Source organism: Toxotes jaculatrix, chromosome 13 (assembly GCF_017976425.1).
Source record: "Toxotes jaculatrix isolate fToxJac2 chromosome 13, fToxJac2.pri, whole genome shotgun sequence".
In the NCBI taxonomy this organism is placed as follows: domain Eukaryota; kingdom Metazoa; phylum Chordata; class Actinopteri; family Toxotidae; genus Toxotes; species Toxotes jaculatrix.
The window spans coordinates 25,194,772-25,266,860 of NC_054406.1; the positions used below are offsets into that span (position 1 = coordinate 25,194,772).

The window sequence follows — 72,089 nt, forward strand, 5'->3', positions numbered from 1 at the left end:
GCTACAGTGCTGAAAAGAAACCTAGGGTTATTTGTGTTTTCCTCTATTAATGATGAGTAATAGGCAGTTCTTGCCTTACGAAGGGCTTTTTTATACGTTATGAAGCTGTCTTTCCAGGCTAGGCGGAATTCCTCTAAATTAGTGGATAACCACTTCCTTTCCAGCTTTCGTGATATCTGCTTTAAAGTATGAATTTGTGAATCGTACCATGGAGCTAACTTTCTCTGATTACTGACCTTCTTTTTCAAAGGGGCAACAGAATCAAGGGTTGAACGCAATGAAGCAGCAGTACTATCAACTAGATAGTCTATATCTGCTGGAGTAAAGTTTAGGCCATTGCCCTCTGTAAAACTGGGATATGGCAGCTGAGATAATAAAGATGGAATAGCTTCCTTATATTTGATAACAGCATTTTCAGACAAATATCTACAGTAGTTAATTTTATTCCCAGATGCTGTGCAGTTCAGTCTAATACTGAATAGAAAGCAGTCTTAAGGCTGTCATTGTGGGTATCAACATGAATATTAAAGTCGCCCACTATAATTGCTTTATCCGTACTAAGCACTAAGTCAGATAAAAATTCAGTGAATTCAGACAAAAACTCTGAGTAAGCAGCAGGTGGACGAGACACCACAGCAAATAGTACTGGTTTTTCTGTCTTCCAATTTGGATGTGAAAGGCTGAGGATAAGGCTTTCAAATGTGCTATATTTCGGCTTAGGTCTAGGATTAATTAGTAAACTTGAGTGGTAGATTGCTGCCACTCCTCCTCCTCAGCCTGTGCCTCCAGGAATGTGATAATTAATATGACTAGCAGGGGTTGACTCATTTAGACTGACATACTCTTCCTCCTGCAGCCAGGTCTTAGTCAGACAGAATAAGTCAATCTGCTGATCCATTATCAAATCATTTACTAACAGAGATTTAGACAAGAGAGATCTAATGTTTAATAGCCCACATATAATTGTGGTGTCTTTAGGTTCTGATACTTTTGTAGTATTAATTTTTTTGAGGTTTTTATGAATAACACCTCTTGCATTTTTTAATTTATACACTTTTTGTTGACAGGGAGCAGACACAGTCTCTATATGATAAAGGGAATCGTTAGAATGGTAGGAATAGTAAGAATCATGGGTGGGTGACAGCTCTAGAGAAACTGCAGAGAAGCGTGTAGGACTGCAACCTGGTCTCAACTCTGGGTTGTCATGACTTTGGTTTTCTAATAAAATCTGTCATATTTCTAGATATGAGAGCTGCACCATCCAAAGTGGAATGGATGCCGTCTCTCCTAATCAGACCAGGTTTTCCCCAAAAAGTTTTCCAGTTATCAATGAAGGCCACGTCGTTTGCTGGACACCACCTAGACAGCCAGCGACGGAATGAAGACATGCGGCTAAACATGTCGTCACTGGTCAAATTGGGCAGGGGTCCATAGAACACTACGGAGTTTTGTTTTGGCGTAGTTACACACCGATTCCACATTAATTTTAGTGACCTCCGATTGGCGTAATCGGGTGTCATTACCGCCAACGTGAATAACAATCTTACCAAATCTACGTTTATCCTTAGCCAGCAGTTTTAAATACGATTCAATGTCGCCCGCTCTGGCCCCAGGAATGCATTTAACTATGGTCGCTGGTGTCTCTAACTTCACATTTCGCAAAATGGAACTGCCAATAACCAGAGTTTTTTCCTCAGCGGGTGTGTCGCTGATTGGGGAAAATCTGTTTGAAACATGAAGCGGTTGATGGTGAACCACGGGCCGTTGTTTCATGCTATGCTTCCTTCGGACTGCCACCCAGCCGCCCTGGCTTCCCGGCTGCTCCGGAGCTGCCGAGGAACGGCTGACAGGAGCTAACGTAGGATGGCTAGCTGTAGCTAATCTAGGCTGGTCCCCATCAGCTACAGGGGACTGACTAGCTAGCGCTGCTACGGGGCAATTATAGAGATTATAGAGCCTCTACTTCCCTCAGTCTCGCCTCCAATGCTACAAAAATGCTACATTTATTACACATAGCATTATCGCTAAAGGAGGCAGAGGAGTGACTAAACATCTCACACACCGTGCAAGAGAGAGGAGAGACAGCAGGAGAAAGAGAAGCCATTGCTAACAGCTAAGCTAGCGGACCAGAGATAGAGTGATTAGATTAGAGTGCAGTGTTAAATCCCGAGGGACACGTGCACCACAGATGTTTAACTAAAGCAATATACGTGTACAGGGATTCAGAGATTGACCACAGAACACGGCAAAGTTAGAGTTGGTTGATAAGCTAGGATAACACTCTAACACCACAGTGCAGAAGCAGCAAACAGGAAGTGACACAATACGTTACCACCACGTCCATCAGCCAATGTCTTATAAGGGTTCGTTATTCTAAAGTGTTACCCCAGATTGCTCTGCAGTGTAAAAAAAATGGAGGAGAAACACATTATAGCCTCAATTTATGAGTTTCATTATCAGTAAAGACATAAAAGACATAAAAGTCATAAAACATGATGAACATAAGAGTCAAGAAGTAAAAGGTTTGAATCCAACATTATGAGAGGTGCAAAAGAAGAACAATACCATCTTTCATTCCTGTGCCATGTACTGGAGATGCTGTAGGCCTGTTTTGAATTGGCCTCTACTCTTCATCGATTGTGGTTGTGATCCTTATCACAACAAGGTTGGTGGGTGATAGCAGCCAACTCATTGTTTCTGGAAAGAGATGCTGCTCTTGAGTCACAATTTCAACATTTGTTTTTAAACTTACATGAGCGTCCATCAGAGGTGCGTCTGTTGCCGTCCTCATTGTCCTTGAAGACAATGATGCCGCCATATCACCAAATGTGAGAGATGAGGGAGACATTTGAAGCAACTCAGACTTCGCTCTCAATGCTCGCAGCCTGAAAGGTCTCTGAAAACAAAGCTTTTGCTCTGAATGATAGTAGGAAAACCAGGCATGGCTTCAGCCTGTGTTTCATCTGTTTGTGTGTGTGTGTGTGTAATTTGTGGAAGTGTTTATAAGAGCTGTATATCCAGTGTTTTAACTGTTTAAGCTCCTTATCAGAGCTTCAGTAAAATGTGTAAGTTTATCTGTTTTGCCTGTGAAACTGATATTTTTGGAATTGTGAGATGCCAATTCCCAAGAGGCACTGGATTTCTGTTTTGTTTTATTCTTGAATTCTTTGTTTTAATTTGAAATGATTAAGGCCCAGCAGGCCCAATTTATCACCTTGATGTTAGTAACCTATTTTTACTTGACTGATGTGTTTGTGTGTAACTGTAGATGCTACAACAGCGTCAGCTTGGTATGTTAAAATGAGTAACTTTTATTGTTACCAGCTACATTTTCTTGTCAAACAATATTTTTATATGATTAGTGGAAGTGGCAGTTTCCAGTTTATGAGAGGTGTATATCCAGTATTTCAACTGTCAGTGTTCATTGCTGGTGTTCAAGTAAAACATCAGTGTGTGTGCTTGCACAAGCAGTCATTTTGAGCACACAAGTCCCGTTTACCTGTGAAATAAAATTTTGTGGAAGTGTGAAATGCCACTTAACAAGAGGAACTGGGTTTTTATTTCTTTTTTCCTTAAGTTTCCAAATGAAGCTAATGTTGAACACAACTGAGTAATTCACAGTGGGACTTTGTGTGTCCTCTTTGCTTCTTAAAGGCAGAAAGATATCTGGCATCAGTATCAAGTTCAGAAGCAGCTTTGAATTTTAATTTGACTTAATGTTGTGAAGTGGTTGAGGCCGTGTAAGATTTAGCACTATTTGGTCATAACTGTCAGGAAGCTTTATTACAGTCAGCAATATTGTAATGTGAGAACACACATCTGTTCAGTTAATGTGGTAATTTAGGAAAGACTTCAGTGTCTACTTTACCTGTTAACCCTTGTGTTCACAGCCATGTTAGCTCCTCCTCACAATGACAGGGGGCCCAGCCCCATTATGGTCTATCTGCACACATATCTGCCTTCATTCAAGATATGAAACTGGTGGAAACAGTAAGTGATATTTATCTCATGGGTTCTGTCTCAGAAAGTTATACAAATTCAGAGCCATGTAATATGACTTATTATTATTGTTACTAGGACTTGAAAACCAATGGGTGACACAGAAGGTGTCAAGGAATCAGTCTGATAAGTAGGACTTGAACCAGCTTAGTGAGGTTCCTTTGATGCCGATTAAAAGTTCCAGCCTCTGTAATAGGATGTGATGGTCAGTGGTGTCAAATGCAACATTAAGATATGACAAGTACAGAGACAAGTTCTTTGTGTGATGTACATACAAGGTCATTTGTAACCTCAGAGTTATTTTTGTAGTTACTGACAGTGACCACTGGAGGGCAGTGATCATGGTAGTTTCTCTGTGAACAGTCCAGTTCCATCCACATTAATGTGAAGCCTGAATGTGTTGAAGACATCACTGTTGAAATGGAGAATTTAGTTCCATTGGAGCTCAGCTGATTCAACTGATCAATCATCAATGATAATGAAAACATCAAATAATCAATAATAATGAAAATATCAAAGAGCAGCAAAGTTTTTGTGTTCACACCGGGAGTCTTTTTTTTTTTTTTTTTAAGAATTTCCCTAACGGGATTAATAAAGTTTTTTCTCATTCTGATTTTGATGAGGAGGTTTCATGTCTTAATACTTCAGCATGTGACCCTCAGTCTGACTGAGACTCAGTCCAACCAGTCATATTGCATATTTGGATAATGAAGAGACCACAAACACACCCAAACACACCCACACCCACACACACACATACACCTCTCTGGGCAAAGCCTTGGAGTTTACTTTCACTTTGACCAAACTGTGGCGCAGATGATTTTCTCCATCTGAAGGTAAATGTCAGCAGTTTTAATGATTTACTCATCAATAATTCACTGCTCCACTCACTAAGCAAGTGGAGCTCTTGACTGGTTTGATTTGTCCTCATTAAAGGGACATGGTTTTCTCTAGTTTGTGGAAAATGTTGACAGTGGTGTCATTAGTTCTTCTGGTTATTTTAGCTGGAGAAACTGGTTTATTACGAGTGTTTTACAGTTGGATGGAGTTTGTTTAAATCAGGAGGAGGTTTGAAACACTCGTCGTCTCAAACTGAAATATCATTTTGGAAACTTTAGATGAGTAAAGATGGCCGTCTGTTCATGACATTCATGTTTATTTATTTAAACTTTATTTAACCAGGTAAGTTGGTTGACAACCAGTTCTCATTTCCAACGACTACCTGACCAAGAGGCAGAAGCATGAGACATGTTATACAATACAATACAATAATTCAGTAAACAAGATAAAATATAAACAATAATCGTGATACTCAACACTCACGTAAACAATTAAAAACAAGAAGTTCACTCTCACAAATATACAAGCAAATTAGTAGCAGGTACACTGTTCGGACATTAAAGATTGTAATGAGTTATTGAAGGTAGATAAAGGAATGAAGTTACGGAGCTTTAGTGCCTTTTGTAACTCATTCCAGTCACTAGGGGCAACAAAATGGAATGAGGAACGACAGAAGTTGTCATGTGTGTCATGTGTCGTGTGTGTGTGTGTGTGTGTGCGAGTCTAAAAGGCAGATCACTGAAAATGTTAAAGTCCTGATGAATTTTACAGACGATATTGAAATGGTGAAATTACAGGATATGGTCTGTAACAGACATGGACTCATGGGCCTCCTTCTCAGAGCAGGAGGGGCAGCTGATATTTCTACAGAAGAAATGATGGAGATGATGATTCATGTAAAACATTTTAAGTTAAGCTTTTAGTCTCTTGGAGATACAGAATGTACTCTGAATAAAAGCTTTGTTACACTTTTTGATCCAAGCAGATAAAAACATTTTTCAAGTTGACCAACTAAATCACCACAGTAACTGCAACTGTTACATTTTCTCTGTTTGAAAGTAAATGTCAGCAGTTTTAATGTTTTATATGTCAGCACTACCTGTTGTTACCTGAGTTTTCTGATGTTTGTGTTCTTGTGGGGTTGTCGTGGAGTTGTTAAACCTGAAGTTACCGTGCCAAACCCAAATCCTGCTTCGTAGTACAGGGTGCCTCGGACTTGGAGGTGCTGATTCTCATCCCAGCTGCTTCACACTCTGCTGCAAACTGCCCCAGTACATGCTGAAGGTCCTGGCTTGACGGAGCCAACAGGACAACATCATCCGCAAAAAGCAGGGATGAAATCCTGTGGTCCCTAAACTGGACTCCCGCCGGCCCCTGGCTGCACCTAGAAATCCTGTCCATAAAAATTATGAACAGAACCGGTGACAAAGGGCAGCCCTGCCGGAGTCCAACATGCACTGGAAACAGGTCTGACTTACTGCCGGCAATGCGAACCAAGCTCCTGCTTTGGTCGTACAGAGACCTGACAGCCCTTAGTAGAGGGCCCCGGACTCCATACTCCCAGAGCACCCTCCACAGGACGCCACGAGGGACACGGTCGAACTCTTTCTCCAGATCCACAAAACACATGTGGACTGGTTGGGCAAACTCCCACGAACCCTCAAGCACCCTATAGAGAGTATAGAGCTGGTCCAGTGTTCCACGACCAGGATGAAAACCGCATTGTTCCTCCTGGATCTGAGGTTCAACTATCGGCCGAATCATCCTCTCCAGTACCCTGGCATAGACTTTCCCAGGGAGGCTGAGGAGTGTGATCCCTCTATAGTTGGAGCACACGCTCTGGTCCCCCTTCTTGAAAAGAGGGACCACCACCCCTGTCTGCCACTCCAGGGGTACTGTCCTCGACTGCCACGCAATGTTACAGAGGCGTGTCAACCAAGACAGCCCTGCAACATCCAGAGACTAAAGGTACTCGGAACGGATCTCATCCACCCCCAGTGCCTTGTCACCAAGGAGCTTTTTGACCACCTCAGTGACTTCAGCTTGGGTGATGGATGAGTCTGCTCCCAAGCCCCAGCCCCCGTTTCCTCAACGGAAAGCGTAACAGTGGAATTGTGGAGATTTTCAAAGTATTCCTTCCACCATCCAATAATGTCCCCAGTCAAGCTCAACAGCTCTCCACCTTCACTATAAATAGTGTTGGTAGAGCACTGCTTCCCTCTCCTGAGGCACCGAACAGTTTGCCAGAATCTCTTTGAGGATGACCGATAGCCCTCCTCCATGGCCTCACCAAACCTCTCCCAGATCCAAGTTTTTGCCTCTACAACTGCCCAGGCTCCAGCGCTCTTGGCCTGTCGGTACCTGTCAGCTGCCTTGGGAGTCCCACAAGCCAACCAAGCCCAATAGGACTCCTTCTTCAGCTTGACGGCATCCATTACTTCCGGTGTCCACCACCGGTTCGGGGATTACCACCATGACAGGCACCGGAGACCTTACGGCCACAGCTCCGGATGGCTGCATCAACAATAGAGGTGGAGAACATGGTCCACTCAGACTCAATGTCCCCAGCCTCCCTCAGTATCTGGTTGAAGCTCTCCCATAGGTGGGAGTTGAAGACCCCCCTGACAGAGGGCTCAGCCAGACGTTCCCAACAGACCTTCATGATACGTTTGGGCCTGCCGAGCCTGTCAGGCCTCCTCCCCTGCCAGCAGATCCAACTCACCACCAGGTGGTGATCAGTTGACGACACGACCATGAAGTCGATCATTGACTTTGGCCTAGGGTGTCCTGGTGCCATGTGCACTGATGGACACCCTGTCGGAACATGGTGTTCATTATGGACAAACTGTGACTAGCACAGAAGTCCAACAACAGAACACCATTCGGGTTCTGATCGGGGTGGCTGTTCCTCCCAATCACGCCTCTCCAGGTGTCACTGTCGATGCCCACGTGGGCGTTGAAGTCCCCCAGTAGAATGACCGAGTCCCTGGTCGGAGCACCGTCCAGTACCCTTCCCAGGGACTCCAAGAGTCTCCAAGGGTCTGGTACTCTACACTGCTGTTCAGCCCATAGGCGGAGACAACAATGTGAGACCTCTCCCCGACCCAAAGGCGGAGGGAGGCGACCCTCTCATTCACCGGGGAAAACACATGGCGCCTGAGCTGGGGAGCTATAAGCAAGCCCACACCAGCCCGCCGCCTCTCACCATGGGCAACTCCAGAGTAGAAGAGAGTCCAGTCTCTCTCAAGGAGTTGGGTTCCAGAGCCCAGACTGTGCATGGAGGTGAGCCCGACTATTTCTAGTCGGTACCTCTCAACCTCCCGCACAAGCTCAGGCTCCTTCCCCCCCAGCGAGGTGAAATTCCATGTCCCAAGAGCCAGTTTCTGTGCCCCGAGATTGGGTCACCGAGGCCCCTGCCTTTGACCACCACCCGATTCACATTGCACCGGCCCCCTACAATTCCTCCTGCAGGTGGTGGGTCCACGGGAGGACGGCCCCACATCGTTCCTTTGGGCTCTGCCCTGCTGGGCCCCATAGGGAGAGGTCCAGCCACCAGGCGCTCGCATGCGTGCGTGCCTCAACCCCAGGCCTGGCTCCAGGGTGAGGCCCCAGCTGCGCCATACCGGGCGACGTATCTAACCTTGCTTTAATTATAATCATAGGAGGCTTCTGAACCGCTCTTGGTCTGACCCGTCCCCCAGAACCTGTTTGCCTTGGGAGACCCTACCAGGGCACTTAGCCCCGACAATAAAGCTCCTAGGATCATTCGGGTACTCAAACCCCTCCACCACAATAAGGTGGCGGTTCATGTACTTTTACTCAAGTGAAATTGAGTAAAATCTGATTGTGTCAGATTAAACCACTGGATCTCAGTCTGTCTGTGTGTCACTGAATGGAAATAGTTGTCCCTGGATCCTGTGTGTGTTGCTCTGCACTTCACTGCAGCTTCATGACCTCATCGAGTGGACTGACACTGGAAGTACAGCAGCTGATGGCAGCTTCCTCTGCCTCACAGTGCTGTCTGACTGCATTCAACTGACACTGATATGAAAGAGGAAATAAGAGCCAATCAGTGGAGGAGTAGCTGATATTTCTACAGGACAAATGATGGATGGAGGATGATTTCAATTGATGTGCAGATGAATGATATGTGTTTTCTTTCCAGATGAAGGTAGAAACTGTGTGTGAGCTGATGTGGATGTGAATTCAGCATCATGAATCAGTGTGAGGACAGAGAGGAGGGAGCCCCTCCCCCTAAAACCAGTTTGTGTAGGGACCGTGAAATCCAGAGCAAAGCTCAGAGGTGAGATGAGGATCTCTAACTGTCCATGACTCTTGTCAGAGCTCATCACTCACATCACTGCACCATCATTGTTCACACTCAAAGCTCTGTGTGTGTTGTGTTGAAAGCCAGAGCAGCAGCACAGTTTCCAGGCTTCATGCATTATACATAATATGAACATGATCAGGCGGAAACACAGGCTTTAGTGGCAAAGTTGATGTTCCTCTTTTCAACAAAACCACTTCTTATGTTCTTATATGTGTCATTCAGATCAGAACTAAAACTCCATGTAACTCAGCACCTATCCAGTTCCAGTGTTTGTATTAGTGTCCTGAGGTGAGACTTCTGTCAAACCCAATGTGAGTCCTTAAAACTCATCATTTAAAAGGTGGACTTGCTGTCATGACTCAAGGTCATGAGGTACAGAACTGATTGCTTGTTTCCTCTCATTGAGAATGTCACAGCACAGTAGTGTTCGCTTTAATCAGGACATGTCACAACTGAACAGGGTTTGAACCCAAAAGCACAACTCAAACGAGTAAGATCAAAAATTATGTTTTTATTTAACAAAGTAACGAATAATAATCACCCAATGGGGGAAAAATGCAAGGAAACAAAGTATCAAAGAAGAACACAAAATCACTCTTACGAGGAAACACAAAATCTCTCTGTCGAGGAAAAATCAACAAATCACACTGGCGGGAAACAAGAGGAAGGGCAAGCAACCTGAAACAAGAGGAGATAAGATTTCAAAATAAAAGCAGAACTCATAAGACCACATGAACACAAGACAAAACATAAAAGAGCATTACTTCCTGACTATGACAATCACCACAGAACATAAAAGCAGCTGTTGTTTGTGTACAAACCGTGAAACGCTCACAGATGCTGCAAACATAATGTGAGCTAATTCTTCATGATTCCTCCACAGAGTGGACCAGAAGAGTTCAGAGGTTCCCAGTGCTCAGTCTGCCCAGCAGCATCAAACACACCTAGACTCCATATTTATGGTCTGTACATGGACAATAACTACTTTGACATCTGTTGTGTTGACAATAATCTCCATGTTGCACTTTTTAGAGCAGTGGATTGTCAGTGTGTCCAACATGGATTTAATGTTTGGCTCCATGGTTTTACTGTGATTGTGTCATTCATATAGTTTTCTGTTCCAGCTGCTGGAGGAGAACATTGTGACTTTTGTGAAGAAGGAGCTGAAGAAGATTCAGAAGGTTGTGAGTCCAGATTACCCAGAATGTTCAGAGAGTCAGAGGGAGGATGAGGAGGTGTTGGATGGTGAGGATGAAGAGCAGAGGTGGAACAGCAGAGAGGCTTTTGTGAAGATCGCAGTGAACGTCCTGAGGAGAATGAAGCAGGAGGAGCTGGCTGACTGTCTGCACAGCAGTAAGAGGATATCTCTAAAGATTCAACATGATGGACAAATGGGACATTTACTAACGGTCATTGATGTTGTTTCTTGTTTGTTCAGGGCATGTTGCTGCAGTTTGTCAACATAAACTTAAATCTGCTCTGAAGAATAAGTTCCAGTGTGTGTTTGAGGGGATCTCTAAAGCAGGAAACCCAACCCTTCTCAATCAGATCTACACAGAGCTCTACATCACAGAGGGAGGGACTGGAGAGGTCAATGATGAACATGAGGTCACACAGATTGAAATAGCATCCAGGAAACCAGCCAGACCAGAAACAAGCATCAGACAAGAAGACATCTTTAAAGCCCCACCTGGAAGAGATGGACCAATCAGAACAGTGATGACAAAGGGAGTGGCTGACATTGGGAAAACTGTCTTAACACAGAAGTTGACTCTGGACTGGGCTGAAGACAAAGCCAACCAGGACATACACTTCACATTTCCATTCACGTTCAGAGAGCTGAATGTGCTGAAAGAGAAAAAGTTCAGCTTGGTGGAACTTGTTCACCACTTCTTTACTGAAACCAAAGAAGCAGGATTCTGCAGGTTTGAAGAGGTCCAGGTTCTGTTCATCTTTGACGGTCTGGATGAGTGTCGACTTCCTCTGGACTTCCACAACACTGAGGTCCTGACTGATGTTACAGAGTCCACCTCAGTGGATGTGCTGCTGACAAACCTCATCAGGGGGAAACTGCTTTCCTCAGCTCACCTCTGGATAACCACACGACCTGCAGCAGCCAATCAAATCCCTCCTGACTGTGTTGACATGGTGACAGAGGTGAGAGGCTTCACTGACCCACAGAAGGAGGAGTACTTCAGGAAGAGGTTCAGAGAGGAGGAGCAGGTCAGAAGGATAATCTCCCACATCAAGACTTCACGAAGCCTCCACATCATGTGCCACATCCCGGTCTTCTGCTGGATCACTGCTACAGTTCTGGAGGATGTGTTGCAAACCAGAGAGGGAGGAGGGCTGCCCAAGACCCTGACTGAGATGTACATCCACTTCCTGGTGGTTCAGTCCAAACTGAAGAATGTTAAGCATGATGGAGGAGCTGAGAAAGATCAACACTGGAGTCCAGAGACCAGGAAGATGATTGAGTCTCTGGGAAAACTGGCTTTTGAGCAGCTGCAGAAAGGAAACCTGATCTTCTATGAATCGGATCTGACAGAGTGTGGCATCGATATCAGAGCAGCCTCAGTGTACTCAGGAGTGTTCACACAGGTCTTTAAAGAGGAGAGAGGACTGTACCAGCACAAGGTGTTCTGCTTCGTCCATCTGAGCCTTCAGGAGTTTCTGGCTGCTCTTCATGTCCATCTGACCTTCATCAACTCTGGAGTCAATCTGCTGTCAGAAGAGCAATCAACCTCCCTGTGGTCTAAACTGTTTGGAGACAACCCTGACCCAGAACAATTCTACCAGAGGGCTGTGGAAAAGGCCTTACAGAGTCCAAATGGACATCTGGACTTGTTCCTCCGCTTCCTCCTGGGTCTTTCACTTCAGTTCAATCAGACTCTCCTACGAGGTCTGCTGACACAGACAGGAAGTGGTTTACAGACCAATCAGCAAACAGTCCAGTACATCAAGAAGAAGATTGAAGAGACTCCCTCTGCAGATCAAAGCATCAATCTGCTCCACTGTCTAAATGAACTGAATGATCATTCTCTAGTGGAGCAGATCCAACAGTCCCTGAGTTCAGGACATCTCTCCACTGATGAACTGTCTCCTGCTGAATGGTCAGCTCTGGTCTTCATCTTACTGTCATCAGAAAAAGATCTGGACGTGTTTGACCTGAAGAAATACTCTGCTTCAGAGGAGGCTCTCCTGAAGCTGCTGCCAGTTGTCAAAGCCTCTAACAAAGCTCTGTAAGTGTATAGATAGTTGGATTTCTTCATCATTATATAAAGACTGCTATTTTATACAATAGAAGGGAAAATAAATTATGAGCTCTGAGCTTCATCACATTGAATCTGAATTAAAATAATGGATCCTACATTAAGGAGCCAAGTCTCAGCTTTAATGTGAGCAGGTTTACATTAGTATAGACAGAATTGTGTGGGAGATTCAGTCCTTTTAGTGGTTCAAAAGTAACTGGACAAATACACATGAAGTGAAACAAATTCCTCAGATATATTTTACTGTAGTATCCATTATTATATTTTAAAATGAATGTGCTGAGAGCCTGATGAACAAAAGACATTTAACTATCCAAATGCTTACAACCTTGACTTTACATGTTTGTTTATAACTGATTGTGCCATATGCCTTCTCTTGACCCTGGTGTTTTAGCTAACTATAGACCTATATCCAATCTCCCCTCTGCTTCTAAAATTACAGCTTGTTCATGTTAATGACCATTCCTCCACTTGTTTCTAGAAGGCAGGTTTGCTTATGGTTCCCAGAATCTCTAAAAGTAGAATGAGAAGCCGAGCCTTAAGCTATCAGGCTTCTCTCCAGGGGAACCAACTGCCAGTTTGGGTTCAGAAAACAAATACCCTCTCTAATTTTAAAATTAGGCTTAAAACCTTTTTGTTTGACAAAGCTTATAATTATTTGTAGTTATAGTTTAAGTTATTATGGCTAAACCTATAGTTATTCACAATTACAACTACAGACACTGTTACAGTTAAGGATAAAGCCCATAGTAGGGCTGGTTCAGGTAACTGAACCATCCCATATTTATGATGCTATAGGCCTAGGCTGCTGGGGGACTTCCAATGATGAGATAAGATGTCATTGATCCCACAGCGGGGAAATTTACTTGTTAGGCAGCTCAAGAAAAACAGGAAAAAAAGGATAAAGTGCAGAAAAACAAGAAGTGTGCATGCAATTCAAGTACAAGAAAATGTAAAAAAAAATAGCTTATTTACAATCTAAAAAAGTTAAGTTAAAGATAGAAAAAACAGTACAAAAAGCAAAAACTGGCTATATACAAATACACACAATGATGGAGGAATGATGAGTAGGATACTGTGGGAAACAAAAATATTGCACAGTCCCGCCACGGACAGATTAAAAGTTAGTCCAGACTAGAGTACAACTAAACAATTTAGTTGTGCAGTCTGACAGCAGAGAGAATGAAGGTTGTGCTCCTTCTTACTCTGTGGATGCCTAAGTCTGCTGCTAAAGAAGCTGCTCAGTGCCTTCACAGTCTGGTGCAGGGGGTGAGAGGTGTTGTCCATAATGGATGTCAGCTTAGCTAACATCCTCCTCTCACCAACCTCCTCCACAGTGTCCAGTGGGCAGCCCAAGAGAGAATAGAATAGAATAGCCTTTATTGTCATTGAAAAATGTCCAACGAAATTACAGTGGCACTTCCCTCTGGGGTGCTTGTTTGTAATAAATACAAAAAAGAAATTTAAATATATATATATATAAAGATAAAAATATCAATTGAAAAATCAAAGACGGTGTCTTTGAGTATATACATATGTACAAGAAGAATGGCAGCATGACCTTAAAGTATCAGACAGGGATATCAACATTACATGTACAGTGCACCTGGAAAGTATTCACAGTGCTTCACTTTTTCCACATTTTGTTATGTTACAGCCTACACACAAAACCCCATAATGACAATGTGAAAAGGTTTTTATAATGTTCGCAAATTTATTAAAAATCAAGAAATCCCATGTACATAAGTATTCACAGCCTTTGCCATAAAGCTCAAAATTGAGCTCAGGTGCATCCTGTTTCCACTTTCAAAGGAATTGTCTGTAGACCTCTGAGACAGGATTGTCTGGAGGCACAAATCTGGGGAAGGGCACAGAAAAACTGCTGCTGCTTTGAAGGTCTCAATGAGCACAGTGGCCTCCATCATCCATAAATGGAAGAAGTTTGGAACCACCAGCACTCTTCCTAGAGCTGGCCAGCCGTCTAAACTGAGCAATCGGGGAGTCAGGGAGGTGACGAAGAACCCGATGGTCACTCTGTCAGAGCTCCAGTGTTCCTCTGTGGAGAGAGGAGAACCTTCCAGAAGGACAGCCATCTCTGCAGCAATCCACCAATCAGGCCTGTATGGTAGAGTGGCCAGACGGAAACCACTCCTTAGTAAAAGGCACATGGAGTTTGCCAAAAGGCACCTGAAGAACTCTCAGACCATGAGAAACAAAATTTTCTGGTCTGATGAGACAAAGATTGAACTCTTTAGAATGAATGCCAGGCATTATGTTTGGAGGAAACCAGGCACTGCTCATCACCTGGACAATACCATCCCTACAGTGAAGCATGGTGGTGGCAGCATCATGCTGTGGGGGTGTTTCTCAGTGACAGGAAGTAGGAGACTAGTCAGGATAGAGGGAAAGATGAATGCAACAATGTACAGAGACATCCTGGATGAAAACCTGCTCCAGAGCGCTCTTGACCTCAGACTGGGGTGGCGGTTCATCTTTCACCAGGACAACGACCCCAAGCATACAGCCAAGATAACAAAGGAGTGGCTTCAGGACAACTCTGTGAATGTCCTTGAGTGGCCCAGAAGGAGCCCAGACTTGAATCAAACTGAATATCCCTGGAGAGATCTGAACATGGCTGTGCACCGACGCAGCCCATCCAACCTGATGGAGCTTGAGAGGTTCTCCAAAGAGGAAAGGGGTGAAACTGGTATGCCAAGCTTGTGGCATCATATTCAAAAAGACTTTAGGCTGCAATTGCTGCCAAAGGTGCATCAACAAAGAATTAAGCAAAGGCTGTGAATACTTATGTACATGTGATTTAGCAAGCAGACACTGTGGCTCACTGGTCTCTACTCTCAGTGCCTTGTTTAATGTGTGTTTATGTGTAGATGTTTGTGTTTTTAACTGGGTACACTGTCGTATGTTGGGCAGAACCTACGTACAGTCGTCAAGATCTTCTTAGTTTGGGATTATGCTGTCAAAGACGTCAGACTACCACCGCTTCCACGACATTCCGGAGGACATAGCCAGGACTCCAGGGTCTCCTTGGATGGTCCTTCCCGACAGCAAGCCCTAGAGGAAGCGTAAACAATGGAATCAAGAGGGAGGCTGACAACCATTTAAGCAGGTCTGCTTAAATGGTTGTCACGCTTCCCAGCATTTTCCTCTCTAATGCCAGATCCGTAACAAACAAAATCGACAAACAGGTTACAGATTACAGCCAACAAGTGCTTAAGCGACTGTTGCGTTGTTTTAATCACAGAGACCTGGCTGCAGCCATCCATACCAGATTCAGCTATTGAGTTAGCCAGAGGGTGCAGAGTTGAACCACTTCTTTGCTTTCTTTGAGGGGGAAGGAGGACCCGAGTCACAGCTCAAACACTGGACTGCAGCAACTCCAGTCTCATGGTGCAAGAGCATGAGGTGAGGTACACACTGAGGGCAATGAACCCCAGGAAAGCCGCCGGACCTGACAGAGTGACCGGGAGGGTCCTCAGGGAGTGCACAGACCAGCTGGGTGGGGTCTTCACCAAGATCTTCAATGCATCACTCTCCCAGTCCTTCATCTCACCATGCCTGAAGTCTGCCACAATTGTCCCGCTGCCCAAAAAGACCTCCATCAGCAGCCTGAATGACTACCAACCAGTCGCTCTGACTCCTGTTATAATAAAGTGCTTTGAGAAACTGGTCCAACGGCACATCATGCCTTGCCTCCCACTGGCATTTGACCCACTTCAGTTTGCATACAGAGCTAACAGATCGACAGAAGACACCATCGTCATAGCACTCCACACCACCATCTCCCACCTGGAAAAGCAGGGGAGCTATGCTAGGCTGCTCTTTGTTGACTTTAGCTCTGCTTTTAATACAATACTCCCAGACAGACTGACAGAAAAACTACTTGACATTGGACTTCCTTTCACCACCTGCTGCTGGATCAGAAACTTTCTTTCTGACCATGTAGAGAGAAAGAGATTGGGTCCCCATCTCTCCATAGCCCTCAGCCCTTTATTTTATTTTATTGTTTTTTCTTCTATGTTTTAATTTTTCTGCTGTACTGTGATTTGTATGCCTTCTTTGCACTGATGTGTGACAGTACCTCAATTTTGTTGTACTTATGTACAAAGTACGATTGTGCAATGACACTAAACTTTTCACATTGTCATTATGGGGTGTTGTGTGTAGAATTTTGAGGGAAAAAAAAGAATTTAATCCATTTTGGAATAACATAATGCAGTCGCCATATGAAGAGGGGGGCTGTGTCCTCTCTCTGCTTCCTGAAGTCCAGGATAATTTCCTTAGTTTTTGTGGTGTTCAGTGTCAGGTTGTTGGCTGAACACCATGATGTCAGTTTCAGGACTGTCCCTCCTGACCAGCCTACTGACCAGCTTGTTCAGTCTCTTCCTGTCTTGGTCTGTGCTGCCCGCTCCCCAGCAGACCACATAATGATAGACAGCAGAAGCTACCAAAGAGTCATAGAATGTCTTTAGAAGAGGCTCGCACACTCCAAAGGACCTCAGTCTCCTCAGAAGGTGTGGGCAACTTTGGCCCTTCTTGTACAGGGCATCAGTGTTGTGTGTCCAGTCCAGTTTATTGTTGAGGTGAAAACCCAGGTACTTGAAGCTGTCCACTAACTCAATGTCCGCACCCTGGATGTTCACCGGTGTGTGGGGTAGTGTCCTTCTCCGGAAGTTGATCACCGTCTCCTTCGTCTTACGGGTGTATAAGCACAGGTGCTGACACCAGTCAACAAAGTGCATGATGACTGCTGGTGTTGTAAGTGAAGTCTGATGTGTAGAGGGTGATGACGAATGGTAAGAGCACTATTCCCTGAGTGGGGCCCAGTGCTGCAGGCTACTACATCAGACGTACAGTTATGCAGCCTCACGTTCTGTGGCCTGTTAGTGAGGTACTTAATGGTCCATGTGGCCAGATGTTCATCCACCTCCTCTGCACATTAACCTTTATTACATGTCATTAACTCTGTGTCCTCTCTCTCCCTTAGTCCTGTGCTTGTTTCTCTCTGGTCTCTTTTTCTCTGTACCTTTCTGCAGGTACCTCTGGCTCTGGAGCTGCATGTTCTCTGTGTGTGGTCCTGGCTCCTCCGACCTCCCACTGTTTATTGTCTACAATTGTTCATTTCTAACACACTACTGTGCTAAATTTTCCATTCTGCCTCAGATACATTTTGGATTAATATTCTATGCCAACTGTAATGTAAATAATTTCCAATTATGACAGATTTTTGCTTCTGTGCTCTATTTTCTATCATATCATATCAGTTAGTGGATACTGAGCACAAAGTATCCACTAATTGTTCTGTAATTTGAATGCTGGCCCTCCTGCTGCATGTCCTTCTCCTTCTCTCCTCCATTCCGAGCTGTCCTATCTTCCTCCTTTACCTCCATTCACTCAGCCTGGCTATCAGCAGGAGGGTTCCCAATAAGGTTTCTTCCTGTTAAAAGGGAGTTTTTTTCTTGCCACTGTCTGTGCTTGGTCTGGGGTCAGGTTCTGTGTCACTGTAAAGCACTTTGAGACAATTTCAATTTTGGAAGAAGCTATATAAATAAAACTGAATTGAACTGAAAAATAAACTGTCATGGCTCCAACGTTTTGAGAATAAAACAAAAGGATTTGAATCAGAGCCAATGAAAGATGATCATCAGTGTATGAACTCCTCATTGGTTAGCAGGTGGATAAAGAGATGATATTTCTGCTTCACAAAACAAATCTGTGTTTGATGCTTGGCCCAGTTTTCAAATGCAGGTCTGTTAGTTTGCTGTGAGCTGCAGAGCAAACTGAGAGTTTTGTTTCTTTGATTGTCCTTTCAACACAAATGTTATTTGACTTTTTCTTCATTGTTTCCTTTTCAGACTGAGCAGCTGTAACCTCTCAGAGAGAAGCTGTGAAGCTCTGTCCTCAGTTCTCAGCTCCCAGTCCTCTAGTCTGAGACACCTGGACCTGAGTAACAATGACCTCCAGGATTCAGTGGTGAAGCTTCTGTCTGCTGGACTGAGGAGTCCACACTGTACCCTGGAGACTCTCAGGTCAGATCAAGTTCCAGTTTGTTTTAAATAACTGCAGATATTTCTTGAGTCCATCAATGCTGACTTTAGAGAGGCCCATATCTAATCATTTTCATAGTTTATTTAATCTTTGAGTTTTTCTTTCTATTTTGTTTTTATCCTGCTTCACATTCTGTCGAGCTTGCAAATATAATAACTCTGACTGAGACACACATACTCATTTATACTTTGTTATAAAATAGTTTATAAGATTACATGTCAGTGTTACTGACATCATTAAAAACTGTCAAAAAAATTCAGTGAGGACTTTTTATTTTACTATGAAACCAAGTTTTCAACTTAATACTAAGTAATGACAAGTGTAACAAAATATGTTACTTTTTTATCAATTCATAAAAGCGAAATGAAAATGTCTTCATCTTCATCTGCTTATCCGGGGCTGGGTCAAGGAGGCAGCAGTCTAAGCAAGGACATCCAGACTTCCCTCTCCCTGGACACTTCTTCTAGCTTTTCCGGGGGAATCCGCAATTCATTCCCAGGCCAGCCGAGATACATAGTCTGAGGTCCGACTATCGGCCCAATCCTCCTCTCCAGCACTCTGGCATAGACTTTCCCAGGGAGACTGAGGAGTGTGATCCCCCTATAGTTGGAGCACACCCTCCGGTCCCTCTTCTTAAAAAGAGGAACCACCACCCCTGTCTGCCACTCCAGAGGTACTGTCCCCAACTGCCATGTTATGTTACAGAGGCTGTAAACCAAGACAGCCCTTCAACATCCAGAGACTTGACGTACTTAGGACGGATCTTGTCCACCCCCAGTGCCTTGCCACCAAGGAGCTTTTCAACCACCTCAGTGACTTCAGCTTGGGTGATGGAGTCCCCAGCCTCTGTTTCCTCAATGTAAAGCGTGTCAGTGGGACTGAGGAGATCCTCAAAGTATTCCTTCCACCATCTGATAATGTTCCCAGTCGAGATCAACAGCATGCCACCTCCACTATAAATAGTGTTGGTAGAGCACTGCTTCCCTCTCCTGAGGTGCCGAACGGATTGCCAGAATCTCTTTGAGGCCGACCGATAGTCATTCTCCATGGCCTCACCAAACTTCTCCCAGTTTTTGTCTCCACAACCACCCGGGCTGCAGCACTCTTAGCCTGCTGGTACCTGTCAGCTGCCTTGGGATTCCCACAAGTTAACCAGGCCTGATAGGACTCCTTCTTCAGCTGACGGCATCCCTTACTTCCACTGTCCACCACCAGGTTCGGGGATTACCGCTATGACATGCACCGGAGACCTTACTACCACAGCTCCCAATGGCCATCTCGACAATGGAGGTGGAGAACATGGTCCACTCAGATTCAATGTCCCCAGCCTCCCTCGGTATCTGGTTGAAGCTCTTCTGGAGGTGGGAGTTGAAGACCCCTTGGACAGAGGGCTCAGCCAGACGTTCCCAACAGACCCTGACAATACGTTTGGGTCTGCCAAGCCTGTCAGGCTTCCTCCTCCGCCAATGGATCCAACTCACCACCAGGTGGCGATCAGTTGACAGCTCAGCCCCTCTCTTTACCCGAGTGTCCAAGACATATGACTGAAGGTCAAATGACATGACCACAAAGTTGATCATTGACCTCCAGCCTAGGGTATCCTGGTGCCATGTGCACTGATGGACACCTTTATGTCTGAACATGGTGTTCGTTATGGACAGACTGCAACTATCACAGAAGTCCAATAACAGAACACCATTCAGGTTCCAATTGGGGAGGCCGATCCTCATTGGGGAGGCCCAGTCACACCCCTCCAGGTGTCACTGTCACTGCCCATGTGAGCGTTGAAGTCAGTAAATTGACAGGGTCCCCAATCGGAGAACCGTCCAGTACCCCTCCCAGAGACCCCAAGAGCAAGCCCACACCGGCCCACCGCCACTCACCGTAGGCAACTCCAGAGTAGAAGAGAGTCCAGCCTCTCTCAAGGAGTTGGGTTCCAGAGCCCAGGCTGTGGGTGGAGGTGAGCCCGACTATTTCTAGTCGATACCTCTCAACAACTCGCACAAGCTCAGGTTCCTCCCCCCCAGTGTGGTGATGTTCCATGTCCCAAGAGCCAGTTTCCATGTCCAGAGATCAGGTCGTTGAGGCCCCAGCCTTCGACCACTGCCTTTGACCACTGCCCGATTCGCAGTGCACCAGCCCCCTATGGTTGCTCATGCGGGTTGTGGGTCCACTGGAGGACAGCCCCACATCCTTCCTTCAGGCTCTGCGTGGCCGGGCCATGGCTGACGTAACTGGCCTTGTTACAGTTCTATTCATAGGAGGCTTCTGAACTGAAATGAAAAGGAGAAAGACATGAAATGACAAGTTCACTAATTAACAATAACTTAATCGTAATAATTTAAGGTCTCACTAAAGGAGTAAGTTGAGTATTAATGTGGACAGTAAAACATGTAGGTCTTCCTCCAGATCTTCACTAATGAAACGTCACTACCTTATCCCACATTTCCAACTTGTCAAGAAATGAGCAAACTGAGAGTTTTGTACCTTTGATTGTCCTTTCAACACAAATGTTATTTGACTTTTTCTTCATTCTTTCCTCTTCAGACTGAGCAGCTGTAACCTCTCAGAGAGAAGCTGTGAAGCTCTGTCCTCAGTTCTCAGCTCCCAGTCCTCTAGTCTGAGACACCTGGACCTGAGTAACAACAAGCTGCAGGATTCAGGGGTGAAGGTTCTGTCTGCTGGACTGAAGAGTCCACACTGTACCCTGGAGACTCTCAGGTCAGATCAAGTTCCAGTTTGTTAGAAATGACAGATATTTCTTGAGTCCAACAATACTGACTTTAGAGAGGCCTATATCTAATGATTTACATAGTTTGTAAAATCTTTGAGTTTTTCTATTTAATTTTTATCCAGCTTCACATTTATGAACTCTGGCTGAGATAAACAAGCTCACTACTGCATTTTATGCCATGGCTGGAGCCATTATCTTTTCGGGTTGTCCGTCCGTCTGTCCATCCATTCTGGATCATTCTGTGCGCAATATCTCAAGAACGCTTTTAGGTGTCTCTGTCAAACTTTGCACAAATGTTCACTGTGACTTAAAGCACATCTGAGAGGAGTTTGGAGGTCAAAGGTCAAAGGGCAAGGTCACTATGACCATATTACTTGGTAATGCGATATCGTGAGAACTGTTTGAGGAATGGCTTTCAAACTTTGTATAAATGTCAACCTGCCTAAAGCATGAACTGAGTAGATTTTGAGGTCAGAGGTCAAAGGACATGGCTGCTGTGATCGTACATTTAATTTTATACATGCAAATGTGATATCTGAAGAATATGTTGAAGGATGTTCTTTAAAATTTCCAAAAATGTTCACTGTCACTCAAAGATGAAGTGAGTAGATTTTGGAGTTTTGAGGTAAAAGGTCAAGGTCACTATGACTGTGTTTTTACATTTTGCTTGGCAATGCAACATCTTAAGAACCCTTTGAGGGATTGTCTTCAAACTTTGAACAAATATTGACTGTGACTCAAGGATGAACTGATAAGATTGTGGATGTCAGAAGTCAAAGGTTAAGGTCACTGTGACCTTAATGCAAATGTTGTGCTTCAGAATGTGTTTTCTCTACAATGCTTTGAGTGACGTTCTTGAAACTTTGCACATATCACTGCTTGTCAAAGATGGAGTCAATATGTATTGGAGGTCAGAGGTCAAAGGTCAAGGCCACTGTGATCTTGTGTAAGTTTTGGTTGTGAACACCCAACACTAACCTTCCCAAACATTGCCATTATCACTACAAAAAAACCTTAACCTCTACCTCTACATCTGCTACAAACAGGACCCAACCACGCGGAGGCATACCACCACCATGTGGTACTTCTAGTTTATATTAGGGGTGTGCCATCTAAGTCACCTCACGATTCGATTACGATTCACAGTGCTACGATTCACAGATTATCGATGCATCTCGATTAATCTTTTTTCCCCACATAGAATGTTTCTTTTCTCACTCTGCAGTTACTTGTAAAATAATGTATATTTTTAAATATCCATTCATTGAAGTAAAGCACGTTTATCTCTATCTTTTCTTTATTAACTTTAGCAATTTCCCAGCATTTAGAAAATATAAAACTTAAAATAAAACTTCTTTTAAACAAAATGTCTCCGCACTGTCGCTTTTAAACCCGACGTGTGAACTGCACGCTGTGACACATTACACGCCGCCATCTCTTGGACTGAGGTCCGTCTCCTAATATTAGGGCCCTATAAATTCTCTTTTATTTTTTCCCAAATTCTGTTTTCCATTTCAGTTTTTGAGAATTATGTTTTTTCCATTATAGTTTTTGGGAATCTACCCCAAAACAGTGTGTCTTTAATGTAAATGACTAAAATGTACACAAATTAAATAGAAATTAACTGTTGAGTAGTTGCATCTATCAATGAAGACAACATCCCCAAGAAAGTATTAGTTTTCAACTCCTCTGATAAAAGAATAAAAAAACATTAGCTTGCACATGTAATTCTAAATGTTTCATTTATTGATGTAGATTAAAAACAATAATAATAACGATAACGAAATACTAAAAATATATATTGTGTGGCTGTACTGACATGATTCTGATTTGATTATTTTATTATGATCATGTAAATGAAAAAAATATCTGTTAAAAAAGAAAAGAAAAAAAAATACGTTAAGGAAAATATTTCCACTTCTATTACAATTTGATATCTTGATTTACATGTCCAGAAAGTAATCTTTTTAAATCTTATTATATGTGCATGTCAGCCAGATTGTTTCTCATATGGATTTTGGACACTATACGGTCACTGCGCGTATTCTTACGTTTCCTGTCAACGGAGTGTTGACAGAATATGCTACACTCGACACTAACCTCTCAGTACAGAGCCGAGCAGTTCGAGTCGAGTTTCACAGACAGAGCTGTAGGCAGTCGCTTCGCCATGCTTACATTGTTTTGTTTGAAGGGGGAGGGGCTTAGTCTGTGGAAGGGGCTTGTTGTGCCACCCAGATTTGCTTCTCTCTGTGCAGTTTTCTCCAGACACACGTTCCTCTACCACACGAAAACAGCATTGCACTTAAATTATGTCAAATTCCGCGATATTCCACGTTAAAAAATATATTCTGTTTTAGTTGGCCAATTCCGTGATCTCATAGGGCCCTAAAATATGTCCGGGGGCACACTGCACTTTCCTTCTGTTATTAAAAGAATCGATTTTTGAACATTAATGAATCGATTCTGAATCGTCAAGTGTCGCGTCACGATTAATCTATGAATCGGGCACACCCCTAGTTTATAATATATCTTTTACATTATTGCATGTCAGTGTTAATGAGATCAGTCAAAACCATGACTGAAAAATTCACTGATGACCTGTTATTTCACTTTAAAACAAAGATTTCAACTGAATACTAAGTATCAACATTTCTATCAACTAATAAATACGAAATGAAAATGCAAAAGATAGATGAATGGACATGTTCACTAATTAATAAGTTAATACAAATAATTTAAGTTATGTCTAAAGGAGTAAGTTGAGGATTAATGTAGACAGTGAAACATCTAGATGTTCACTAATGAAATATCACTGCGTTATCCCAAATTTTAGCTTCTCCTCTTAAGAGCTTGTGAATGATCAGTTTCTCTGCAGTGGAGAGGACAGGTAGCTGTGCTAATGCTAATGCTAATGCTAGGTGAGCGGTTCAGAATTTCTAATGAGAAGTGGATTTACTGAGGAGAGTCAGTCTGTTTTTGAACTGCAGAGCAAAGTCACATTGACAGTGTGTGTGAATCAACAAGTAACCAGCTGTAATCATGGTAACTAAACACAACAGTGATGGAGACAGCTTGAGCTTCAAAATACTGAGACTCAAAAATCATGACTCAGATTTCACAGACTAAACCTAAAAACTGGTAAATGGCTGCATTTATATAGAACTTTTACCCACAGCTCTTTACATGCTGCCTCTCATTCACCCATTCACACACGCTCTGCAGTGGAGAGGACAGGTAGTTGTGCAAATGCTAATGCTAAAGCTAATGCTAGATGAGCGGTTCAGAGTAGATTTACTGAGGAGTCAGTCTGTTTTTTTAACTGCAGAGCAAAGTCACATGGTCAGTCTGTGAGTCAACAAGTAAAAAGCTGTATCCATGGTAAGTGAACACAAAAATGAGCTTCAAAATTGTCAGACTCAAAAGTCATAACTCAGATTTCACAGACTAAACCTAAAAACTGGTAAATGGCTGCATTTATATAGAACTCACACACACTGATGGCAGCCAGCTACCATACAAGGTGCTGGTCTGTCCATCAGGGCTGGTTTGAGGTAGAGGTTTTTAGCCTAAGGACACTTGATGTTGACAAGAGGAGAGCTGTGATTAATGGACAAACCTCTCTACCTGCTGAGACACAGCTGCCCTGTACTTACAACTAATAAACAATTTTATCAGAGAATTCAAACTAAATCAAATCAGGTACCAACATTAACGCAGTTACAGTCAAGATCTGAAGTATTTGGACAGTTAATGTTCTTCAGACTCTGAGCTTCTGTACATTAATCTGAATTAAAATAATGGATCCTACATTAAAGAACAAGTCTCAGCTTTAATGTGAGCAGGTTGACATCATTATAGAAAGACGTGTGGGAGATTCAGCCCTTTCAGTGGTTCAATACTCTTCAACTTGTTGAGAATAAGGCAGAAAGGATTTGAATAAGAGCCAATGAAAGATGACCATCAATGTAGAAACTCCTCATTGGTTAGCAGGTGATATTTCTGCTTCACTGAACAAATTTGTGTTTGATGCTTGGCCCAGTTTTCTAATGCAGGTCTGTTAGTTTGCTGTTATTGATTGTCCTTTCAACACAAATGTTTATTTGAGTTTTTCTTCATTGTTTCCTTTTCAGACTGAGCAGCTGTAACCTATCAGAGAGAAGCTGTGAAGCTCTGTCCTCAGTTCTCAGCTCCCAGTCCTCTAGTCTGAGGGACCTGGACCTGAGTAATAACAAGCTGCAGGAGTCAGGGGTGAAGCTGCTGTCTGCTGGACTGAATGGCCCACACTGTACCCTGGAGACTTTCAGGTCAGTTTGTTTGAAATGACTGCAGATATTTCTTGAGTCCATCAATGCTGACTTTAGAGAGGCCCATATGTAATAATTTTCACAGTTTATAAAATCTTTGAGTTTTTCAGTCGATTTTGTCTTTATTCAGCTTCATATTGTTTCAAGCTCATATATATGAACTCTGGCTGAGATACACAAACTCGTTTATGCTTTTCTCAATGAGTGGAGTGACCGTGACAGTGTATAAAACTTCTCCGTTTGGGAGCAGTCACACTAAAACAAGAAAACCTGTTGTGGCTGTTGGTTGATAGCTTAAAAGTAAACAAAATAGGACTTCCATCTGGGTGGTCAGCTAACTATCAGTCTTTGTGTATATGAGTCCCAGAAAACAAATCAATAAATCTTGTGTGGGACAATTACAAAAAAAGAAATAGAGAGATAAAGAAAAACATTTTAGAAAGACATTTTAGCCTAATGGCGTGTAGTCCAATAATACAAATGCAAATGCAACTAAACAGTGATCTGATAGAAGAGGATTCTGTGGGAAGATTGTTAAATGTTCAATCTCAATGCCATATGACAGAACAAGGTCGAGGGTGTGGTTAAGACAATGAATTTGATTTATTTACACTTTGAGAGAAGCCACCTGAGTCTAATAATGAGAGAACACAGAGCTAAGGCTATCATTGTTAACATCCACATGAATATTGAAATCACCTACAATAATGACTTTATCTGTACTGAGAACTAGACTTTATGAAAATTCAGACAGGAACTCAGATTATGGCCTTGGAGGGCAGTAGCCATTGTCCTTTCAACACAAATGTTATTTGACTTTATCTTCATTGTTTCCTCTTCAGACTGAGCAGCTGTAACCTCTCAGAGAGAAGCTGTGAAGCTCTGTTCTCAGTCCTCAGCTCCCAGTCCTCTAGTCTGAGAGACCTGGACCTGAGTAACAACAAGCTGCAGGAGTCATGGGTGAAGCTGCTGTCTGCTGGACTGGAGAGTTCACACAGTACCCTGGAGACTCTCAGGGAGGATTAAGTTTCAGTTTGTTTGAAATGACTGCAGATATTTCTTGAGTTCAACAATGCTGACTTTAGAGAGGCCCATTACTAATGATTTTAACAGTTTATAAATCTTTGTTTCACTGTATTTTTTCTCAGATTCAGCTTCTAATTCTATCGAGCTCACATATATGAACTCTGGCGTAGATACACAATCTCACTTATGCTTTTTTATGATGTGGTTTAGATGATTGCATGTCAGTGTTAATGATACCAGTCAGAAGTATGACAGAAAAATTCACTGACAACCAAGAGTTCAACCTAAAAAGTTGAAATGAGAACAATAACAAAATATATAATGTTTTACACGAAATAAAAAAGAAATATGAAGTGGTAGACAGATGAATGGACATATTAATGAATTCATAATCCTGATTTCTATGGACAATTTATTGTAAGTTCTCAATTAAATTGAGAATTAATGTGTACAGTCAAAAATCTAGGTCTTCCTCTAGATGTTCACTGATGAAATATCACTACATTATCCCATGTTTTAACTTCTGCGCTCAAGATAAACCCAGACACTGAAGAGGATTTTAGTCAGCTTCTCATTGATCAGCTGCTCTGCAGTGGAGAGGACAGGTAGTTGTGCAAATGCTAATGCTAAAGCTAATGCTAGATGAGCGGTTCAGAGTAGATTTACTGAGGAGTCAGTCTGTTTTTTTAACTGCAGAGCAAAGTCACATGGTCAGTGTGTGAGTCAACAAGTAAAAAGCTGTATCCATGGCAAGTGAACACAACAATGAGCTTCAAAATTGTCAGACTCAAAAGTCATAACTCAGATTTCACAGACTAAACCTAAAAACTGGTAAATGGCTGCATTTATATAGAACTCACACACACTGATGGCAGCCAGGTACCATACAAGGTGCTGGTCTGGTCATCAGGGCTGGTTTGAAGTAGAGGTTTTTAGCCAAAGTACACCTGATGTTGACAGGACGAGAGCTGTGATTAATGGACAAACCTCTCTACCTGCTGAGACACAATGGCCCTGTACTTACAACTAATAAACAATTTTATCATAGGATTTACACTAAATCAAATCAGGTACCAACATTAAGACAGTTAATGTGAAGATCTGAAGTATTTGGACAGTTAATGTTCTTCAGACTCTGAGCTTCAGCACATTGAATCTGAATTAAAATAATGGATTTTACTACATTAAAGAGCCAAGTCTCAGCTTTAATGTGAGCAAGTTAAAATCAGCTTAGAAAGAACTGTGTGGGAGATTAAGCCCTTTTATTGGTTCAAAAGTAACTGGACAAATACACATGAAGTGAAACAAACAGATCAGATTTAATGTTTAGTGTAAAATCTTTTGCAGTCATTGACTGTAGTATTCATTATTATATTTTTAAGTGAATGTGCTGAGAGCCTGAAGAACATAACATGTACAATGTCAAAATACAATGGCCTTGACTGTACATTTCTGTTTATTACTGATTGTATCATATTTAACTGTCATGTCTCCAATTTGTCAAGAAATGAGCAAGCTGAGAGTTTTGTTCCTTTGACTGTCCTTTCAACACAAATGTTATTTGACTTTTTCTTTATTGTTTCCTCTTCAGACTGAGCAGCTGTAACCTCTCAGAGAGAAGCTGTGAAGCTCTGTCCTCAGTTCTCAGCTCCCAGTCCTCTATTCTGAGAGACCTGGACCTGAGTAACAATGACCTGCAGGATTCAGGGGTGAAGCTTCTGTCTGCTGGACTGAAGAGTCCACACTGTACCCTGGAGACTCTCAGGTCAGATTAAATTCCAGTTTCTTTGAAATGACGGCAGATATTTTTTGAATCCTATAATGCTGATTTTAGAAAGGCCCATATCTAACGATTTTCACAGTTTATAACATCTTTGAGTTTTTCAGTCTATTTTGTCTTTTTATTTCAGCTTTATATTCTGTTGAACTGACATTTGTGAATTTTGGCTGAGACAAATACACATAATACAAATACATGAAGTGTAGGTTGACATTAGCACTGAAAGAACTGTGTGGGAGATACAGCCGTTTTAGGGGTTCAAAAGTAACTGGACAAATACACATGAAGTTAAACAAACTCAACAGATTTAATATTTAGAGTAAAATCCTTTGCAGTCATTTACTGTAGTATCCATTATTGTACTTTAATGTAAATGTGCTGAGAGCCTGAAGAACAAAATATGTCTTACTGTCGAAAGGCTTTAACTTCACGTCTGTTTATTACTGATTGTGTCATATTTCACTTTCATGTCTGCAACTTGAGAAGAAATTGAGAAATGAGGAAACTGATAGTTTTGTTCCTTTGATTGTCCTTTCAACACAAATGTTATTTGACTTTTTCTTCATTCTTTCCTCTTCAGACTGAGCAGCTGTAACCTCTCAGAGACAACCTGTGAAGCTCTGTCCTCAGTTCTCAGCTCCCAGTCCTCTAGTCTGAGAGACCTGGACCTCAGTAACAATGACCTGCAGGAATCATGGGTGAAGCTTCTGTCTGCTGGACTGAAGAGTCCACACTGTACCCTGGAGACTCTCAGGTCAGATCAAGTTCCAGTTTGTTTGAAATGACTGCAGATATTTCTTGAGTCCAACAAAGCTGACTTTAGAGAAGCCCAGTTTTTCAGTCTGTCTTATTTTACAACGTTATATCCTATTGAGCTCACATTTTTAAATTTTGGCTGTGACTAATACACATGAAGTGCAGGTTAACATCATTATAGATAAGATAAGATAAGATAAATCTTTATTGTCATTGCACAATCATACTCTGTACAAAAGTACAACAAAATTGAGGTACTTTCCCACATCAGTGCAAAAGAAGACATACAATCACTGTGCAGCATAAAAAAAAAGTAAAAATAGTAAAAGTAGAATAAAATAATAAAATAAAATAAATATATTCAGGATAGAAATATACAGTATGTAAAATATCAGTGCCCTGAATCTCTTGCCAGAGGGCAGCAGCTTAAACACCCGGTGTCTTGGGTGTATGCAGTCCCTCAAGATGCTGCGTGCCCTCTTGAGACAGCGGGTGTTGTAGAGGTCCTTCAGGGAGGGAAGGGGATGGCGAATGATTTTCTGGGCGGTATTAATGACCCTTTGTAGTGCCTTCTTGTTTGCCGTGGTGCAGCTTGAGAACCACACAGAGATGCAATATGTCAGCACACTTTCAATGGAGCAGCGGTAGAAGACGGTCAGCAGCTCCCTCTTCAGATTGGTCCTCCTGAGAATCCTCAGAAAGTGGAGACGCTGCTGAGCCTTCTTTACAACCTCTGAGGTGTTAGAGCTCCATTGGAGGTCTGCATCTATGTGCACTCCTAGAAACTTAAAGCTGGGCACCCTCTCCACACATTCCCCGTTGATGCAGATGGTCTGAAGGTTGGACTTCTTCCTCCTGAAATCAATTATCAGTTCTTTGGTCTTGGAGATGTTGAGGACCAAATTGTTGTCCGCACACCACCCCACCAGCTTCTGGACCTCATCCCTGTGTGCCGTCTCATTTCCACCAGAGATGAGCCCCACCACGGTGGTATCGTCGGCAAACTTAATGATGGTGTTGTCTGGGTGGGTGCTTACACATTCATACATGTACAAAGTGTACAGTAGGGGACTGAGCACACAGCCCTGTGGTGATCCAGTGTTGAGGCTGAGGGCTGTGGAGAGATGGGGACCCACTCTGACTCTCTGTACACGGTCAGAAAGAAAGTTTTTGATCCAGCAGCAGGTGTTGAAAGGAAGTCCAATGTCCAGTAGTTTTTCTGTCAGTCTGTCTGGGAGTATTGTATTAAAAGCAGAGCTAAAGTCAACAAAGAGCAGCCTAGCGTAGCTCCCCTGCTGTTCCAGGTGGGAGATGGTGGTGTGGAGTGCTGTGACGATGGCGTCCTCTGTCGATCTGTTAGCTCTGTATGCAAACTGAAGTGGGACGAATGCCGGTGGGAGGAGAGACATGATGTGCCGTGGGACCAGTTTCTCAAAGCACTTCATTATAACAGGAGTCAGAGCGACTGGTCGATAGTCGTTGAGGCTGCTGATGGAGGTCTTTTTGGGCAGCGGGACAATTGTGGCTGACTTCAGGCATGGTGGGATGAAGGACTGGGACAGTGATGCATTGAGGATCTTGGTGAAGACCCCAGCCAGCTGGTCTGCGCACTCTTTGAGGACCCTCCCAGTCACTCCGTCTGGTCCGGTGGCCTTCCTGGGATTCACTGCCCTCAGTGTGCGCCTCACCTCGTGCTCTTGCACCATGAGACTGGAGTTGCTGTAGTCCGGTGCTCGAGCTGTGGCTGCCTCGGGTCCTCCTTCCCCCTCGAAGCGTGCGAAGAAGTGGTTCAACTCCTCAGCAAGCGCAGCGTCACCCTCTGCCATTGTGGTGTTGCTGGACTTGTAATGGGTTAGCTGCTGGACTCCCTGCCACACCTGTCGCATATTGTTGTCACTGAAGTGGTCCTCAATTTTCCTCTTATAAGCTGCCTTGGCCTCTCTGATGCCTCGTTCCAGGTCGGCTCTGGCTGCACTGTACTGTGCCCTATCACTGGCTCTGAAAGCGGCGTCACGCTGCCTCAGCAGGACCTGGACTTCTTTGGTCATCCAAGGTTTCCGATTGGGATACACCCGGAGACATATGTCCACAGTGAGGCTGTCGACACAAAAGTTGATGTAGGAGAGCACAGATGTGGTGTGCTCCTCCAGGTCCTGATGTTCAAAAACACTCCAGTCTGTGTTCTCAAAACAGTCCTGCAGCTGGTGTAATGCACTCTCGGGCCATGTTTTTACAATCTTTGTGGTTGGGGGGGCTCTTCTCCTGATGGGGGTGTATGCAGGGATGAGCAGCATGGACATGTGATCTGAAAGACCCAGATGTGGTAGAGGGGTTGCTCTATAGCCTTTTTGGATGTTGCTATAGGCTTTGTCCAGTGTGCTTGCACCCCTTGTTGCACATTTAATATGTTGATAAAATCTGGGAAGTACTGTCCTTAGACCAGCGTGGTTAAAGTCCCCAGCTATGATGTGCACTGCATCAGGATAAGAGTTCTGCTGGCTGCTTACTGTTTTGTGCAGCTCATCCATGGCTACGTTAGCCTTAGCATCGGGTGGTATGTATACGGCCGTTACCATGACGACGGTAAACTCGCGAGGTATATAGATGGGTCTGCATTGACGGTCAAATATTCCAAGTTCGGGGAACAATGGCTGTCTACAGTCTTTGCATTTTTGCACCAGCTGTCATGGCGGGGGACCGTGCGGCCGGCTAACTCAATAGCTGAGTCTGGTATGGATGGCTGCAGCCAGGTCTCTGTGATTAAAACAATGCAGCAGTCGCGGAAGCACTTGTTGGCTGCAATCTGTAACCTCAGTTCGTCGATTTTGTTTGTTATGGATCTGGCGTTAGAGAGGAAGATGCTGGGAAGCGGTGGCTTAGATGGTTGTCTCTTTAGCCGTGCTAGCGGTCCGGCCCTGCAGCCTCGCTTTTGCTTCCTTTGTTTACGCTTCCTCTTGGGCTTGCCGCCGGGAAGGGCCATCCACGGAGACCCTGGAGTCCTAGCTATGTCCTCCGGAATGTCGTGGAAGCGGTGGTAGTCCGACGTGATAGTCCTTTGACAGCGTGATCCTGATGACTGTACGTAGGTTCTGCCCAACATATGGCAGTGTTTCCAGTTAAAAATACAAACATCCACACAAAAACACACAGTAGACAATGCACTGAGAGTGGAGAGCAGTGAGCCGCAGCGTCTGTGCGCGCCGCCATCTTGCTAAATCACAAGAACTGTGTGGGAGATTCAGCCCTTTTCGTGGTTGAAAATTAACTGTACAAATACAAATGAAGTGAAACAAACTCATCAGATTTAAAATTTAGTGTAAAATCCTTTCCAGGCATTGACTGTAGTATCCATTATTATATTTTTAAGTGAATGTTCTTAGAGCCCGAAGAACACGTCTAACTGTCGAAAATTTGATTTTTGATTTTTAATAAATGTGCAAACATTAAAAAAAAAACTGTTTTCACATTGTCATTATGGGGTGTTGTGTGTAGAATTTTGAGGGAAAGATGAAGTTAATCCCCCCTCCTTGAACCGTCACCTTATCGTGGTGGAGGGGTTTGAGTACCTGAATGATCCTAGGAGCTATGTTGTCGGGGCAAATTGCCCTGGTAGGGTCTCCCAAGGCAAACAGGTCCTGGGGGACGGGTCAGACCAAGAGCGGTTCACAAGCCCCCTATGAATATATTTAAAACAAGGCCAGCTACGTCGCCCGGTATGGCGCAGCCGGGGCCTCACCCTGGAGCCAGGCCTGGGGTTGAGGCACGTACGCGAGCGTCTGGTGGCCGGACTTCTCCCTACGGGGCCCGGCCGGGCAATGCCCGAAGGAACGACATGGGGCCGTCCTCCCGTGGACCCACCACCTGCGGGAGGAAACGTGGGGGGCGGGTGCAGTGTGAATTGGGCGGTGGTCGAAGGCAGGGGCTTCGGTGACCCGATCTCAGGGCACAGAAACTGGCTCTCGGGACATGGAATGTCACCTCACTGGGGGGGAAGGAGCCTGAGCTGGTGCGGGAGGTTGAGAGATACCGACTAGAAATAGTCGGGCTCACCTCCACGCACAGTTTGGGCTCTGGAACCCAACTCCTTGAGAGAGGCTGGACTCTCTTCTATTCTGGAGTTGCCCGCGGTGAGAGGCGGCGGGCTGGTGTGGGCTTGCTTATAGCTCCCCAGCTCAGCTGCCATGTGTTGGAATTTTCCCCGGTGAATGAGAGGGTCGCCTCCCTGCGCCTTCGGGTTGGGGAGAGGTCTCTTACTGTTGTCTCGGCCTATGGGCCGAACAGCAGTGTAGAGTACCAGACCTTCTTGGAGTCCCTGGGAGGGGTACTGGATGGTGCTCCAACCGGGGACTCTGTCATTCTGCTGGGGGACTTCAACGCCCACGTGGGCAGCGACAGTGACACCTGGAGGGGCGTGATTGGGAGGAACGGCCTCCCCGATCAGAAACCGAATGGTGTTCTGTTGTTGGACTTCTGTGCTAGTCGCAGTTTGTCCATAATGAACACCATGTTCAAGCATAAGGGTGTCCATCAGTGCACATGGCACCAGGACACCCTAGGCCGAAGGTCGATGATTGACTTTGTGGTCGTGTCGTTTGACCTTCGGCCGTATGTCTTGGACACTCGGGTAAAGAGAGGGGTTGAGCTGTCAACTGATCACCACCTGGTGGTGAGTTGGATCCGCTGGCGGGGGAGGAGGCCTGACAGGCTCGGCAGGCCCAAATGTATTGTGAGGGTCTGTTGGGAACGCCTGGCTGAACCCTCTGTCAGGGGGGTCTTCAACTCCCACCTCCGGGAGAGCTTCAACCAGATACCGAGAGAGGCTGGGGACATTGAGTCTGAGTGGACCATGTTCTCTGCATCTATTGTTGATGCGGCCGTCCGGAGCTGTGGTCATAAGGTCTCCGGTGCCTGTTGTGGCGGTAATCCCCGAACCCGGTGGTGGACATCGGAAGTAAGGGATGCCGTAAAGCTGAAGAAGGAGTCCTATCGGGCCTGGTTGGCTTGTGGGGCTCCTGAGGCAGCTGACAGGTACCGACAGGCCAAGAGGGCCGCAGCCCGGGCAGTTGTAGAGGCAAAAACTCGGATCTGGGAGAGGTTCGGTGAGGCCATGGAGGAGGACTATCGGTCGGCCTCAAGGAGATTCTTGCAAACCGTCCGGCGCCTCAGGAGAGGGAAGCAGTACTCTACCAACACTATTTACAGCGGAGGTGGAGAGCTGTTGACCTTGACTGAGGACATTATTGGACGGTGGAAAGAGTACTTTGAGGATCTCCTCAATCCCGCTGTTACGATTTCCGTTGAGGAAACAGGGGGTGGGGGTTCGGTGGCGGACTCATCCATCACCCAAGCTGAAGTCACGGAGGTGGTCAAAAAGCTCCTTGGTGGCAAGGCACTGGGGGTGGATGAGGTCCGTCCCGAGTACCTCAAGTCTCTGGATGTTGCAGGGCTGTCTTGGCTGACACGCCTCTGTAACATCGCGTGGCGGTCGGGGACAGTACCCCTGGAGTGGCAGACAGGGGTGGTGGTCCCTCTTTTCAAGAAGGGAGACCGGAGAGTGTGCTCCAACTATAGGGGGATCACACTTCTCAGCCTCCCTGGGAAAGTCTATGCCAGGGTGCTGGAGAGGAGGATTCGGCCGATAGTCGAACCTCGGATCCAGGAGGAACAATGCGGTTTTCGTCCTGGTCGTGGAACACTGGACCAGCTCTATACTCTCTATAGGGTGCTCGAGGGTTCATGGGAGTTCGCCCAACCAGTCCACATGTGTTTTGTGGATCTGGAGAAAGCGTTCGACCGTGTGCCTCGTGGGGTCCTGTGGAGGGTGCTCTGGGAGTATGGAGTCCGGGGCCCTCTGCTAAGGGCTGTCAGGTCTCTGTACGACCGGAGCAGGAGCTTGGTTCGCATTGCCGGCAGTAAGTCAGACCTGTTTCCAGTGCATGTTGGACTCCGGCAGGGCTGCCCTTTATCACCGGTTCTGTTCATAATCTTTATGGACAGGATTTCTAGGTGCAGCCAGGGGCCGGAGGGAGTCCGGTTTGGGGACCACAGGATTTCATCCCTGCTTTTTGCGGATGATGTTGTCCTGTTGGCTCCGTCAAACCAAGACCTTCAGCAGGTACTGGGGCGGTTTGCAGCCGAGTGTGAAGCAGCTGGGATGAGAATCAGCACCTCCAAGTCCGAGACCATGGTTCTCGACCGGAAAAGGGTGGCTTGCCCTCTCCGGGTTGGAGGAGAGTTCCTTCCTCAAGTGGAGGAGTTTAAGTATCTTGGGGTCTTGTTCACGAGTGGGGGAAGGACGGAGCGTGAGATTGACAGGCGGATCGGTGCAGCTTCCGCAGTAATGTGGTCGATGTACCGGTCTGTCGTGGTGAAGAAGGAGCTGAGCCGAAAGGCGAAGCTCTCAATTTACCGGTCGATCTACGTTCCTACTCTCACCTATGGACATGAGCTTTGGGTCATGACCGAAAGGACAAGATCTCGGATATAAGCGGCCGAGATGAGTTTCCTCCGCAGAGTGGCTGGGCGCTCCCTTAGAGATAGGGTGAGGAGCTCGGTCATCCGGGAGGAGCTTGGAGTGCGGCCGCTGCTCCTCCACATCGAGAGGGGCCAGTTGAGGTGGCTCGGGCATCTATTCAGGATGCTCCCTGGACGCCTCCCTAGGGAGGTGTTCCAGGCATGTCTCGCCGGGAGGAGGCCCCGGGGAAGACCTAGGACACGCTGGAGGGACTATGTCTCTCGGCTGGCCTGGGAACGCCTCGGAGTTCCTCCGGAAGAGCTGGAGGAAGTGGCCGGGGAGAGGGAAGTCTGGGCGTCCCTGCTTAGACTGCTGCCCCCGCGACCCGGCCCCGGATAAGCGGCAGATAATGATGATGATGATGATGATGATGATGAAGTTAATCCATTTTGGAATAAGGCTGTAACATAATGAAATGTGGAAAAAGTGAAGCGCAGTGAATACATTCCAGATGCACTGTACTTGCAGCCCTGACTGTAAATGTCTGTTTATTACTGATTGTGTCATATTTAATTGTCATGTCTCCAACTTGTTGAGAATAAAACAGAAAGGATTTGAATCAGAGTGAAAGATGATCATCAATGTAGAAACTCCCCATTGGTTAGCAGGTGGATAAATAGGTCTTTTAGTTTGCTGTGAGCTGTAGAGCAAACAGAGTTTGCTCTGCAACAAACTCTCAGTTTGTCTGTTGTCCTTTCAACACAAATGTTTCTGCTTCACTGAACAAATTTGTGCTTGATGCTTGGCCCAGTTTTCTAATGCAGATCTGTTAGTTTGCTGTTATTGATTGTCCTTTCAACACAAATGTTTATTTGAGTTTTTCTTCATTGTTTCCTCTTCAGACTGAGCAGCTGTAACCTCTCAGAGATAAGCTGTGAAGCTTTGTCCTCAGTTCTCAGCTCCCAGTCCTCTAGTCTGAGAGACCTGGATCTGAGTAACAATGACCTGCAGGATTCAGGGGTGAAGCTTCTGTCTGCTGGACTGAAGAGTCCACATTGTACCCTGGAGACTCTCAGGTCAGGATCCATCAACCTGTTTAGCTGATGATTTGCTCATTTCTGATTTACATCAGTGGATAAACAGCCAACTTGTGCAGGATTGTTCAAAGTAACTTACTCAATTCAGCAGAACTTTCTAGAATCAGACAATTATTTATAATTTTCTCTTCTTTTTGCTTCAGTTGTTTGTTTTTTTTAATCCTACAGATGATGTTTAAGGAATATGCCTTAAATACATTGAACCAAAAATAAAAAATATGAACAAAAAAGAACAACAAAACAGACCAGCAGGTGATGACAGGGTTCCTGTGTTATGTTGTGTGTGTCTGCAGGCTGTCAGGATGTCTGATCACAGAGGAAGGCTGTGCTTCTCTTGCCTCAGCTCTGAGCTCCAACCCCTCCCATCTGAGAGAGCTGGACCTGAGCTACAATCATCCAGGAGACTCAGGAGTGAAACTGCTGTCTGCTGGACTGGATGATCCACACTGGAGACTGGACACCCTCAGGTATGGAGAGGCCTGCTGCAGCCACAGACAGTGTGTGACAGAGGAGGAAGAGCTGGAAACATTTAGTGTGTCACAGCTGATGACAGATCTCTACAGAAGTGCTTTGAATTCAACAACAACACAAAGAGGGGTTTTCTCTACTTCTAATTTCAGTATCTCATCATGACTCACTGTGTCATATTTAAGAGAAAATATGTGACAATCATTAAATCAGGTGTGGTCAGCTCTTTTCTGTGACCTGAGCAGGACTTTCTCAGACTGGATTTCATGCTGCATCAGCACAAAGCAACATCTGAGCTGCAGCTGGTTGAACTGCTCTTGAACCAACCTCAGAGTGCTTTCACCACAACAAGCCCAAAGACTTTAGATACCTGTTCAGTGCTGACACACTAATAATAACATCCCAACAATAATAAGACCATCTACACTGCTCAGAGACATTCATCTGCCAGTGTCTCAAACCAAGGAGGAAATGAAACCAGGTCTCTGATCATGTCTCTGTCTTCTAAAATATCCATGATCCATAATCAGCTGAACCTCTCTGAGACTCTGATCTTGTCATTCTGAGATCTTTTGTTGTGTCTGACACCAAAAGTGATATCAAATGGAGAAGACAAATGATGAAATCTTTCCTCCATGTCACCTCCCTGCTCCGTATAATTCCAAGATAAGGACTCCAGGTCCTTTGTCTCTTTGCTGAATGAACAGAATAATCAAACCATCTGTGTATGAGAGCCATGTAATGTCCATGTTTGCGTGCTGAAAGAGAACGTGCTGGTTTGAACCCCCTCCTCCTTTCAGGGTGGAGACTGGTGGACTCCAATGCTTGAGACCAGGTCTGAGGAAGTGTAAGTGTGGTTTTCATTTGATTCCTGAAAACAAAGCAGCTCACATTCAACCACCTTCAAAGTATCAATCAATGATCAGGTGATAGATCAATAACTGCAGCTGTGTTGTGTCTTCTTCTCTCCATCAGATTTCTGTGAACTCACCATTGACACAAACACAGTAAACAGAAACCTCAAACTGTCTGACAACAACAAGAAGGTGACATGTGTGGAGGAGGATCAGTCATATCCTGATCATCCAGACAGATTTGACCCATGGCCTAAGCTTCTGTGTAGTGATGGTCTGACTGGTCGCTGTTACTGGGAGGTCGAGTGGAGAGGAGGAGTTTATATATCAGTGAGTTACAGAGGAATCAGAAGGAAAGGAGGCAGAAGTGACTGTTTATTTGGAAGGAACGATCAGTCCTGGAGTCTGTTCTGCTCTGATGGTGGTTACTCTGTTTGGCACAATAACAGAATGATGCCTGTCTCCTCCTCCTCTGTCTCTCACAGAGTAGCAGTGTATGTGGACTGTCCTGCTGGCTCTCTGTCCTTCTACAGAGTCTCCTCTGACTCACTGATCCAGCTCTACACCTTTAACACCACATTCACTGAACCTCTGTATCCTGCGTTTGGGTTCAGGTTCTGGTCATCTGGTTCCTCAGTGTCTCTGTGTAGAGTGTAGCAGAGAGAGTCTCTTCCTGTTAGAGAAACTCTCTCACTGTTGAACAGATAGTTCAGTCTGTACATGTCTGTCTCTTTCACTCACACACACCTTTTCAGATTCAGGTATTAAAGAAGTTTATTTGTTAAACTCTTCTAAATGATTCCTTGTTAACCCCTTAACTCTCCGGCCAAATTTGCCCAAAACGCCTGTCAAAAACATACCCAAATTAAATTCAAAGCTGTTCTTGAGCCCTTAGCTTGGTCTCTTTGTGAAGGTAACACTCTAAAGTTTTTATTTCAGCAGTCTGATGTATTGTAATTGTAACTGGTATGGAGTAAGAGAATATTAAACACAGAAAAAAAACTTTTTTTTTCCTCGTCTGGATTTTTTTTTTGTAAAAATGCATTTTTCTAATAACCTGGGCTTGTAGGTTAGGATTAGATGATAACAGATTTCTATAGACTGAAGTCCTAAAATTTCATAGTAATTGTACAAAAAATGACTGTAATTTCACCGGTTTTTCAGTGGGTATGTCCAGGCGTTCTCAAGAGCTATCCAAAATGGCCACTTTGGATAGCTCTTGGGCACGCCAAGTGCCAAGTGTATAACTCCTGAATGCTTCAACATACAGACATCAATGACGGCTCTAATGAAAGGTGACACTTAGAGGAATCATATTCCATATTGATTACTCCAATATATTAATATTCATATTCATATTCATATCCACAATTAGTAGTACAGAAATAAAGTTAGGGAAGAAAAAACACATTGAATGCTCATTATTCTATTGAAACTAAATGTGCATTATAAGAAATTAGTCAGAAAAAGTGCTATGGTCAGAAATCAACACCTTTATATGAATGAATCACATACTATTCACAGCAAACTGTTTACATATTTACAATTTCACCTTCCTAAGTTTGGCCGCCTGGTTAGCTCAGTTGGTAGAACATGAGACTCAATATCTCAGGATCGTGGGTTTGAGCTCCACTCTGGACGGCACCACCTCCACCTCCCCAGGTGGGGAGCCCACCGTAGAATTTCGGTGTGGACTGGGCAGCCGCAACTTGGGCCTGGACCCAGATAAGCGGCAGATGATGACATCATCATGTTATTCTCAGCATGCCATGCAGTAAAGTAAGAGACTTGACTCATTTAATCAACTGATCTCAGTCTTCAGACAATTGATTGGTCAAACTGTGTGCTCTTCATAGCTGGGAACAAAAACCTACAGCCACATGGCCCTTTGTGAGATAGACGCTCTCTCCTGTTTCTAAGTGATGTGTTGGTCGCGACCGCAATGGCTCTTTGACGTGAACGACGGGAGCCGCAGTCGCTTTGTTTTTGTTTTTTCGTTCACGTGAATGGTCAACTACCTGACGTGCCGGGGGTGGGGGTGGGGGATTGCGCAGGAGAGAGCATGACGGCCCGCCAGCGGGCCGTCGTAACGTTAAGGGGTTAACTTCTTCCTCTTCCAGTTTATCTGAAATATCTGAGAAAAAACAAAGATAGAAATTTGTCAAACTGTTTTTCAGATGATCACATAGAAAGCTCCTGACTACTCTAAAGAGTTTGAGCCTTGATTCTATGAATTTTAAAATTCAACCTAAAAGACTCAGAAAAGGTGAGAGTGAAAACCAGCAGCTGAATTTTGACTAAAACAAGAAGCTGTGAAGTTTATTTGAAAAATGTTTAGAGTTTTTCAACCTAATCAGCAGATGACGCAGTGGCCCTCATGTTGCACTACATCCTCCAACACCTGGATGGTCCCAACACCTACGCCCGGCTCCTGTTCCTGGACTACAGCTCAGCCTTCAACACCATCAGGCCGATGAAGCTCACTGAAAAGCTGGCTGACCTCGGAATACCAACACCCACCTGCAACTGAATTCTGGACTTTCTCACAGACAGACCACAGGTTGTGAGGATGGGGAGGAAGGTCTCTGCTGAGCTTACAGTGAGCACAGGAACCCTGCTGCTGCCTCAGTCCTAAACTCTTTACATTGTACACACATGACTGCACAGCCACACAGAACAACACAGCCCTTATAAAATATGCTGACGACACGACCGTCCTCGGCCTCATCAGAGGAGGAGATGAGTCAGCATACAGGGACCATCTCTGAGAATCTCAGCTGTGAGAAAAGCCCAGCAGAGACTGCACTTCATCAGAGTGCTGAGGAAGGCCGGACTTGGACGCCAGCCGCTCATCCAAGCCTACAGAGGACTCGTTGAAAGCATCCTCACCAGTGCCATCACAGTATGATACGGCAACACCACGCTGGCTGAGAGGAAGTCGCTTCAACGAGTCATAAAAGCGGCAGAGAGGGTCACTGGATGCAGCCTTCCCCCCATGGACTTGATTTACACTGAGCGCTGCAGACACAAAGCACAGAGCATCCTGAAAGACAAACACCATCCAGCTCATGCTTTGTTTCAGTGGGTGGACTCAGGCTACAACCTGAGGCATCGCAGGCTGGTGAGCATCAGTGCCCACAGAACCCGCCTCCACAACAGCCTCTTCCCAGCCACTGTCAGAACAGTGGCACAGGACAGTAAGGAGGTGAGAAGCTACTACATAGCATAACCCTGTCAACGTGCAAAAAAACATCAAAAACAATCTGTTATCACTATGTGCAATATGTCCTTATATTCACCATGTGAAACATTTCTAAAATATTTGCAATATCACCATGTGCAATATGCCTGTTAAGATCACCATGTGAAACATCACATACAGGAAGTGACAGTGTGCCTATATTAGGCACCTAATTTCCTTAATTTTATTAAGAATCTTCCCAGTATTTTAAGTGCACCATCTTGCTCTGTCACGACCGAACTAGGATAGAACCCAAATGCACAACTCCAAAACGTAAGATTTGCAATACAGTCTTTAATGAACAAAGTAGCAAAACAAGGATCGCCCAACAGGGGAAAAAGGTACAAACACAAAAGATCCAAACCAACAAAAAATCACTCTCACGAGGAAACAAAAAAATCACTCTTACGAGGACACAAAAAATCACTCTTACGAGGAAACAAAAAAATCCCTCATACAAGGAATAATGAAAAACAAGGCTAGAACACTGATCAAAATTTGAACAAGCAAAATACAAAAGAATAACAAAACCTGACTAGAGATACGAGGACTTGACACGGATGCTGATTGACTTGACATGAGACAAGACAAACTGGCACGGAACAGGGGAGACACAGACTATATATACACAACAGGTAAGGGGAAACAGGTGGAAACAATTAGGGCGGGGAAGACAATCACAAAGGCGGGAAACCAGACAAAGGCAGGAAGTAAAATGAGACAAGAAACACAAGGACAATGATTTCAAAATAAAACAGGAAACCACGAGACAACATAGACACGAGACAAAAACATAATGACATGATTTCACAAACTATGACAGGCTCTTCTTTTGTATTATTTATTTCTTGGTTATTTTATTTTATTTTATTTCTTTTATTGTATTATTTAAACCTTTTAACAAGCTTGACTCAGGGGAGGGAGGCACAAGAATTCCAATGCACATGTACTGCAGTGTATCTGTGCAAATGGCTAATAAAACTCTATTCTATTCTATTCTATTCATCTGTCATTTTTACAGTGTATACCTGGTGTTCACCCTGCCTTGCATGTTTTACAGTGAATCCTCTGGCTGCTTGTGTAATTTTACTGCTGATGTTTTCATTCATCGTGTCATTTTCACACTGCTTCACATATTTTTTACGTTGTCACCCTGGTTGTTGTGTTTTTAACAGTGCAACCTAACTTCCACTTTACAATACATCTGCTAGTTTTTATTTCTGACATTATTTTTTACAAGTGCATACCCTGGTTTTAAGTGTTGTGGTCCAGCTCTGCTGCCTCTTGGGTTTTGTTGTTTTGTTATTTTTGCTCTCCCTCCTCTTCCTATGCTTTCTTCATCTCTCTTCTTCTCTCTCTCTCTGTGTATGTGTGGGTGTTGCTCATCTTCTGTGTAGGTGTGTTTTCAGGTTGTGGATTCCTGGGCGGCTCCTCCCTACTCCATTCACCAGCATGGGCTGATTGCACACACCTGTGTGCAATCTGAGCACAATCAACCCTCTCTGGCAGCATAAGAAGCTTGGCGTTCCTATCTAGCCTTGCCAGTTCATTCTCTCCTCTCCCACTGTAACTAGATCTCTGTGGCTCAATCACTTTGTTACTTAGTAACTTTATTCTGTGTCTGAACATTTACCTGACGCTTACTAACCTCCATGCTCTCCTCCCGCAGATCACCTCCCTTTTTCTGTGTGGTTTCAGGTATCCTAATGCCACCGTCCCCCACAGCTGTGCTGTCAGCCAAGAAATTGCGCACACAGACCAAGGACAAAGTGATGTAGTGAAAATGATGCAGAATCCCAAAAAATTGAGGAGTTGACCAAAGTGAAGGAGACCCTGTTGGCAGAACAAACAAACAATTTTGTAAATAATGAATAGTCTTCACTTTAGATTAAGGGACATAACATCTGCAAATCATTTATAGATTTTTTTAATGAATGCCTAACAAATCATCTGTTACACATGAATAAACAAATGGTGGTATAGTGTTTTTTTTAACACATCTACACTATTTCACCAATAATTTATTAATAAGGTTGAACATATTGAAAATTAGCTGATGATGAATAAATCATGTACAATGTTGACACAGCATTTTTAATCATGTCTAAATCATATATAAATGTTGTACAACTTTAGTTATAAATGGTTTTATAATCATTTACAAATGTATATAAATGGTTTATTCATGATTAGCTTAATATCTACTCATAGCTTATAAATGTCTTATAAAGGGTCGTTATTCTAAAGTGTTACCAAAAATTGCACAGTCCAACCATGGACAGATGAAAAGTTAAGCCAGACTGGTTACAGCAGTTAGCGGAGCTGCCATGGAAGAAAAGTTTTTACAGTACCGCCCATAGTACCCAGTCATCCCAAGGAAGTACTGAAGCTCTATCCTGGTCGTCGGTACAGGGAATGTGGCAATGGCAGTAATTTTGGCATCTACTAGACACACCTGTCCCTGACCCACCCATTGACCAGGACAATACCTTTTCCAAACTCACACTTGGCAAGGTTGGGGGTTAAGGATACACTTGACAGGCACACAAAAACCTCTCTCAGCATAGTCACACGGCTGACCCAGTCATCAGAATACAAAACAATGTCACCAAGATAGGCCTTGCAGTTTTCAACATCTCCCAATTCCTTGTTTACAAGCCTTTGAAATGTGGAAGTCAGTGCAGAATCTGGGATTTCCATCAGATTTTGTATCTATGAGATAAGGGGAGCTCCACGGACTTGAACTTGGCAATGCAAATCCATTCTACACCACATATTCAACTTCCTTCTTCATGACTTCCCTTTTACTTGGAGTAACCCTGTAAGCATGCTGCTTGATTGGTCTAGGGTTAGTCAGAACAATGTCATGAGTTTTAACAGACGTTTGGGAAGGAACATCGCTAAGCAGACATGGAAAATCACCTATGAGTTTCTCAATGTCAGCATGCTCCTTATCAGAAAGATGAGACAAGTAGTGGGGCAAATGAGACAAAATCTCAGTATTGCTTAACCTAGCCCCTTGTGGTTTGGAATTACGCATCACCAACTCATCATCATCATCACCATCATCTTAATCAGCGAAGCCCACTTTTGAAACAGAAGCCATGGGCGAGACAGCAGCTTTCACATGGGCCAAAGATGAATTATTCTGATCCTCTCTGGAGCAGTACAACTTCATCATATTGACATGACACACTCTGGTCTGTCGTCTGCGATCAGGATTTTTTACAACGTAGTTGTTCTCACTGAGTTTCTTCTCTTCAACACAAGGACCCGAAAGAACCCGAAAAGAAAGCAGAACCAGGTATGGGTAAAAGCAGCAAAACTTTGTCACCTGGTTGAAACGAATGAACTACTGCTTTCCGGTCATAACGTTTTTTCATTTTCAACTGAGAAGAGGTCAGCCAATGAGCAGGCTAACTGGAGGCAATCTTTTAGCTTTGTGACATACTCAGGGATGCTTTTGACACTTGTCTTTGGCATCACTAAGTGTTCTTTAAGGACCATCAAAGGACCCCTAGCTTTAAGAGCTCTCTCGTTTACCTTTGTGGTTTTTCTCATGAAAGTTGCCTGTTTCTCCGTGTGTTCACGCAGGCGAACAAAATACTCCACATTTTTGTTTTGAAATGAAGGGTGTTTCGTTTGGAGATGGCGTTTAAGCTTACTTGGGACCATAGCACTGTTGGAGAGCTTTTCACCACATACCAAGCACAACGGAGTCGGTGCCGTTGCATCTCCGGTAAAAGTAAATCCAAATGAAAGATAGCTTTTGTTGTATTGCCTCGCACCAGAAACTTTGCTCGATGTCACCGTCTTTGCTTTCTTTTGACCTCCACTCATACTAGGGCCTTCTTCTGGGTCCAGATTTTGTCCAGGGTCCAGTTCAGAGTCAGCATTTTTCCTCTTCAAAAACTAATCCATCACTTTCACCATCCGTCCCGCTATCCACAATGCCACCGTCAACGCCACCTGCTGCTGCATCCATGCGTCACTAATTGGCTTGTCTCCTAGCACAAGGCTACCTGCTGCTGCCACCTACTGGTATGGAGGAGTACTACATGATTACTCTTCCAGGCGCTAGACCGCACAGGCACACAAATTGGATAATTTCCCACGGCACACCCAACAATATCTCGGCACAGTGGTTGAAAAACACTGTTCTAAGGGAAGAGACAACACAACACAACCTCCTGTGCGTTCCCTACTAGCTTGCATTGAAGCAGGATAGGCCACTGTGGAAATTTTTTTTCATTGTCTCTGTGCTTAGTAATACTAAGTTTAAGATTGTTAATTTAGAAATAAGCTGTGCCCAAAACCATCCTTCGTACAAGTTTTCCCACATTCTTTCGAGTTGTAAAACTCTCCTCCTCTCAGAGGTGTTTTCTTTTAAGAAAATAAGGATTATACCTTGTGGACATTCAGAACAGATGTCCCCTAAAGTGAAATGACATCTGTAATTGCTGATCTGGAAAGACCTTAGCTAACTGGGGAGTGAACCCCAGTTGATTGTCCTGAGTGTTTACAGTAGGTGTGATCAGAAGACATCCTTTAATGTCCCTCCTGCTGGGAAAGGTTTATGGCAATACTGACTACAGGTATAACGAGTCAGACTAGAGAACACTCTTGAGACAACACTAAAACACACTGTGAACTCTATGTCTTGTCTCCATGCTGCATAAAAATTAAAGACTTGACTCACAACCCGGTCTGAGTTTTCCCTCTGCAGGATTAGATTATCAACTCTTTCAAATGCATTAAAATAAGAGTCAACTTCTGTCTCCCAAAATGCTGGCACCAAGGCTATATTTTTACTGACATCAAAACCCTGTCTATAAGATATGGTCTGCAAAGAGGAGGATTTATCAACTGGATGTGAAGATGTCTGCCCAGAAGAGATCCTCATGGCTTCTACCTCAAGCTTTGCCTTGGACATCTGCTACAGTGGAAGCACAAACATCATCAAGAGAAAATCTGGCCTAGGCTGGGCTGGGTTTGCAGGGACTATAAGGACCTATAACTCTACAAGTCTTTCCAATACCTTATTTGTGATTTCCTTTTTAATGCCAGACTTTTGTACAGGTATTTTAAAATGTGCTGCAATACACAATCAGTCATCTTTGCGACATGCATCAACCTTTGCAAAACTAGGGTTATCAATGAAATCCTGCAAATCAGAACTCAATATTATAGAATACCCCAACTTACCTATGGTTCGCAACCTCCCTCCACATACCTCTTGTTAACCCTTTTTAACCTGCCATAGAACCAAATCCGCCAGAACATATTTTACATTTTTACCTGCTGTGGTGCCACATATTTTTCTAAATACAGGGTTGTCTTAAATGTATCCCTCAAAATTAGAAATATAAAAAAGTTGCACAAAATAATTTTAAACCACAATAAATTTGAGTGTATTCATTGGCTAGTTTCTGAGATACATTCAAATTTATAAACTAAGACAAAAACAATACGAACACCCGCTATCTCGATTATACTAGTTTTATTGTGTGCGCTGTTTATGGATTTTTTGTGACTTTTTACTGGTTTTCTGCACACCCACTCGTGGAAGAGAACAGCTCTCTGAGACATGTTTAAAGTTTGATATGTAAGTGTTACTCCTCCGGTTTAATATGCAAAAAAATTATTGCTTTATCTTATGTGGTTGCAGTTTTACCGGCATTTAAAAATTGATATGCAAAAGAGATCGCCGGCGCTCCCATCGGTTTAACAGGGTTAACAAATATTAAATCAAAGTTTTCTGCTCGGGCATGCAGGCAGCAAGGAGAAAACAAAGAGAGCGATACTCTGTGAGCCTGGTCCTTTCATTGTCCTGGATGAAGGCAGCCAGTCTCAGGTGAACACTAATCGCTTAGGTAGCACCTAGAGAGCAAACACACTAACACTCCAGCCTGGCATATAATAATCACAAAAAGAAAAGAAGTTATAACTCAAATATGCAGTCAAATCTGCCCCAAACTTCACATCTGATGAGAGTCCTGGCCTGAAGACACCTTATGGTCTATCTGCACACATATCTGCCTTCATTCAAGATACAAATATGAAACTGGTGGAAACAGTAAGTGATATGTACCTCATGGGTTCTGTATCATACAAATTCAGACCCGTGTATTATGACCTATTATTATTACTGTTACTAAGACTTGAAAACCAATGGGTGGCACAAAAGGTGTCAAGGAATCAGTCTGATAAGTACGACTTAAACCAGCTTAATGAGGTTCCTTTGATGCCAATTAAAAGTTCCAGTCTCTGTAATAGGATGTGATGGTCAGTGGTGTCAAATGCAACGTTAAGATATGATGTTAAGATATGATGTTAAGATAAGTAAAGAGACAAGTTCTTTGTCTGATATATTTACAAGGTCATATTATTATCTATTATTATCTAAAGACTCTCCAGTTGATTCTAAATGTTGCAGCATGAGTACTGACAGGAACAAGGAAAAGAGTGTCAGTGTGGTGTGTTCAGAGTTGTAGTTACAGACAGTGACCACTGAAGGGCAGTGATCATGGTAGTTTCACTGTGAATAGTCCAGTTCCATCCACATTAATTTGAAGCCTGAATGTTTGTGTTGAAGACATCACTGTTGAAATGGAGAATTTAGTTCCATTGGAGCTCAGCTGATTCAACTGATCAATAATCAATAATAATGAAAACATCAAACAGCAGCAGAGTGTTTGTGTGTTCACACTGGGAGTCATGGGGAGGTTTCATGTCTTAATAACATTTCAGCATGTGAACTTCAGTCTGACTGAGACTCAGTCCAACCAGTCACATTGCATATTTGGATAATGAAGAGACGACACACAGACCCACCCACACACATACATACACACACACATACACCTCTCTGGGCAAAGCCTTAGAGTTTACTTTCATTTTGACCAAACTTTGTGGCGCAGATGATTTTCTCCATCTGAAGGTAAATGTCAGCAGTTTTAATGTTTTACTTGTCAACACTCCCTGTTGTTACCTGGGATTTCTGATGTTTGACTTATTGTGGTGTTCTTTCAGTTTTTCTTTAGTTTGTCAGTTAAAGTGCACACACACACACACACACACACACATACGTACACACACTCATGAAGCAACATCAGTTAAACTGATTTGAGGAAAAAGAAACTTGAACTGAAGAACTAAGAGCCTTTCCTACACTGACAGGAAAGAGCTGCAGAGGGATGAAGTTCGTGGGAAAAACTGAGTAAGTGGAGCTCTTCATTGGTTTGATTTGTCCTCATTAAAGGGAGATGGTTTTCTCTAGTTTGTGGAAAATGTTGACAGTGACTTCACTAGTTCTTCTGGTTATTTTAGCTGGAGAAACTGGTTTATTACGAGTGTTTTACAGTTGGATGGAGTTTGTTTAAATCAGGAGGAGGTTTGAAACACTCGTCAGCTCAGACTGAAATATCAGCTTGGAAACTTTAGATGAGTAAAGATGGCCGTCTGTTCATGACATTCATATCTATTTATATATTTAACCTTTAATTAACCAGGTAAGTCGGTTGAGAATTGGTTCTCATTTCCAACAATGACCTGGCGAAGAGGCAGAAAAATGAGGCATGTTATACAATAATTCAGTAAACACGATAAACAATAATCAATAATTATACTGAACACTCACATAAACAATTAAAAACATGAAGTCCACTTTCACACAAGGAGGTCTCACGAGCAAATTAGAAGCAGGTGCACTGATAGGAAATTATAGATTGTAATGAGTTATTGTAGGTAGATAGATAAAGTGATGAAGGTATGGAGCTTTAGTGTTTTCTGTAACTCATTCCAGTTACTAGGGGCAACAAAATGGAATGAGGAACGACTGAAGGTGAGTTGTGTGTGTGCGTGTGCGTGTGCGTGTGTGTGTGCGCGTGTGAGCAGGAACATAAACTGTGACGAGTCTAAAAGGCAGATCAGTGAAAATGTTTAAGTCTTGATGAACTTTACAGACAATATTGAACCATGATGAAATTACAGGATCTGGTCTGTAACAGACATGGGCCTCCTTCTCAGAGCAGGAGGAGCAGCTGATATTTCTACAGGAGAAATGATGGAGATGATGATTCATGTAAAACATGTTAAGTTTAGATTTTAGTCTCTTGGAAATACAGAATGTTCACCGAATAAAAGCTTTGTTACACTTTTTGATCCAAGCAGATAAAAACATTTTTCAAGTTGACCAACTAAATCACCACAGTAACTGCAACTGTAACTACATTTTCACTGTCTGAAGATAAATGTCAGCAGTTTTAATGTTTTATACGTCAGCACTACCTGTTGTTACCTGAGTTTTCTGACGTTTGTGTTTTTGTGGGGTTGTCATGGAAATGTTGTTAAACCCGAAGTTACCTTGCCAAAACCAAATCCTGCTTCGTAGTACAGGCCTCAGGCCTCTGGTCCTCCTCCAACAGGAACTAGGTTCTTTATGTAAAATTGTACTTAAACGTGATCAATAATTAAATGAAATAAATTTCCTTTAAAAAGAGTTTTAATATTACTGTAAAGACTTATTAAAATCGTCAGTCTTTTATTTTGAAAAGCATGTACATTTTTTATCTAATACTTATTTAGTGAAAAGTAACTCAATACTTTTATTGCAGTGCTGCACTGAAACTCCAGTATTTCCATTTTCTGCTTGTTTATAATTTTACTTTATAACTATAATATATATAATATAAGAGGGAAATATTTCACTGTTTTACTACATTTATTTCACAGCTACAGTTACTTTTCAGATTAAGATTTGAAATAAAAATCAAATGAGTCTATTCTGCATGATAAGCACTTTTACTTTTGACAGTTGAAGTATATTTTACTGATTACACTCGTGTACTTTTACTCAAGTAAATTTAGAAAGCAGGATTTTTAGATTGTGTCAGATAAAACCAATAGATCTCAGTCTGTGTGTCAGTGAATGGAAATGCTCGTCCCTGGATCCTGTGTGTGCTGCTCTGCACTTCACTGCAGCTTCATGACCCCATCTAGTGGACTGACAGTGGAAGTACAGCAGCTGATGGCAGCTTCCTCTGCCTTACACTGCTGTCTGACTGCATTCAACTGACACTGATATGAAAGATGAAAGAAGAGCCAATCAGTGGAGGAGCAGCTTATATTTCTACAGGACAAATGATGAAGAGGAGGATTTCAGTTGATGTGCAGATGAATGATTTGTGTTTTCTCTCCAGATGAAGGTAGAAAGTGTGTGTGAACTGATGTGGATGTGAATTCAGCATCATGAATCAGCGTGAGGACAGAGAGGAGGGAGCCCCTCCCCCTAAAAGCAGTCTGTGTGGGGACCATGAGATCCAGACCAAAGCTCAGAGGTGAGATGAGGATCTCTAACTGTCCATGACTCTTCTCCATGTCAGAGCTCAGCACTCACATCACTGCACCATCGTTATTCACACTCAAAGCTCTGTGTGTGTTGTGTTGAAGGCCAGAGCAGCAGCACACACCAGACTCTACTGGACCTGGACCTGAACATGGACCTGAGCCCAGCTGTGTGTCAATGAAGACTGACAGGCAAAAGCATCACCTCACTGATTTCAAAGGACAGTCTCCCTCTGCTGCAAAGACGTGAGCTGCAGCTGAGTTTAAAATGTATCAGACAGCTGTCCTGTATATGAACATGATCAGGCTGAAACACAGGCTTTAGTGGCAAAGCTGATGTTTCTCTTTTCAAGAAAATAATTTCTTATGTTCTTATATGTGTCATTCAGATCAGAACTAAAACTCCCTGTAACTCAGCACCTATCCAGTTCTAGTGTTTGTGTTAGTGTCCTGTAGCAGAGGTGAGACTTCTGTGTGAGTCCTTAAAACTCATCATTTAAAAGGTGGACTTGTTGTGATGACTCTAGGTCATGAGGTACAGAACTGATTGCTTGTTTCCTCTCATTGAGAATGTCACAGCACAGTAGTGTTTGCTTTAATCAGGACAGTCACCACAGAACATAAAAGCAGCTGTTGTTTGTATACAGACCATAAAACCCTCACAGATGCTGCAAACATAATGTGAGCTAATTCTTCATGATTCCTCCACAGAGTGGACCAGGAGAGTTCAGAGGTTCCCAGTTCTCAGTCTGCCCAGCAGCATCAAACACACCTGGACTCCATATTTATGGTCTGTACATGGACAACAACTACTTTGACATCTGTTGTGTTGACAATAATCTCCATCCTGCACTTTTTAGAGCAGTGGATTGTCAGTGTGTCCAACATGGATCTGATGTTTGGCTCCATGGTTTTACTTTGATTGTGTCATTCATATAGTTTTCTGTTCCAGCTGCTGGAGGAGAACATTGTCACTTTTGTGAAGAGGGAGCTGAAGAAGATCCAGAAGGTTGTGAGCCCAGATTACCCACAATGCTCAGAGAGTCAGAGGGAGGATGAGGAAGTGTTGGATGGTGAGGATGAAGAGCAGAGGTGGAGCAGCAGAGAGGCTTTTGTGAAGATCGCAGTGAACTTCTTGATGAGAATGAAGCAGGAGGAGCTGGCTGACTGTCTGCACAGCAGTAAGAGGACTTCTCTAAAGATTCAACATGATGGACAAATGGGACATTTACTAACGTCTCAAGACATGGAGGGAAATATGTTCATTTGTGTTCTTTAAGGGGATGAACATGTCATGTTTTCTTTATGAATCAGTCATTGATGATGTTTCTTGTTTGTTCATTCAGGACATGTTGTTGCAGTTTATCAATGTAAACTTAAATCTACTCTGAAGAAGAAGTTCCAGTGTGTGTTTGAGGGAATCTCTAAAGCAGGAAACCCAACCCTTCTGAATCAGATCTACACAGAGCTCTACATCACAGAGGGAGGGACTGGAGAGGTCAGTGATGAACATGAGGTCAGACAGATTGAAACAGCATCCAGGAAACCAGCCAGACCAGAAACAAGCATCAGACAAGAAGACATATTTAAAGCCTCACCTGGAAGAGACGGACCAATCAGAACAGTGATGACAAAGGGAGTGGCTGGCATTGGGAAAACTGTCTTAACACAGAAGTTGACTCTGGACTGGGCTGAAGACAAAGCCAACCAGGACATACACTTCACATTTCCATTCACGTTCAGAGAGCTGAATGTGCTGAAAGAGAAAAAGTTCAGCTTGGTGGAACTTGTTCATCACTTCTTTACTGAAACCAAAGAAGCAGGACTCTGCAGGTTTGAAGAGGTCCAGGTTCTGTTCATCTTTGACGGTCTGGATGAGTGTCGACTTCCTCTGGACTTCCACAACACTGAGATCCTGACTGATGTTACAGAGTCCACCTCAGTGGATGTGCTGCTGACAAACCTCATCAGGGGGAAGCTTCTTCCCACTGCTCGCCTCTGGATAACCACACGACCTGCAGCAGCCAATCAGATCCCTCCTGACTGTGTTGACATGGTGACAGAGGTGAGAGGGTTCACTGACCCACAGAAGGAGGACTACTTCAGGAAGAGGTTCAGAGAGGAGGAGCAGGCCAGAAGGATCATCTCTCACATCAAGACTTCACGAAGCCTCCACATCATGTGCCGCATCCCGGTCTTCTGCTGGATCACTGCAACAGTTCTGGGGGAATATTTGGAAACCAGAGAGGAAGGAGGGCTGCCCAAGACCCTGACTGAGATGTACATCCACTTCCTGGTGGTTCAGTCAAAACTGAAGAACGTTAAATGTGATGGAGGAGCTGAGACAGATCCACACTGGAGTCCAGAGACCAGGAAGACGATTGAGTCTTTGGGAAAACTGGCTTTTGAGCAGCTGCAGAAAGGAAACCTGATCTTCTATGAATCAGACCTGACAGAGTGTGGCATCGATATCAGAGAAGCCTCAGTGTACTCAGGAGTGTTCACACAGGTCTTTAAAGAGGAGAGAGGACTGTACCAGGACAAGGTGTTCTGCTTCGTCCATCTGAGTCTTCAGGAGTTTCTGGCTGCTCTTCATGTCCATCTGACCTTCATCAACTCTGGAGTCAATCTGCTATCAGAAGAACAATCAACCTCCCTGTGGTCTAAACTGTTTGGTGACAAACCTGATCCAATCCAGAGGGCTGTGGACAAGGCCTTACAGAGTCCAAATGGACACCTGGACTTGTTCCTCCGCTTCCTCCTGGGTCTTTCATTGCAGACCAATCAGACTCTTCTACGAGGTCTGCTGACACCGACAGGAAGTGGCTCACAGACCAATGAGAAAACAGTCCAGTACATCAAGAAGAAGATTGAAGAGACTCCCTCTGCAGAGCAAAGCATCAACCTGTTCCACTGTCTGAATGAACTGAATGATCATTCTCTAGTGGAGCAGATCCAACACTCCCTGAGTTCAGGACGTCTCTCCACAGATGAACTGTCTCCTGCTCAATGGTCAGCTCTGGTCTTCATCTTACTGTCATCAGAAAAAGATCTGGACGTGTTTGAGCTGAAGAAATACTCTGCTTCAGAGGAGGCTCTTCTGAATCTGCTGTCAGCTGTCAAAGCCTCTAACAAAGCTCTGTAAGTGTATAGATAGCTGGTTTTCTTCATCATTGTAAAAGGACTTGGCTATTTTATTCAGCAGGAGGGAAAATATATTACTACTAGATCTCAGTTTTGCATTTCACAATATTGATCATAGTATCCTATTGGAAACATTGGACCATGTCATTGGGATTAAAGGAACAGCACTAGGTTGGTTTAAATCATATCTATCAGACAGATACCAGTTTGTTCATGTTAATGATGATTCCACCATTTACACCAGAGTTAGTCATGGAGTTCCACAGGGTTCTGTGCTTGGACCGATATTGTTCACCTTATACATGCTTCCTCTGGGCAATATTATCAGGAAGCATGGCATAAATTTCCATTGCCAGGGTGGGAGCTGTCCTTGGTGATGCTCTTTGCTCTGCTGAGGCAGCGGGAGGTGTAAATGTCCTTCAGGGAAGGGAGCGGGCAGTCGATGATCTTCTGTGCTGCCTTTACCACCCTCTGAAGCCTCTCCCTGTCTGCCATGGTGCAGCTGCCATACCATACTGTGATGCAGTACAGGTTGTGCTTCCTGAGGACCCTCAGGAAGTGTAGCTGCTGCTGAGCCTTCTTAATGACCGCTGTGATGTTCTCTGTCCAGGAGATGTCAGCGGAGACGAGGATCCCAAGAAAGTGTGGACTCTCTCCATGCACTCACTCTTGATGTAGAGGGGGGCTAAGTCGGTGCTGTGCCTCCTGAAGTCAACAATGATCTCCTTGGTTTTCTTGGTGTTCAGAGCCAGGTTGTTCTCTGAACACCAGGATGCCAACTTCAGGACCTCCTCTCTGTAGGCTGCTTCATCTCCCTTTGAGATGAGTCCGACCACTGTAGTGTCATCAGCAAACTTGACAATGAGGTTGCTGTTGTGGGCCGGACTGCAGTTGTGGGTGTAGAGGCAGTACAGGAGGGGGCTCAGCACACAGCCCTGTGGAGAGCCGGTGCTCAGTGTGCGAATGGAGGAGAGGTGGGGGCTGAGTCTCACAGTCTGGGGTTGGTTGGATAGAAAGTCCTTTATCCAGGCACATGAGAGAGAGGGGAGGCTGAGAGTGTCCAGTTTGGTGATGAGAATGTTGGGAATGATTGTGTTGAAGGCGGAGCTGTAATCCACAAAGAGCATCCGGATGTAGCTCTGCTGCTGCTCCAGATGGCTCAGCACAGAGTGGAGAGCTATGGCGATAGCATCCTCTGTGGAACTGTTACCGCGATATGCGAACTGGTAGGGGTCGAAGTCTGGGGGGAGATAGTCCTTGATGTGTTGGAGAACCAGTCTCTCGAAGCACTTCATGATTACTGGAGTGAGGGCCACAGGACGGTGGTTATTAAGGCTGGTGATGGGAGACTTTTTCGGCACTGGTATGATTGTGGCTGATTTTAGGCACGGCAGGATGACTGCTTGGGCTAGGGAGAGGTTGAAAATTCTGGTGCAGATGGGGGCGAGCTGGTCTGCACACGCTCTGAGCACCTTACCAGGTACTCCGTCTGGGCCGGCAGCCTTCTTGGGGTTCACTGCCAGGAGCACCCATCTGACATCGTGCTCCCTTACAGTGAGTGGAGTGGTGCAGGAACCGGGTGGGGGTGGTGGCAAGGCTGGAGCAGATGAGTGCTGCTGTTGTGGTGAGTTAAAGCGAGCAAAGAAGCAATTTAGCTCCTCTGAGCTGATAGCATCATATTATTCCAACAGATTGCTTCATTCACAGAATGCAGGTTTCCTTATGGTTCCCAGAATCCTTAAAAGTAGAATGGGAGGCCGAGCCTTTAGCTATCAAGCCCCTCTCCTGTGGAACCAACTGCCAGTTTGGGTTCGGGAAGCAGACACCCTCTCTAATTTTAAAATTAGGCTTAAAACATTTTTCTTTGACAAAGTTTATAATTAGTTGTAGTTACAGTTTTAGTTATTATGACTAAACCTATAGTTAGTCACAATTATTTCTATAGACACTGTTACAGTTAAGCATAAAGCCCAAAGTAGGGCTGGCTCAGGTAACTGAACCATCCCTTAGTTATGCTGCCATAGGCCTAGGCTGGTGGGGGACTTCCCATGATCCTCTGCACACTTGTCTTCTTCTCTTTCTCTCAGACCCACTTTCACATTTATTAGCCTTTATTCCATGTCATTAACTCTGTGTCCTCTCTGTCCCGTAGTCCTGTGCTTGTTTCTCTCTGGTCTCTCTTTCTCTGTACCTTTCTGCAGGTATCTCTGGCTCCAGAGCTGCATGTTCTCTGTCTGTGGTCCTGGCTCCACCAACCTGCTGCTGTTTATTGTTTACAATTATCCATTTCTAACACATTAGTATGCTTAATGTTCCACTCTGCTTAAGATACATTTTGGATTAATATTCTATGCCAACTGTAATGTAAATAATTACCAGTCATGACAGCTTTTTGCTTCTGTGTTCTGTTTCCTATCATAACTGTAATCTGCTGAGCACTCAGTGTCCACTAACTGTCCTGTAATCTGAATGCTGGCCCTCTAACATCGTTCACTGTCAACCCTGTTTGTGTCCTGTTTTATATGCTGCATGTCCTTCTCCTTCTCTCCTCCATTCCCAGCTGTCCTATCTTCCTCCTTTTCCTCCTTTCACCCAGCCTGGCCATCAGCAGGAGGGTCCACCATATGAGCCAGGTTCTGCTCAAGGTTTTTTCGTGTTTTTTCTTTTCACTGTCGCCTTAAGTGCTTGCTCTGGGCTCAGGCTCTGGGTCTCTGTTAAGCACTTTGAAACAATTTTGATTGTGGAAGGAGCTATATGAGTAAAATTAAACTGAATTGAAAATGTAACTGTCATGTATCCAACTTGTTGAGAATAAAACAGAAAGGATTTGAATCAGAGCCAATGAAAGATGATCATCAATGTAGAAACTCCTCATTGGTTAGCAGGTGGATAAAGAGCCGATATTTCTGCTTCTGTGTTTGATGTTTGGCCCAGTTTTCAAATGCAGATCTGTTAGTTTGCTGTGAGCTGCAGAGCAAACTGAGAGTTTGGTTCCTTTGATTGTCCTTTCAACACAAATGTTATTTGACTTTTTCTTCATTGTTTCCTCTTCAGACTGAACAGCTGTAACCTCTCAGAGAGAAGCTGTGAAGCTCTGTCCTCAGTTCTCAGCTCCCTGTCCTGTAGTATGAGACACCTGGACCTGAGTCACAATGACCCGCAGGATTCAGGGGTGAAGCTTCTGTCTGCTGGACTGAAGAGTCCACACTGTACCTTGGAGACTCTGAGGTCAGATCAAGTTCTAGTTTGTTTGAAATGACTGCAGATATTTCTTGAGTCCATCAATGCTGACATTAGAGAGGCCCATATGTAATGATTTTCACAGTTTATACAATCTTTGTGTTTTTCTGTCTATTTTGCTCTGATTCAGCTTCACATATAACTCTGGCTGAAATACACAAACCGATTTATGCTTTGTTATAAAATGGTTAATATGATTACATGTCAGTGTCAATGACATCAGTCGAAACTATGACAGAAAAAATCTGACGACCTTTTATTTTACTATGAAATCAAGATTTCAATTTAATACTAATTAATGTGAACTGTAACAAAATATCTTGCATTTCTATCAATTCATAAAAGCAAACTGAAAATGTCAAAGACAGATGAATGGACACATTAACAAATTAATAATCTCGATAGTTAATACTCATAATTTAATATAAGGTCTCACAAAATGAGTAGGTTGAGGATTAATGTGGACAGTCAAACATCTAGATCTTCCTCTAGATGTTCACTAATGAAATATCACTATGTTATCCCACATTTTTTCTCCTCTCAAGATAAACCCAGACACTGAAGAGGATTTTAGTTAGTCAGCTTCTGAATGATCAGCTGCTCTGCAGTGGAGAGGACAGGTAGCTGTGCTAATGCTAATGCTACGTGAGCGGTTCAGAGTTTCTAATGAGAAGTAGATTTACTGTGGAGAGTCAGTCTGTTTTTAACTGCAGAGCAGTCACATGGGTACTGTGTGAGTAAGCAAGCAAGTAAGTAAACAGCTGTAACCATGGTAACAGAACACAACAGTGATGGAGACAGCTTGAGCTTCAAAATTTTCAAACTGAAAAATAATGACTCAAATTTCACAGACTAAACCTAAAAACTGGTAAATGGCTGCATTTATATAGAACTTTTACCCACAGGACTTTACAGATACATTTTCATCAGAGGATTCAAACTAAATCAAATCAGGTACCAACATTAACACAGTTACAGTCAAGACCTGAAGTATTTGGATAGTTATTGTTCTTGAGACTCTGAGCTTCAGCACATTGAATCAGAATCAAAATAATGGATCCAACATAAAAGAGCCAAGTCTCAGCTTTAATTTGAGCAGGTTGACATCAGTATAGAAAGAACTGTGTGGGAGATTCAGCCCTTTTAGTGGTTCAAAAGTAACTGGGCAAATACACATGAAGTGAAACAAACTGATCAGATTTAATATTTAGTGTAAAATCCTTTGCAGTCATTGACTGTATTAGAATCAGAATCAGAATCAGAAACCCTTTTTTGCCAGGTATGTTACACATACAAGGAATTTGACGTGGTGTTGTTGGTGCAAAACAGACAAATTGGACTGACAAGTCCCATAACACACTCAGTTGAACAAGAAAAAAATTTTAATACTAAAATAAGAGAAAGAAGAAAGAAGTACTAAGAGGAAGAAACAGTCTGTACAAATAATAATAGTAATAATGTGCAATGTTGCAAAGTAGATGTAGTGCAAAGAGATAATAATGCCATAGGAGCGTTAATATAACGCATACATCGCTGAAATTATGTTAATGTAACATTGTCTGTTGTGGGGAAATGAGGGTCCGTACTGTTTGGGGGTGGGGGGTGGGGAGCTGTGTTGATGAGGGTGGTGGCAGAGGGAAAGAAACTGTTCCTGTGACGTGAGGTTTTGGTCTTGATGGACCGCAGCCTCCTGCCGGAGGGAAGTGTCTCAAAGAGTTTGTGACCAGGGTGGGAGGGATCAGCTGCAATCTTACCTGCACACCTCAGGGTCCTGGAGGCATACAGGTCCTGGAGAAATGGCAGATTGCAGCCAATCACCTTCTCAGCGGAGTGGATGATACGCTGCAGTCTTCCTTTGTCCTTGGCAGTGGCAGCAGCGTACCAGATGGTGATGGAGGAGGTGAGGATGGACTCGATGATGGAGGTGTAGAAGTGTACCATCATTGACCTCGGCAGGTTGAACTTCTTCAGCTGCCGGAGGAAGTACATCCTCTGGTGGGCTTTTTTGGTGAGGGAGCTGATGTTCAGCTCCCACTTGAGGTCCTGGGTGATGAGGGTTCCCAGGAAGGTGCAGGACTCCACCCTGTTGACTGAGGAGTCACTCAGGACGATGGGGGCAGGAGGGGCTGGGTTCTTCCTAAAATCTACCACCATCTCCACTGTCTTCGCTTTGTTCAGCTCCAGGTTGTTTTTGGAGCACCAGGTCACCAGATGGTCAATCTCCCACCTGTATGCAGACTCATCACCATCAGAGATGAGACCAATGAGGGCGGTGTCGTCTGCAAACTTCAGCAGTTTGACAGACTGGTGACTGGAGGTACAGCTGTTGGTGAATAGGGAGAAGAGTAAAGGAGAAAGAACACAGCCTTGAGGGGAACCAGTGTTGATGGTTCGGGAATCAGAAATGTGCTTTCCCAGCTTCACGTGCTGCCTCCTGTCCAACAGGAAGTCTGTAATCCACTTGCAGGTGGTCAGCTGAGAAAGCTTGTCCTGCAGCAGAGCCGGAATGATGGTGTGGAAGGCGGAGCTGAAGTCCACAAACAGGATCCTGGCGTAGGTTCCTGCAGAGTCCAGGTGCTGGAGGATGAAGTGGAGGGCCAGGTTTACTGCATCGTCCACAGACCTGTTGGCTCTGTAGGCGAACTGCAGGGGATCCAGGATTGGGTTGGTGATGGCCTTGAGGTGGGTCGGGACGAGGCGCTCAAAAGTCTTCATGACTACAGAGGTCAGGGCGACAGGTCTGTAGTCATTAAGTCTTGTGATCCTCAGTTTCTTGGGGATGGGGATGATGGTGGAGGTCTTGAAGCAGACTGGTACGTGACATGTCTCTAGTGAGGAGTTGAATATGTCAGTGAACACTGGAGACAGTTGATCGGTGCAGTGCCGAATGGTCTGCAGTTGATGAAAAAAGTTTCCAGGTCAGGAGAACAGTACCGTTTGATCACTGTCACATCGTTGCACCAGCTGCTGTTGATATAAAAACAGATTCCACCACCTTTAGATTTGCCAGATAGTCCTGTGTTGCGATCCGCTCTAAAGAGTTGGAAGCCTGCCAACTGCAGTGCAGAGTCCGGTATCAGTCCACACAGCCATGTCTCTGTGAAGCACAAAACCGATGATGCTGAAAAGTCTTACAGGCGCACCAGCGTGTTTACCTCTCCTCCGGCGCTTCTCTGCCTGAGCATTGGTGAGGGCACATTTGACCAGAATGTCCAATATTCCTGCCAATTGCACCAGAAAAGTGGGACATAAGTAGTATTCATTATTATATTTTAAAGTGAATGTGCTGAGAGCAGGAAGAACATAGCGTGTCCAATGTCCAAATACTTACGGCCTTGACTGTATATGTCAGTTTTAAACTGATTTTATTATATTTAACTGTCATGTCTCCAATTTGTTGAGAATAAAACAGAAAGGATTTTATTCAGAGCCAATGAAAGATGATCACCGATGTAGAAACTCCTCATTGGTTAGCAGGTGGATAAAGATCTGATATTCCTGCTTCACAGAACAAATCTGTTTGATGATTGGCCCAGGTTTCAAATGCAGGTTTGTTAGTTTGCTGTGAGCTGCAGAGGAAACTGAGAGTTTTATTCCTTTGATTGTCCTTTCAACACAAATGTTATTTGACTTTTTCTTCATTGTTTCCTCTTCAGACTGAGCAGCTGTAACCTCTCAGAGAGAAGCTGTGAAGCTCTGTACTCAGTTCTCAGCTCCCAGTCCCCTAGTCTGAGAGACCTGGACCTGAGTAACAATGACCTGCAGGATTCAGGAGTGAAGCTTCTGTCTGCTGGACTGAAGAGTCCACACTGTACCCTGGAGACTCTGAGGTGAGATCAAGTTCCAGTTTGTTTGAAATGACTGCAGATATTTCTTGAGTCCTGACAGTCATAGGATTGCATTAGATAGTGGCCCATAGATAGTGGCCCATATCTAATGATTTTTACAGTTTGTAAAAAGTTTTTCAGCCTATTTTGTTTTTATTCAGCTTCATTTTCTTTCAAGCTCATATATATGAATTCTGGCTGAGACACACAAGCTCACTCATACTTTGTTATAATGTAGTTTATATGATTCAAAGTCAATGTTAATTTAAATTCAATTCAATTTTATTTATATTGGGTTGAATCATAATATACGTTATCTCAAGGCATTTTACACATAGAGCAGGTATTGTCAGAACTGAACGTGGACTGAACCCAAATGCACAACTCCGAGGCAAAACTTCAGAAAAGCAAAGTCTTTTATTAAACAAAGTGACAAAATAATAATCACCTGATGGGGGAAAAAGGCACAAAAAAACTAAAGTTGAAAACAAACAGAAAATCACTCTATAGAGGAAACCAAAAATCACTCTCACGAGGAAACTAAAAATCACTCTTACGAGGAACAAAAGCAAAGGCAAGGCAACTAGTCAAAACAAGGAAGATCAAAAGACAAAGTAACAACATAACCTGACATGGGATACGTGGACAAGAAATGACGCTGGTTCTCTTGACGGAGGACAAGACGAACTGGCACGGAACAAGAGGCGACGCAGACTATACATACACAACAGGTAGGGGAAACAGGTGGAAACAATTAGGGCGGGGAAGACAATCATAACGGCAGGAAACCAGACAAAGGCAGGAAGTAAAATGAGACAAGACACACAAGGGCAATAGTTTCAAAATAAAACAGGAAACCACAAGACAACATAGACACGAGACGAAACATAACAAGTCATTATTTACGGACCGTGACAGGTATAGACTGTACTCTTTAAAATATTATCTACAGACCCCAAATTTTCCACAAGTGCAGCACTTGGTGATGGTGGCATTGAAAAACTCCCTTTTAACAGGAAAAAACCTTGAACAGAACCTGAGTCATGGTGGGTGAAACTATGGGAAAGAGAAGAAGTTGATTTAGTAACATGTATTGATAGGATATGAATGAGTACTGATAGAGAGTGAGAGGAGCTTGGTGCATGATGGGAAGTCCCCCGGCAGTCTCGGTCTATAGCAGCTAAACTAGTAAATGGTTCAAGCAAAACCTGAGCCAGAACTAACTATATGTTTTATCAAAGAGGAAGGTTTTTAGCTTACTCTTAAACTTGGAGAGGGTGTCTACCTCCCAGAGCCAAAGTAGAGGAACCTGATATCTGAAGTATCTGCCATCTATTGCACTTTTGGAGACTCTAGGAACCACTAGTAGGCCTGCATTCTGGGAGTGCAGTGTTCTAGTTCGGTAATAAAGTACTATAAGCTCCTCGAGATATGGTGGTGCCAGACCACCATATCTCTTTGTAGGGCCTTGTAGGTAAGGAGAAGAATTTTAAATTCTATTCTAGGCTTTTATTCTGGATTTTACAGGGAGCCAATGCAGAGAAGCCAATACAGGAGTAATATGATATCATTTCCTGGTTCCTGTTAGTACTCGCGCTGCAGCATTTTGAATCAGCTAGAGAGTCTTTAGAGACTTGTTGGGGCAGCCTGATAATAAGGAATTGCAATAGTCCAGCCAAGAAGTAACAAACACATGGACTCATTTTTCTGCATCATTATGAGACAGGATGTGCCTGATTTCTGTAATATTACAGAGGGGAAAAAAAGCAGTCCTTGAAGTTTCTTTGATGTGGGACAGGTCTTGATCAAAAGCAACTCCCAGTGCTTTTGATATAGTGGCGTTGGAGGCCAAAGCAATATCATGAAGAGTAAGAATATCATGAGATACTATGTTTCTGAGGTGCTTGGGGCCAATTACTATAACTTCAGTCTTGTCTTTTGTGTTCAACAGTAGAAACTTACGAGTCATCCAGGTCTTTATGCCCTTAAGACACGTCGGAAGTTTATGGAATGCTTCCTAATAATGTTGCCTTAGGGAAGCATATATGAGGTGAAAAGAATTGGTCCAAGCACTGAACCTTGTGGAACGCCATGCCTAACTTTTGTGTACATGGAGGACTCATTGTTGATGTGTACAAACTGAAATCAATCTGATAGGTAAGACCTAAACCAGCTTAGTGCGGCTCCCTCGATGCCAATTAAATGTTTCAGTCTCTGTAGTAGGATGTGATGGTCAGTGGTATCAAATGAAGTACTAAGATCTAACAAGACAAGTGCAGAGACTAGTCCTTTGTCTGATGCACTTAGTAGGTAATTTGAAACTTTCACTAATGCTGTCTCTGTGCTATGATTCACTCTAAATCCAGACTGAAAATCCTCAAATAAATTATTATTATGTAGAATGTCACACAGCTGACTGGCAACTGCTTTCTCATGAATCTTAGAGAGAAAGGGAAGGTAAGATATAGGTCTGTAGTTGGCTAAAACGCCTTCCTCAAGAGTAGGCTTTTTGAGAAGTGGTTTAATTATATCTGTTTTAAACGACTTTGGCACCCCTTAGCCTTAGGGGTAAAATTTCCTTGAGGAGCCTGGTGGGAATCGTGTCTAAAAGACAGGTTGATGGTTTAGATGAAGAAATTACAGAAGTTAGTTGGTGAAGATTAATGGAAGAGAAACTTTCTAATCAAGTTTTACTGCCGTTCCTTTCAATCCTTTCAAGTTTTCGTGTTGTTCGCTTTAATTTGTGAGCTTGTGAGCTGAACCACAGAGCAAACCTCTTCTGTTTCTCTGTCTTCTTTCTTAGAGGGGTGATAGAGTCAAGTGTCATTCACATTGTTCAGAAGGGGAACGGGGTGGCAGAGAGGGGGATGTTTCACAGTTTTCATTGCCTATGGGAAGAAGCTGTTTGACAGTGGTGCTGTTTTAGTCTTTTATGTCCTGTATCTCTTCCCAGAAGGCATGGAGGGTGAAATGGTAGTGTCCGGGAAGAGTGGGGTCTTTTGCAATGGAGCAGGCCTTTTTGGAGTCGGCCAGTAGAGATGTCTCTGAAGGAGGGTAGTGGTTGTCCAATCACTCGCTCCACTGCCCTTGCCACCCTTCCTTCCTGTTCTGTTCTGTACAGCTTCTGAGCCAAACTGTACAGCAGTAGGTCAGGAGGCTCATAATAACTTTATGTATTCTGAGAACTAGCCTTGATAAAAACTCAGAGAATTCAGACAGGAACCTGGAGGGCGGTACACTATAACAAATTGAACTGGCTGTAATGTTTTCCAGGTTGGATGAGAAAAACTAAGAACAAGGCTTTCAAATTAATTATAACTGAGTTTAGGTTTAGGATTGATTAAGAGACTACTGTAGAGTTGAAAATGGCTGCCACTCCACCTCCTTGGCCAGAGCCTTGAGGAATGTAAGCATTAAAGTGACTGGGAGGAGTAGATTCATTTAGACTGGCATAATCATCTTGCCATAGCCATGTTTCAGTGAGACAGAATAAGTCAAACTGATAATCTGAAATTAAATCGTTTACTTTAACAGATTTGGATGACAGAGATCAAATGTCCAATAATCCATATTTAATTCTCCAATTGTCATTTACTTTGGCAGTGGTGCTCTTAATTTTGATTAGGTTTTTATGACTCCTCTTCTGTTTACTTTTGATTTAATAAAGAATTTAGGTGGGCGGGGGCAGAAACAGTCTCTGGGATCTTATATTGTGTAGCCTCTTGTAACACTACTGTCTGTGGGTTACTAATATATGTACACACAAACATACGGAGGTGAGGCTGCGGTAGGGATCGGCTCTTTAATGCACTTCAGTGTATCACACAACAGAGCAACCAATCACTGAACACACTGACACTGACAGTCAACACAGTTGAGCATTGGGCGCTTGATCTAATACACCACATCCCTCTTTTCCAAGACTAGGGAGTGGCTTGACACTCAGATTATTAATTCTAGTGTATCAGCATTGAACAAACCTCTTTTTAACCTGTATATGTCAATGACCAATAAAGCATGTCTACAACAAACCAGTGACTTTCACAAAATCACCATAAACCACTTTTTGTCCAGCATTCTGTGGGCTAAAACATGTACACATTTTGAACATTCTTGAAACGTTTTAGAGTTAAGCACTCCTTTTCTTGTTCTCCTTTCTGCTTCTAAGTGTGTTCACAAGTGTGTTTTATTTATTTATACATACAGTATTTCAGAACAACAACAGCATAAATTGTCCATGAGATCAGTCTCTGTACCTGGCAGGGGGTCTGACCTCTCTGCCACTCCTGGTGCAGTATGCAGGTTTATTGTCCATACTCACAGGAGGAGGGTCATGTGATGGTGGGTCTTGTGGTGGTGGCTTGAGAGACTCAAGTGTCCCAGAAGGCTGTACCTCTGTGTCTAAATGTTCATCAAGGCTAGTGTCTCTGAACAAACTCAGGTGTATCTTCCTCAGATGTCGCCTGTTACTCCTGAGCGTCTTCCTTGCTGGTGTCTACACAGTTTAAGTTTATACTTTATTGATCCCTCCTGGGGAAATTACTCTCTGCATTTTACCCACACAAAGTGAAAGAAACACACACACAAGCATTCACATGCACTAGAGACGCTGTGGCAGAGGGCTTCCCTAGAAGGAGCTGGGGTGGATCGGTGCCTTGGTCAGGGGTACCACGGCCATGGTTGCAGAGGCGGGGGGGGCGTGTCTCCTGGGATCTGTAGGATTGGAGTTGGAGTGCGGCCTGAGAAATATGAATGAAGTCTGGGTGTGTGAGTAATGTCATTGGAAGATAATCTATTGAGGAGCATGGTGTGAGAAATAGTATTTAAGGCCGCACTCAGATCAAGATTATTTGACTTTTTCTTCATTGTTTCCTCTTCAGACTGAGCAGCTGTAACCTCTCAGAGAGAAGCTGTGAAGCTCTGTCCTCAGTTCTCAGCTCCCAGTCCTCTAGTCTGAGACACCTGGACCTGAGTAACAACAAGCTGCAGGATTCAGGGGTTAAGCTTCTGTCTGCTGGACTGAAGAGTCCACACTGTACCCTGGAGACTCTCAGGTAAGATCAAGTTCCAGTTTGAAATGACTGCAGATATTTCTTGAGTCCAACAATGCTGACTTTAGAAAGGGCCCATATTGAATGATTTTCATAGTTCATACAATCTTTGAGTTTTTCTATTTTGTTCTTGTCCAGCTTCACATATATGAACTTTGGATGAGATACACAAACTCACTTATGCTTTGATATGAAATGGTTTAGACCAGTGGTTCTCAAACTTTTTCTGTTGGGCCCCCTTTTGGAGGAAGAACCCCCCCCCCCCTCCGAGTCCGAGTTGCTCCGATGCCATAGTTCCGCCTGCTACATGTTCTGACCTGGGAAAAACACCCAGGAGCCATCTCATGTGCCCCCTGGCAATCCCCACAGTTTGAGAAACGCTTCTTTAGACTATTACATGCCAGTGTTAATGACATCAGTAAAAACTCAAACAGAAAAAAATTTGTGACAACCTTTTATTTCACTACGAAACCAAGATTTCAACTTAATACTAAGAAATGAGAACTGTAACAAAATATATTACATTTCTACCAATTAATAAATAATACTAATTAATACTAGTTAATAATAAGAATTTAATATAATGTTCACTGATTAAATATTACGTTATCTACGTTATCCCACATTTTAGCTTCTCCTCTCAAGATAAACCCAGACACTGAAGAGGATTTTGGTCGGTCATCTTCTGAAGTTTTTGTTCTTAAGACTCTGAGCTTCATCACATTGAATCTGAATTAAAATAATGGATCCCACATTAAAGAGCCAAGTCTCACCTTTAATGTGAGTATGTTGACATCAGTATAGAAAGAACTGTGGGAGATTCAGCCCTTTTAGTGGTTCAAAAGTCTCCAACTTGTTGAGAATAAAACAGAAAGGATTTGAATCAGAGCCAATGAAAGATGATCATCAATGTAGAAACTCCTCATTGGTTAGCAGGTGGATAAAGAGCTGATATTTCCGCTTCACAGAACAAATCTGTGTTTGATGTTTGGCCCATTTTTCAAATGCAGGTCTTTTAGTTTGATGTGATTGATTGTCCTTTCAACACAAATGTTGTGTTTGATTGTTTCCTCTTCAGACTGAGCAGCTGTAACCTCTCAGAGAGAAGTTGTGAAGCTCTGTCCTCAGTTTTCAGCTCCCAGTCCTCTAGTCTGAGACACCTGGACCTGAGTAACAGCAAGCTGCAGGATTCAGGGATGAAGCTGCTGTCTTCTGGACTTGAGAGTCCACACTGTACCCTGGAGACTCTCAGGTCAGATCAAGTTCCAGTTTGTTTGAATTGACTGCGGATATTTCTTGATTCCATCAATACTGACTTTAGAGAGGCCCATATCTAATGATTTTCACAGTTCATACAATCTTTGAGTTTTTTAGGTCTATTTTGTTTTTGTCCAGCTTCATATTCTGTAGAGCTAGGGGTGGGCAATATGGCAAAAATATCACATCACGATTTTTTAACGGTAAAATCAGGATCACGATTTTATCATGGTACTTTTTACAGTGAAGTTAATTTAGAACCAAACTATTCTCTATGTCTAAACGTAGCCCTAAAGTTAAAAAAAGTCACTTCTTTCCACTGTTTGCTCCTTACTACTATGGCGTGCTTTTATCAAAGGCTTTTGTTATAGTTGGTTGTTTCTGTGTAATGTCTTTAGCCGTTACCACTGGCTGATGTGTGGTTGGCCTCGCTGCTTGGCTCTCACCAAATTGTTTCGGATGCTGCCTCTTCAGGTGGTTAAAGAGGTTCGTTGTGTTGCCATCCGAAGCTCGAACCTTCTCTGTGAAAACTTTGCAAATGACAGTTGTTTGTGCTTTGTTTGGAGAAAACCAAAACCAGTTCCATACACAGTGTTGGGGAGTAACAGAATACATGTAGCGGCGTTACGTATTCAGAATAAAAATTCTGAGTAACTGTATTCCATTACAGTTACAGTTTAAATAGATAGTATTCAGAATACAGTTACATTGTTGAAATCAATGGATTATGCGATGATACTCTGTTTCTGTTTCATGAGTTTATATTTATTTTCTGAACGAAGGCAACCCGATGCGTTTCCCAGAAGCCCCAGCTCCACGAAAACAAACGTAAATAAACGACCTACTTGCCTGATCAGTCGGTCAGAATGGAGTCGGACGAGGAGCACCAGGAGCGAGAGCTTGAGCCGTAGCAGGCAAAACAGAGCCGGGACAGGAATGCGTCGGCCAAGACAGAAGCGTTACCGTAACCGTTACTCCCCAACACTGTCCATACAACTGAAGTGGAGTTCTTTTTGGGGACCAACTCTCAGCTTTCACTTTCGTTGTCAGCCATGGCTACCCGCTATGCCTTGACTGAAACAGCAAGGCTAGTAAAAAAAAAAAATCAGCACTGCTCGTACTTCACCATGATTGGTTGGTCATGTTCACGTAAAGCAGGCTGTTAGTTTCCCAAGGAAAAAAAAAACTTCTCATGCGTCTGGCGTAAGCATAGAGCTGCAATTAATAGAATGTGCCCTATAGACGATAATACGATCTCTCTCCTCTGGCAGATCGTCAACACTTTCTAATCCTTCACGATCTAATATCATCATATCGCACACCCCTATGTAGAGCTCACATATATGAACTCTGGCTGAGATACACAAACTCATTTATGATTTGTTGTGAAGTGGTTTAGACGATTACATGTCAATTTTAATGACGGGTAAAAACTATGACAGAAAAATTCAGTGACAACTTTTTATTTCACTATGAAACCAAGATTTCAACTTAATGCTAAGTAAAGAGAACTGTAACAAAATAGAATACATTTCTATCAACTAATAAATACTAAATGAAAACATGAAAGACAGATGAATGGATGAATGTTCACTAATTAATGAGTTAATACTAATAATTTAATATAAGGTCTCAATTAAGGAGTAAGTTAAGGATTAATGTGAACGGTCAAACATCTAGATCTTCTTCTAGATGTTCACTAATGAAATATTACTACAGTATCCCATGTTTTAGCTTCTCCTTTCAAGATAAACTCAGACACTGAAAAGGGATTTTCCTTTAAAAAGCTTCCACTTCTTGGGTTTTGAATTTGACCCAGGTGTCATCCACATATCTGACCCAATGGGTTGGAGTGGAACCAGTAAATATACTTGTATACCCTCAGGTGAGGCAGTGGAAATAGTCAGAAAAAGGCTTGTGGAAGACCACTCCCTCAATGATCGTACCAATCTCACAGTGGACCAGATCTGCACTCTTTTAGACCTCTGCCTCTCCACAACCTACTTGAAATACAATGAAGATTTCTACAGACGGAAACACGGCTGTGCCATGGGTTTCCCTGTTTCACCTATTGTGACCAACCTATACATGGAGGAAGTGGAGAGCAGAGCTCTGTACTCCTTCAAGGGTTCCACTCCAACCCATTGGTTCAGATATGTGGTTGACGACTGGGTCAAAATCAAAATCCAAGAAGTGGAAGCTTTCACAAAAGACATTAACTTGGTTAATGAAAATATTAAGTTAACTAGGGAAGACACAAAGGACTACAAACTCCCTTTCCTGGACTGTGGTGTGTACATGGAAAATGATGAGCCTCACTGTTGAAATCTACTGTAAGCCGACACACACAGACCAATAACTGCTTTTTGACTCCCATCATCCACTCGAACACAAATTAGGGGGTTATCAGAACCCTATACCACCGGGCACAAAACATCCCCACTACAACGAAAGGAAAAGAGAAAGAACACATATATAAGGAAGGTTCTCCATAACTGTGGTTTCCCGAAATGGGCCTTCACCAAATCCCCAACAGACCCAAGAGGAAACATCACAACCACCAACAGGGAGGACACCACAAACCAACGCAGAAATATTATGGTACCGTATGTGGCTGAAGTGTCAGAGTTTGTTTTAAGCCCTGTAACACTCTAAGACAGAAACTGGTACACCCCAAAGACAAAATTCCCCAAAACAAGCTAAGTGATGTCATCTATGCAATGAAATGCAGCGAGGAGTGTTCCGACCTAAACATAGAGGAGACTAAACAACTACTCCAAAAATGCATGGCCCATCATAGACGAGCTAAGTCCTCTGGTCAAAACTCAGTCTTTCACCTGCATCTCAAGGAGAAGGGACAGTCCTTTGAAGACAGTGATGCCCACATTTTGGACCGACAATATAGATGGTTTGAAAGAGGAGTTAAGGAGGCCATCTGTGCCAAAATAGAACATCCATCACTGAACAGAGGGAGTGGTCTAAGACACCTGCTGTCACCTACCTACAATGCAGTTTTGAGATCCCTAACCAGATGACTAACCCATCCACATCTGGGCTCGTGTGACTCTAACGACTCACATGATGCTTAGTTTCAAAGATCAGCCGAGTTACCCTCAGGTGCTAATGAGTCAACTGGATGCAGCCCAGCAGGCACCACCCAAGATGTGAACGGTTCTACTCTAATGGTTCGATTGCTCTCAGGGATACCACCCACTAGGAGGAAAAGGGATGCGGTTAAATGTTTGGGCTCTCTAACCAGTCTCTACAAGTGTAGAAGCTTCTCGGATGTGAGGTGAAATGTCTTCAAGCTTCCAACAAGGTGTCGAGGTGGATAAAGAAGTGATATTTCTGCTTCACAGAACAAATCTGTTTGATGTTTGGCTCAGTTTTCAAATGCAGGTCTGTTAGTTTGCTGTGAGCTGCAGAGCAAACTGAGAGTTTTGCTCCTTTCATTGTACTTTCAACACAAATGTTGACTTTATCTTCATTGTTTCCTCTTCAGACTGAGCAGCTGTAACCTCTCAGAGAGAAGCTGTGAAGCTCTGTCCTCAGTTCTCAGCTCCCAGTTCTCTAGTCTGAGAGACTTGGACCTCAGTAACAATGACCTGCAGGAGTTAGGGCTGAAGCTTTTGTCTGCTGGAGTGAAGAGTCCACACTGTACCCTGGAGACTCTCAGGTCAGATCAAGTTCCAGTTTGCTTGAAATGACTGCAGATATTTCTTGAGTCCAACAATGCTGACTTTAGAGAGGCCCATATCTAATGGTATTCAGTTTATACAATGTTTGAATTTTGTCTATTTTGTTTTTGTCCAGCTTCAAATTTTGTAGAGCTCACATATATGAACTCTGGCTGAGATACACAAACACTTATGCTCTGTTATAAAGTGGTTTAGATGACTATATGTCAGTGTTAATGACATCAGTAAAAAATATGACAGAAAAATTCCGTGAGAACTATTTGTTTCACTATGAACCCAAGATTGCATGAAAGGACACACTCACTAATTAATAAGTTAATACTAATAATTTAATATAAGGTCTCAGTTAAGGAGTAAATTGAGGATTAATGTAAACAGTCAAACATCTAGATCTTCCTCTAGATATTCACTAATAAAATATCACTACATTATCCCACGTTTTAGCTTCTCCTCTCAAGATACCTGCTGAGACACAGCTGTCCTGTACTTACAACTAATAAACAATTTTATCAGTGAATTCAAACTAAATCAAATCAGGAACCAACATTAACAGTTACAGTCAAGACCTGAAGTATTTGGACAGTTTTTGTTCTTAAGACTCAGCTTCATCACGTTGGATCTGAATAAAAATAATGGATCTTACTTTAAAGAGCCAAGTCTCAGCTTTAATTTGAGCAGGTTGACATCAGTATAGAAAGAACTGTGTGGGAGATTCAGCCCTTTTAGTGGTTCAAACGTAACTGGACAAACACACATGAAGTGAAACAAACTCATCAGATTTGAACCCCACTCCGGACGGCACCACCTCCCATGCGCTCACCACCTGTGGGAGGTGCCGTAGGACTACGGTGCATTGTGGATTGGGCAGCAGTCGCCCCCGTGACCTGGGCCTGGACCCAGATAAGCGGCAGATGATGACGTGACGTTCTCTAACTCAAATAAAAATAAATACAACAAATACATATGTATAGATATATACATTTTTTGCATGAAATGTGAGTAAATGTATATATTTAAAAAAATAACAAATTAATATGCATCCCTTAGCATCAGAGTACAAAGTAATTGACTCAAGGTGACACATAAAGCTGGCTCAATTCCTAAAATCAAATAATTTTAATAAGAAAAATCAAAACACATTCCTACTACACACACACACACACACACACACATGGCTACTAATGCACATTTACACTACACTGCCATGCACAAACCCATTTACACATTTTTGTTAACTAGCACGCTCACTTACACACACACACGACACAAGACTTTTTCAAATGACTGGCAACTTCAACTCTTAAAA

The 72,089-nt window shown here is 43.4% G+C and overlaps 1 protein-coding gene and 1 pseudogene across 1 annotated transcript; both read left to right on the forward strand.

Moving 5' to 3' along the window:
• Window positions 1-7,644: 7,644 nt before the first annotated feature.
• Window positions 7,645-38,861, forward strand: LOC121191513 (NLR family CARD domain-containing protein 3-like). Its single transcript, XM_041052679.1, has 13 exons — window positions 7,645-7,788; window positions 7,905-8,121; window positions 8,311-8,444; window positions 8,541-8,609; window positions 9,081-9,142; window positions 10,053-10,131; window positions 10,294-10,522; window positions 10,608-12,411; window positions 28,163-28,336; window positions 36,464-36,637; window positions 36,952-37,125; window positions 37,927-37,973; window positions 38,102-38,861. The coding sequence occupies exons 1-13, from the start codon at window positions 7,645-7,647 to the stop codon at window positions 38,635-38,637; spliced, it is 3,843 nt and encodes a 1,280-aa protein (XP_040908613.1). The 3' UTR covers window positions 38,638-38,861.
• Window positions 38,862-68,927: 30,066 nt separating this feature from the next.
• LOC121191514 lies at window positions 68,928-70,120 on the forward strand (annotated as a pseudogene).
• The last annotated feature ends 1,969 nt before the right edge of the window (window positions 70,121-72,089 follow it).

Excerpts from the sequence above, each read along its gene's own strand:
- LOC121191513 (XM_041052679.1), top strand. The coding sequence starts at position 7,645 with ATGGACACCCTGTCGGAACATGGTGTTCATTATGGACAAACTGTGACT. Across the intron at positions 28,337-36,463 it reads TGTACCCTGGAGACTCTCAG|ACTGAGCAGCTGTAACCTCT; the intron begins GTCAGATTAAAT and ends TTTCCTCTTCAG. Across the intron at positions 37,974-38,101 it reads GAGACCAGGTCTGAGGAAGT|ATTTCTGTGAACTCACCATT; the intron begins GTAAGTGTGGTT and ends TCTCTCCATCAG.